Raw genomic sequence first — 72,089 nt, 5'->3', positions numbered from 1 at the left:
ACACATGAAAACTCATATTGGAGTAAAACATGAATTTAAATGTGAAGTTTGTGATAAATCGTTTGGTCACACGTGTAGTCTACGAACACACATGAAACTTCATACAGGTATAAAACCTTATAAATGTGATGTTTGTGGTAAATCATTCCCTCAGAATAGCTATCTACAGAAACATGCTAAAATTCATACCGTAAAACCTTATAAATGTGATGTTTGCAGTAAATCATTTACTGAGAGTATTAATCTACAAGCGCACATGAGAATTCATACGGGAGAAAAAATTTACAAATGTGGTGTTTGTAGTCAATCCTTTACCCTGAGTTGTCATCTCCAAAATCATATGAGAATTCACACAGTAAAAAAAACGTTTGAATGTGATGTTTATAATAAAACTCATTCAGAACAAAAACCTTTTGAATGTGATATTTGTGGTAAATATTACAAAAGGAAAAGTTCCCTTGATGTACACAGAAGTATTCATACTGTAGACGTAACAAAGCGTTTTAAATGTGATATTTGTGATAAATCATTTACCTTTATGTCTAATCTGTATCGACATGTGAAACTTCACACTAGTAGAATGTCATGGCAGTAAGAAACATATAAATGTGATGTTTGTGGTAAATCATTTTCTAGATAAGAGAAAGATGGGGTTTAACTGTACTTGACACAACCTAGGTCATTTCGGGACAAACATATGGTCAATTTATTTCCAGTCCGGAGGACCCGGAGAAAACCCATGAGGTTGGAACGGCAACCTACTCCTTGTCACGTACAACCGGGGAATCGAAACCACGCCAGTTGATTCAATGACAGACATTATAATAGAGAGCGCACATGTTAACCATTTGACCATCCAAGCCCTTTAGGTTAAGGATCTTTAAGAACATATTAACCTATTCTTAGGTGGACTAGACACACTTTGGGTTTTATTTTTAACAAATATTTTATTCTCTAGAAGGGGGTACACCTATAACATAATGTTTGAAGAAATAACTGCTTGAGAACCATCATATGTTGACTATGTGTTGGCTACGTCAAAAGCTTATGATAATATCATCCAATTTAAATACAATACTCTTCCCTTTCATGTTCATTTATGTTTTAGATCTGGCTGAATGGTCTGACAAGGACAGCTGTCTAGTCCTTCGGATGATACGAAAAACTGAGGTCCCGTGTATATATTGGAATGCACGTAAAAGATCCCCTGGCAGTTGGAATTCGATATAAGAGTAGGCGATAGTGCCGCTGCCCGGGCAAAATTTCCCTCATACATGTAGCACACTGTATGGCGTATGCCCATCTTCATTAGCCCAGTATAGGAGCCGAACAGTAGGACGTTAAACCCCATTTCATTTCATTTCATGGCTGAATGGTTAGGCCTGCGTGCATACAACAGTCAACAGTTGTGGTTTTCATTCCCTGGTTGTACATGACAAGGAGTAGGGTTGCCTTCCAATCTCATGGGTTTTCTCCAGGTCCTCCGGTTTCCTCCCACTGCTAAAGACCCATACGCGCATGCAAATTATTGAAATAAAATTAAACCATATTTTAGTCCAGAAATGACCTAGTTTGTGTCGAATTTATGTTAAACCCCATTTCTCTCTCTAAGATATAAATATGTTTATAATGTTTTAGATAACTTAAATATGTCCAAACATTATCACTGTTATTTCTTTTATTTTGTGCATAAATGATGTCAACATTTTCATCTATTCTGTGTATGCCTGTATGATATACTGTTTGAAATAACATTGGCCAACAGCTGTACAAGACTAACAGTGTTTACAAAATTAGCATATGTATCGTTAATATTTCGAAATCATACATTTCTGCTATTCTGAATGGTGTTCAGTCAAGTTCACGAATAGGACGCGGTTTTCATTGGCTCAAAATAGGTCATTGGTATTGTTTTCACGGTGACAGCGTTAAGGGGTGGGATTATACATGTATTTAAATGTGTTCAGTCAAACCTCTTGACATCTACATGTATTATTTACGTACATCCCAAACTTAGGCTGCCTGTCTACAGCTAGCTCCGCCTGAGAACAGGCCCTAATCTAATTAACCAACATTTTAGTCGAAAACACTGAATATGCTTTTAGTAATTTTTAGAAGTATTTATTTTCCTTCTATTGTCATATTGAATGAAATTAAATATGTTTATTTAGCCGCTGTGTGTATGAAAAATGTCAAACTAATCAAAGCCGAATCACAAAATATGATGATGCCTATGAAATTTAATTTCACAGAGGCGGTTTTATCTCGAAGTACAGTGTGTGACGTAGATGGATCGCTGCGTGCAATTTGATTTACATTCTTTCTCAATTTGTGGATAATGTGTGGCACTCCATCTATTTCGGCGGGGAACAGCAGCCTCACTGTTGGCTTGTTTTTGAAGATTGACGGACGGTTGATTGGTATTTTCTATACTCTGCAGCGTTTTCATTGATTAAAACTGTTTTTGACATGTAACCATTTTATATTTAAATTACCCGATGTTTTCATGCAACATGGATTCAGTGATTGATCCTATGTTATAATTTACCAGTATGGTCAATAACCTACAGGTGAGTTGTCACATATGTTTTATTAAGTTATTTGTAATCAAAAATATTTTGTTTCCTTGATTGGTGTTAAAAATGTGGTAGCAATGTTTACCCAAATCCACCCAAGTCTACCCAAATCCACCATTATTTCAAATTATAAGTCAACAATTTATATCGATATTTGATAATACACAGTACTTTGTGCTAAATTGTCATTTTAATTTACAATTATAACAATTTTGTATCAAAATGCCCCTCAAAATGCGATTTCCAAGCAAGTTGAGAAGTTGTAACCAAATCCACATTATTTGAACTCACATCACAATAATTTGTTTGATAATACATTATGTATACATTTTTATATCAAATGCCCCCAAAATGTGATTTCCAAGCAAGTTGAGAAGCTGTAATCAAGGGACATACATTGTGTATTGCTTGAAATAGCTTTCTTGGAAATTGTATTTTGAACCATGTTTGACATAAAAAACCTATCATTTGGTTGTGAGTTGTTTGGATAGGGTAGGTGATGGTCATTTCTCAAAGTAATCCCTTCATTAAAGAGTTAATTAAGTCCCGAGTAGCTAATGAGAAATTTTTTCTACAGTTATCATTTCATTTGTTTATCATCAACAGCTAATCATTTATCACAGCCATTTGTTTATCATCAATAGCTAATCATTTATCACAGCCAATTACTCCTGAATTTAACATGTAATTATTGACGGCCATATCTGTTGTGGGTGGAACTTTAGCAACAGTTGACTACAAATGCCCGAATTAATGTTTAAAGATATATTGGAGCAAGTTCTTTCATAATGTTGTTTCAATATCTATGCATGTCTTTCTTAGCCCAGTAGGAGTAGAAAAGTATTATGTTCCCCCCGCCCTATTTTATTTTATTTTCAATTTTATTTGATAAAGGGTATCAACTGATTAAATAATCTTCACTTCTACCAAGTCTGTTGTGAAACTGTTGAGCGGGGATTCTTTAATTTATTTATTTATATTTATGTACAGTTATTGTAATAAGAAAATGCTGAAGATTCATGATTGTATTTTTATTGTAATAATTATGTACGGTATTTATGTATTTATAATTCCCAGTGAATCGTATTGTAATATTTATATATTTATAACTCCTAGTAAACTGTATTGCTATTCATGTCTTGATTTTGTGAAATAAAATGCATTTTGCCACCACAGCTGATTTTGTTTTATTTCATTTCATGCAGAGGTGGACATACTCTGTCCTTATTCTACCCTTGGAGTGGACATACCCTTTGTTTATTCTACCCTTGGAGTGGACATACCCTTTGTTTATTCTACCCTTGGAGTGGACATACCCTTTGTTTATTGCCCCCCACCTTTCGAAAAAAGCAGGGGACTATTAAAATGTCTGTCCGTCCGTCTGTCTGTCTCACTTTTTGGGCCACAATAACACTCCTAATTGAGCTAGAATAATTAAACTTGGTGTAGGTGTTTATTAGGTCAATGCCGTGATGGAGTTCTGCTTAGGGTAAGCAGAGATAAGCAAATTGATTGGTTGATGCTTTGGGACACGATAACTTTAGTTCTAATTAACTGATGAAATTTGGTGTATAGTTTTATTACATATATACCTTGACTAAATTCGATAATGAGCAGAAAAAAACAGCTTTACACCAATATTATTTTGAATAACAACACAAAGAACTTCACTATTACCTAAGAGATATTAATGGAGAGCAATTGAATAATATATTGTACAATTGCACAGTCTTCCTTGAGTTACTAATGGACTGGACCAAGGGTATAAAAAAAAGTCCAAACTCACGCGCATGCTCTCGCAATATGACATTCTCTTATCCCGTGTTGAGCTGGATGTTATAACCTGTGTTTGACCAGAGTTGGTGTTGGGGTTTAAAGGATACCAAAACAAGCACGGAGAAAGTTCACCATGGAAAGTGAATCTAACGGGTCCGTGACAACACCCCCTAGATCGAAACCCCCTTGGTCAAATCCCAACTTCGACTTACATTAAAAAAGGGACAAAACCCCCCTTTTATTTATTTATTTTTTATTAATTTATTATTATTTAAAAATAAAATATTATTTAAAAATAAAATATTATTTAAAAATAAAATATTATTTAAAAATAAAATATGATGACCAACTAAGACAAATGACCACACAATTAACATAACATAATCTGCTTTTTACTAGGAATAACAGTTATTGTAATCATTCAAGAGAAGCGTCCACCAGGTCTTGATGGCAGGATACCACCCTTATTCCCAGAAGAACTCTGGAACGTTCATCTGACAACACTATGCGAGTCTTGGAACAGAGCGTTCAGTTCCCTACTGGGAATATCACACCCCACAATCTGGCAGGCTCTCGAACATCTCCGTCTGGATCACATCAATGTCAAGACTACACTCCTGTAATACTCACGCGGACAACCACCAAAAAAAGCGAGTTCTTAAAACATCGAAGGATCTGCAAGAAAGGTTTGGGCACACCATCCGATGGAAATAATTTCACCCACATATAATCTATTTTGTTGTATACTTCACAAACCACAAAAACATAATTTTGAAATGATTAATGTTATAAAATACAAAAATGGGCTTTTTGACCAGTTGGGGTTCAGACCTAGGTCAAAACCCCCTAGGGGGTTCTGCCCGGAGGGGGTTTTGACCGTATCCCGAATCTAACAACCAATTAGCCTTTCTTGACGTTCTGGTGAAATGAGTAGATAAGAATATTACCACCAGTCTACAGGAAGCCTACCCATACAGGCCAAAATAAAGACATATTTATTTAAAAAAGACTTTTACACAGTGATCCTTTTCTAGCGATTATCAAGAACTATTTTAATTTTTAATCACATGTAATTTTACCTAAATTACAATTTTTATTTATATATTTGATCAAGAATGTTCATTGTTATCAATTTTTATTGATATATTTGATCAAATATGGTCATTAAATGTGAATGTACTCTTGTCTTGATCTATAATATCTCTATACAAATAAGCATTTTTATTACAGCAATTCTTTAGCCCATTTAAGTGTCTTTGTAGGTCAGCCTTTCTGGAATATGTTTTACTACAAACATCACATTTATAAGGTTTTCCACCTGTATGAGTTCGGATGTGTGACTGTAGAGTACTGCTATGTGTGAATGATTTACTACAAACATCGCAATTATATGGTTTTTCACCAGTATGAATTCTGATGTGGTTCTGTCGATCAAAACTTCTAGAGAATGATTTACTACAAACATCACATCTATAAGGTTTTTCACCAGTATGAATTCTCATGTGGCTCTGTAGATAACAATTATGTGGAAATGATTTACTACAAATATCACATTTATAAGGTTTATCTCCTGTTTGCCCTTGTTCACTAACATGTATTTCACAGTGTTTCTCTAAATCAGATTCTAAATTAAATTCATCATCACACAAATTACACTGATAAACAGTTTCAATATCATCTGTTTTCTCTTCTTTAACATGGAAATATTCATCCACATCATCAATTTTCTCATCTTTAACATGACAATATTCATCTACATCATCAGTTTTCTCTTCTTTAACATGACAATATTCATCTACATCAACAGTTTTCTCTTCTTTAACATGTATTTTATTGTGTTTTTCTAAATCATCATATTGTTGGAAAATCTCATCACATACAACACATTGATGGAATGTTATAACATGATTAGTTTCCTGTAATATATAATAGTTATAACATGATTAGTTTCCTGTAATATATAATAGTTGTAACATCATTAGTTTCCTATAATATATAATAGTTATAACATCATTAGTTTCCTGTAATATATAAAAGTTTTAACATCATTAGTTTCCTGTAATATATAATAGTTATAACATCATTAGTTTCCTGTAATATATAAAAGTTATAACATCATTAGTCTCCTGTAATATATAAAAGTTATAACATCATTAGTTTCCTGTAATATATAAAAGTTATAACATCATTAGCTTCCTGTAATATATAATAGTTATAACATCATTAGTTTCCTGTAATATATAAAAGTTATAACATCATTAATTTCCTGTAATATATAAAAGTTATAACATCATTAGTTTCCTGTAATATATAAAAGTTATAACACCATTAGTTTCCTGTAATATATAAAAGTTATAACATCATTAGTATCCTTTAATATATAAAAGGTATAACATCATTAGTTTCCTGTAATATATAAAAGTTATAACATCATTAGTTTCCTGTTATTTGTGATATTAACATAAATTTGTTTGAAGTTTCATTAAATGTGATTCAGATTGTGAACTATCGATGGTCCACAACACTAGTGTTACAATCACAGGCCATAATACATGAAGTCACCATCCGATATATGCCAATAGTAACAAGAAACAAGATCTGTCGAAGATTAAAGATTATGGGAGATTAGATAACGAGTTGTCAGTTCTCACTATAATAATTAAAAACTAGATAATGTAAAGGCAATTTGCGGAAAATTTCAGTCAAATTGATCCACTATGAACCGAGAAATAAGCGATCAAAAGTTCCGCATAGCCTCGGTCATAATTCCTAAAGTCTGTATCACAAAAATCATAGTCTCGATTATCCATTTAATCGTTAAATCGAGAAGGAAAGTTATGCAGCAAATCGGATCATAATCCAACAATTATCGCAGGCTAGCGTTGACATTGAGAGTTGATTATGGTCTGGATACGTTAATTAAATGTCTAATTAATAGTTTATATAACATTTCAGGCCTAAAGAAAGACCTACAATAGGCAGATTTAGCTCTTGCATAATGTACGTTTAACAATATAATATCATTTTTTTACAAAATCAGATAAAAATTGTGATCTGTACAGTGTCCACAAACAAATTGTGGCAGGACGGACGGACAGGGGCTACAACAATATGTAGACGTATAAAAATTGTGATCTTTAGGGTGTTCAGAAGCTAAAATCATAATTTTTCAAACATTATTGATTTTAAAATAAAATTGCCAATTTAGCATAGGCCTGTAGAAGAGTATATATTATTATTCCTGGAGGTCGCGTGTTCGATCCCTGCATTGGCAGAGAAAGTTCATTGGGATTTTCCGGCATCATTTCCCCTTAGTCAGTGGTGCAGAATGGAGGGCCTGACAAGAACAGCTGTCTAGTCGTTCGGATGGGTACTAAAAACCGAGGACCCTTGTATACACTGGCATGCATGCAAAAGGTCCCTTGGCAGTTGGATTCATTATAAGAGTAGGCCATAGCGCTGCTGCCCTGGCAAAATTTCCCTCATAGCACACTGTATGGTGTATGACCATCTTCATTAGCCCAGTATAGGAGCAGAACAGTAGGAAGTTAAACTACATTTCATTTTCATAAATTATTATATGACTAGCCTAGCAGATTTATACCTGGAATAAATTTGCAGAAAGCTAAATTAAGCTGTCTTTGTATCTAAGGTACATGCCTATTAAAATACCAAGTGTTCCAAAATCCGGGTTATAGTGGGTCTGTTCCATAGATCTAATGCAGTAATGGTCTAGAGTTGAAATAATGGTGGATTTGGTTAATTTGCCGCTTGCGCGAGTAAACTAGTTACTAACTTTTACGTCAAGCTTTTCACTGTTCGTATGTTTCATGTTACGTTGTCAGAATATCAAAATCGAGTAACATCTAATTTATAGGAGTACTCACCATTATTTTGTTTGCAACTATTTGTGAAGCTATTGACGATTGTGTGACGGGTTGACGATTATTAAAACAAAATACAAGACTGCTGATTGGTCTCGTCCGCCGTAAAATGTTACGTCGGCTGTTACGTCACGGAAAAATAATTCGCTTCCGGTAGCAGGCTGTATACATGATGCAGTCCTGGACCTCTCCAACCCGAATAATTCACTTCATTCCAGAGACCCCTCTTGCAGCAGAATGTTCACAGAAACGATAACCGATATTTGATATTTGCAACCGATAAACAATTAGAATTGCTGGTAATGCAAAGAATGGTACATTGACCAGACGTTTAAGATCTATCAATTCATAATTTCCAGAGAGAGAGAGAGAGAGAGTTCAACCTCCACTAGACACAAACTAGGTCATTTCGAGACTTACATAAGATTCAATTTTATTTCAAGCTTCCACGTAGGGACTTTTAGCGTCTAGTTTTCAAAAAAACCAAAAACCTCTTTACCAATAGTCGCCCGTGCATGAACTGTCCCCACCACTAATTTTTGGCGATCTGCGCCCCTGGTTATTCACAAAAAGACCAATTAAACTTTTTCAATTTTATTAAATGAAAGCAGAAAATATATACTTAGTGTTTTCAACTAAAATCTTGATTTAGGACTTAAAATGTCGGTCAACTGGCTTAGTGTCTGTCTCTGTTCTCAAGCTATTTGTAGACAAGACAACTAAATTTAGAAGGACTTATTTGATGGAGAGAATAACAGTTTTATTGCTGCTTTAAAGTAGCTAAGTCTCTAACTCAATATCATCCAAAGTCTTACACGTTGAAAATACAAATTATTTGTCAATTCATATCATCATTGATGTTGTGATCTTATCCGGAAAATGTGGGCTTCTGATATCCAATATTTAAGACAAAATAAACATTTTACCATTGGTACACGAATCGTGTACCATAGTGCGTTTTAGCGCCATTTGCAACAAGTGACCAGAAAGAACGAGGCTAGGAATATTCAACAGGAGAGCCTGCTCAATAGACTGGATTAACCAGATGCTAGAAATTGCTATAGGGTTGAGACACATGCCGTAATTCGCTGGATATAACTGATTTGAAATTAAGAGTCAAAACGGAAACAATTGAATGTGTATCAGTTTATATACAATCAGATTACATTATTATATGCGTTGCGACCCATTTGGGTCAATTTCTAGGTCGCAAATATTAGCGATTTAGCTCCTTTAAATAAATTTTGGAACGATAATACAAGACTTTATGATGGGGGATCATGGTGGCTAAGATGCTGGCTTGCTAGCCTGGAGGTCGGGTGTCCGATCCCTGCATTGGCTGAGAAAGTACATCCAGATTTCCCGGCGTGGTTCTACCTTGTCATTGATATAGCACAGAACAGTGATACAGCTGTCTAGTACCGAGGCCCTGTGTACACATTGGCGTGCACGTAAAAGATCTCTTGACAGTTGGAATTCAATGTAAGAGTAGGCCATAGTGTCGCTGTCCGGACAAAATTTCCCTCATAGTACACTGTATGGGGTATGTCCATCTTCATTAGCCCAGTTCGGAGCAGAACAGTAGGACGTTAAACCCAGGCCCTAATTAAAGGATTATCATTCAATCCCATAGAGAACACAAAATATAGTAAACCTCGTATAAGTCGGATTCGTATACGTCGTATCTTTGCTCAACTCGGATCAAAATGTTTGGTCCATTTGATCTAATTCCGGATTTTTTCCTTCGCCTAAGTCGGATAGGCAGTATGTTCAGAATTTGACTGTCAGTTTCGTCCCGATGGTCTAAAACGCGGTTAGGTATTCCATGAACAGAGCCCCAAAATACTTTACTCTATCATTCTGACTCCAATCAGCCTATTTGACACGACGCAATAACAGAATTATCCCGGAAAAATTTGAAACTTTCTGTCTGCTGTACGAGACACTTTCCGGGAAAATTTTAGTCTCGGTCACCCAGAACCCCCTAGTCTTCAACATACGGAGGGTCTGGGAAGGTTGTCAATATTTGATGTAAAGTCCATTGCCCATGCGTAACCGGGAGTTTGGTTTTTAATGTGGTTGATTATCCAGTCTCTTTAGCCAAGTCAAGTAAGAGTTGCGCCCCTCCCCACAATAAATCACATAATTCTTGCATTAATATAAACAAACATGAATCGTGACGACGAATTAGGATTAATTTTAAAAGCATAGATATGGCCCATGAAGAGAGAAATTTTACAATAAAAAATTAAGAGTGTTAGATATTGAACTAGCATGCAATCAAATGGATTTTTTGAAATGACATTCTTAAAATTAATTTCATGGGCGTAAACATCTTATTTTAAGACGAGTTACCTCCCTTAGACATTGTTTATGATAATGTGAAAGACCGGATTATCTAGCCAATTTTTCTCAAATGTTGACAACCTGTCCAGACTAATATTCGTAGAATATTTTTCTGGATGATAGAGACTAGGAAAATTTAGGACATTTTTAAAAGATGGCTACAAAACGGAAGTTATCTACTCGCACCAATACGGAATTTATCTACTCGCACATACGAACAAAAGCTTGAATTATGCCTTTGAATCAGTTATTATTCAGCTCTTGCAGTTTATTTCTAATCGAGCTAAAATTGAATTTCCGTCTTCGACTAACTCAGATCTTTGTTTAACTCGGATAAAATAGGTCAATACACTTAGATCCGACTTATGCAAAGTTTACTGTAATACACATAAAAAAACCTCCAAATTCTGAATCGGATTCAATCTCCATAGCAACATAATTATTAAAAGAATGAGAATCACGGCTATTTTCTTCTCCATTTGAAATCTCAGAAAGGGGAAACCAATGTCGGAAAATCCCGGCAAACATTCTCGGCCAATGCAGGGATCTCGGAAAAATCACTTTCCGGAAGATTACTATGCACGTCTGAAAGATCCTTTGATAAAAACCCTTCAATTTCTGAATCAGGATCACTTTCCACAGTGAAGAAATTATTGAAGAGAGAAAGAGAAAGAAATGGGGTTTACCGTCCACTGGACACAAACTAGGTAATTTCGGGACTAACATATTGTTTAATTTTATTTCAATAATTCGCTTGCGCGTAGGGGTCTTTAGCAGTGGGAGGAAACCGGAGGACCCGGAGAAAACCCACAAGGTTGGACAGGCGACCCTACTCCTTGTCACGTACAACCGGGGATTATTATTGGAAGAACGAACATAATTTATAACTTTATTGATGAAAGAGGCAAGGAATATCATCATATTATACTGATACGTGACATAAGCTGGTGAAATTAGATCAACGGTGGCCGTGACTTGGACTAAATTAAGTCTGTGAACTCTGGACCAGAGAAGTTCAGCGGGATTTTCCGACCTGATTTCCCCTTGTCAGTGGTGCAGAATGGAGGGCCTGACAAGGACAGATGTCTAGTCCTTCAGATGACACGAAAAACTGGCAGTTGGAATTTGATATAAGAGTAGGCGATAGTGTCGCTGCCCGGGCAAAATTTCCCTCATAGCACACTGTATGACATATGCCCGTCTTCTTTAGCCCAGTATAGGAGCAGAACAGTAGGACGTTAAACCCCATTTCATTTCATTTCATGGACCAGAGTCTCTAAATGATTCACCACAAAGATCACAGTTTTAAGGGTTTTCTCCTGTTTAAATTGGCTAAGTCTCTAACTCAATATCATCAAAATTCTTCGACATTGAAAACACAAATTATTTGTCAATTTAAATCAACATTGATGTTGTGATCTTACCGGGAAAAGATGTGCTTCTGATATCCAATATTTAAGACAAAATATACATTTTACCATAGGTACACAAATTGTGATGCTTCAGTGCCATTTGTAACATGGGACTTGAAGAACGAGGCTAGACATAATCCACAAGTCATGTCAAACGGTGATGCCATATTCTTATCCGGGGAGCATGCGCAATAAATACTAGAATGACAAGACGCTAGAGATTGCCATTCGATTGAGACTTCTGGCGTATTTCGCAGAACATAACTGATTTGAAATTAGAGTAAAAACGGAAACGATTGAATGTAAATCAATTTATATACATTCATATTACATTATTATATATATGCGTTACGAATCATCTGTGTCAATTTCTAGATGCAAAATATTAGTGATTTAGCTCCTTTAAGTTCCTGTGTGCTGCTTTAGAGTACAACAAATGAGTTCAGGTGTGCTTTTAGCTCCCTTCCATTAATGAAACATTTATCACAAACAACACATAAGGTTTTTCCTACAGTATGAATTCTGATGTGGTTGCAGATGACTACTGTTAGTAAATGATTTACCACAAACATCACATTTATGTTTTTTCACCTGTATGATACTTCATGTGTTTCTGTAGACCACTGCTGTTAGTAAATGTTTTATTACAAATATGACATGTGATTGTAGAGAACTACACTGGGTGAATGATTTACTACAAACATTACATTTATAAGATTTATCACCGATATGAGTTTTCATGTGGTTCTGTAGTTGACTTTTGAGGCTGAATGATTGACCATGGTTCTTGCTTCTGGATGAATTGTGATGTGTTCTTTTAGATTGATAAGATTCATGAAAGATTTACAACAAAAATGGCATTTATACATTTTTTCGTCGGTCGAACGTTTCGTGTGTGCTTGTAGGGTACTAATTCGGGCGAATGATGTACCACAAACATCGCATTTATAAGGTTTTTCACCTGTATGAATTCTCATATGTAACTGAAGAGTGCTACAATGTTTGAAAGATTTGCCGCAAACTCCACAGGTATATGCTTTTTCTCCACTGTGCGTTCTTTCATGCAGGTGTAAATTACTACAGGTAGAAAACAATTTACTACAAACATCACATCTATAAGGTTTTTCACCAGTATGAATTCTCATGTGTCTCTGTAGTATGCTAAGGCAACTTAATGTTCGACCACAAAGATTACATTCATATATTTTCTCTCCTGAATGAACTGCCATGTGTCGTTTCAGGGGGCTACCATTAACGAAAGCCTCACCACAAACACCACATTTATATGGGTTTTTATTGGTGTGCTTCAAGATGTGATTTTGTAATTGCTGACTTTCATTAAATGATTTATTACAAATATCAGATTTAAAATTCTCGTCACGCTTTGTCTTACAATCTTTGGATTGTCCAGAGATCTGTTCAGTTTGGTCGTTGATTTTCTCGACTTCAACATGTATTTCACAGTGTTTCTCTAAATCAGTGTCCGATTTAAATTCTTCATCACACAAATTACACTGATAGCATGTTTCAATATCTTCAGTTTTCTCTTCTTTAACATGGCAATATCCATCTATATCATCAGTTTTCTCTTCTTTAAATTGAACATGACAATATTCATCTACATCATCAGTTTTCTCTTCTTTAACATGTATCTTATTGTGTTTTACTAAATCATCATATCGTTGAAAAATTTCATCACATACACCACACTGGTGAATAGTTTTAACATCATTAGTTTCCTGTAATATATAAAAGTTATAACATCATTAGTTTCCTGTAATATATAAAAGTTATGACATCATTAGTTTCCTGTAATATATAAAAGTTATAACATCATTAGCTTCCTGTAATATATAAAAGTTATTAGTTTCCTGTAATATAAAAGTTATAACACACTAACACTATTTATAGAATAACAATTTCTGGTTTATTAACATGCAACGTTTCGACAATGATACTCTCGTCTTTATCAGTCGGTTATATAGAGGGATAACTTGTGTTTTCCTTTGGCATTCGTCACTTCCGATTCATGAAACTTTAATTATGCATCTATCATAGAAATGATCTCTGTGTTAAAATTTTATTTGGAATGTGTTTAACCAGTTCTATCACATGTGATAATGACCGACACCAATATTGTCCTTTAAATGGGAGAAAGAGAGAAATGGGGTTTAACGTCCACGCAACACAAACTAGGTCATTTCGGGACTAACATATGGTATAATTCTATTTCAATAATTCGCTTGCGCGTAGGGGTCTTTAGCAGTGGGAGGAAACCAGAGGACCCGGAGAAAACCCACGAGGCTGGACCTTTAAATGGGACAATGCCAGTAGGATGATTGGGAAAAATAATTCTGTTATGCTTGATCTTGGATGAATTTGTCACTTGGAGAATCTTGCTGTAAATAGGTTGTCTCTGTCAGTTGACTATGATCATTTCCATTTGAGATAACCAAGATATTTAAGAGTTTATATTGACAGCCATTTTATTTATATTCTAAAGAACTGAGATGTTCACATCTATTTTAAGCTTTATAAAGAAGATATTCACCGCACGACAACAGAAATCAAGCTGGTACACCACAAGAAACTTTCTAGATGACCGTGCGTAATTTTGAATGTGCCAGGAAATAATTGATAGATTCAAACAGCCAAAGAAACACACTTTCCAGTAATTTATAACACAATAACTGGTATTTCGTATTAATACCCGTATTTTGATATTTTAACCGTTCTTTCACTTTAAAATATTGAAAAATTGGCTATGTTCAGGTTGAGAGCGCACCCCTTTAATATGATTGTGCCAACTTTTACTAATAATATTTGGAAAGTTTGGAAAGTTTATTCAATTACCTGTCAGAATATCTATAGCTGGATGCTCAGAATTTTGTACGATGGTCCGAATTTTGACTCAGAATATTACCGTTCTTTCACTTTAAAATATTGAAAAATTGGCGAAGTTTAGGATAAGAGTGCACCCCTTTAATATGATTGTGCCAACTTTTACTCATAATATTTAGAAGGCTTATTCAATCACCTTTCAGAATATATATAGCTGGATGCTCAGAATTTTGTACGATGGTCTGAATTTTGACTCGGAATATTACCGTTCTTTCACTTTAAAATATTGAAAAATTGGCGACGTATTGGATGAGAGCGCACCCCTTTAATATGATTGTGCCAACTTTTACTAATAATATTTGGAAAGTTTGGAAAGTTTATTCAATTACCTTTCAGAATATATATAGCTGGATGCTCAGAATTTTGTACGATGGTCTGAATTTTGACTCGGAATATTACCGTTCTTTCACTTTAAAATATTGAAAAATTGGCGACGTATTGGATGAGAGCGCACCCCTTTAATATGATTGTGCCAACTTTCACTAATAATATTTGGAAAGCTTATTCAATTACATTTCAGAATATATATACATGTAGCTGGATGCTCAGAATTTTGTACGATGGTCCGAATATTGACTCGGAATATTACCGTTCTTTCACTTTAAAATATTGAAAAATTGTGAGAGCGCACCCCTTTAATATGATTGTGCCAACTTTCACTAATAATATATGAAAAGCTTATTCAATTATCTTTCAGAATATATATAGCTGAATGCTCAGAATTTTGTACGATGGTCCGAATTTTGACTCAGAATATTACCGTTCTTTCACTTTAAAATATTGAAAAATTGGCGATTTGGAGGATGAGAGTGCACCCCTTTAATATGATTGTGCCAACTTTCACTCATAATATTTAGAAAGCTTATTCAATCCCCTTTCAGAATATATATAGCTGGATGCTCAGAATTTTGTACGATGGTCCGAATTTCTCGGAATATTACCGTTCTTTCACTTTAAAATATTGAAAAATTGGCGACTTTTAGGATGAGAGTGCACCCCTTTAATATGATTGTGCCAACTTTCACTCATAATATTTAGAAAGCTTATTCAATCCCCTTTCAGAATATATATAGCTGGATGCTCAGAATTTTGTACGATGGTCCGAATTTTCACTCGGAATATTACCGTTCTTTCACTTTAAAATATTGAAAAATTGGCAACGTTTAGGATGAGAGCGCACCCCTTTAACATGATTGTGCCAATTTTCACTCATAATGTTTAGAAAGCTTATTCAATCACCTTTCAGAATATATAAAGCTGGATGCTCAGAATTTTGTACGATGATCCAAATTTGGACTTCGAACAAAATACCAGTTTAACTTTACATTTAGAATAATGAAAAATTGGCTATGTTCAGGTTGAGAGCCCACCCCTTTAATATGATTGTGCCAACTTTTACTAACAATATTTGAAAAGCTTATTCAATTACCTTTCAGAATAAATATAGCTGGATGCTCAGAATTTTGTACGATGGTCTGAATTTTGACTCGGAATATTACCGTTCTTTCACTTTAAAATATTGAAAAATTGGCGACGTATTGGATGAGAGCGCACCCCTTTAATATGATTGTGCCAACTTTCACTAATAATATTTGGAAAGCTTATTCAATTACATTTCAGAATATATATACATGTAGCTGGATGCTCAGAATTTTGTACGATGGTCCGAATCTTGACTCGGAATATTACCGTTCTTTCACTTTAAAATATTGAAACATTGGGGACGTTTAGGATGAGAGCGCACCCCTTTAATATGATTATGCCAACTTTCACTAATAATATTTGAAAAGCTTATTCAATTATCTTTCAGAATATATATAGCTGAATGCTCAGAATTTTGTACGATGGTCCGAATTTGACTCGGAATATTACCGTTCTTTCACTTTAAAATATTGAAAAATTGGCAATGTTTAGGATGAGAGCGCACCCCTTTAACATGATTGTGCCAATTTTCACTCATAATGTTTAGAAAGCTTATTCAATCACCTTTCAGAATATATAAAGCTGGATGCTCAGAATTTTGTACGATGATCCAAATTTGGACTTCGAACAAAATATCAGTTTAACTTTACATTTAGAATAATGAAAAATTGGCTATGTTCAGGTTGAGAGCCCCCCCCTTTAATATGATTGTGCCAACTTTTACTAATTATATTTGAAAAGCTTATTCAATTACCTTTCAGAATATATATAGCTGGATGCTCAGAATATTGTACAATGGTCTGAATTTTTAATCGGAATATTACCGTTCTTTCACTTTAAAATATTGAAAAATTGGCGACGTATTGGATGAGATCGCACCCCTTTAATATGATTGTGCCAACTTTCACTAATAATATTAAGAAAGCTTATTCAATTACCTTTCTGAATATATATAGCTGGATGCTCAGAATTTTGTACGATGGTCTAAATTTTGACTCGGAATATTACCATTCTTTCACTTTAAAATATTGAAAAATTGGCGACGTTTAGGATGAGAGCGCACCCCTTTAATATGATTGTGCTCTATTCTGAGCTAAAGGAATGGATAAAATAATATATTCTACTTTCATTTGGAAGACGCAACGTTGGGTTTTATTGGTTGATAAAAATAGATGAGTTTGGGCGACTGTTGGCATAATTGTGAATAGGTTGCCAACGAACAGGTTGCCAGCTGGATGGGTCGAATAGGTCGCTAGCCGAATAGGTCGCCAATTTGTGTTCGGTAGACCACTCGGACCAATTGATAGACCACTCGGACCAAACAAAAAGACCACTCGGACCAATAATAAAGTGTTGTTTTAATAAATTATTAATTGTGTTTGTTTTAATATGACTACTCGAACCAATAATAAAGTATTGTTTTAATAAAATGATAATTGTGTTTGTTTTAATATGAAAAATTTAATTGTTATGTACTTACCCGTAGTATTTGATCATGATTTATAACAATGAAAATGAGAGTCCATATATTTGAACACCGACAATAAGAGAATATATTTGAACACCGACAATAAGAGAATATATTTGAACACCGACAATAAGAGAATATATTTGAACACCGACAATAAGAGAATATATTTGAACAACGAAAATAAAAGTACATATATTTGAACAACGAAAATAAAAGTACATACACGAAAGTATGTCTGCTGTAATATTGCTATTTAACATGTTTTTGTAATAGTTATATACCTTGTTTTCAAGGTGTATCCATTGCACAATTAAATATCCAAACCAAAACAAAAGTTCTCTCTTGAAAAGTCAATGTTTTTGCTTGTATTTTCGACAGTGTCCATCACAACATTACACATGTCACGTCATGAGCTAAACCATCATAATATTTTGAAGGGGGGTAAAGGTTGAATCACGTGTGTTGTAATCACAACAGCGCACGACCGTTTCAAGTTTTTGAGTTTGGGCAACACAATAGCAACTGAGACAAAGACATTGATTTGGAAACAATTGATTGTCAGTCTATTAAATTTTATTTACAATGAATATATCACCAATTATACGAATACTCGTAAATATAATATTGTTTTTCACCCCTGTATATATAGATAGAACTCAATGACCATTGAATACCGCTCGGGTTATTCAATGGTTCAAGAGAGTGTATCCCTGCGCGATAGCGAGTGGAATGCGGCAGGGATACACTCGAGTGAACCATTGAATAACCCGAGCGGTATTCAATGGTCATTGAGTTCTGTTTTTATTCTATAAGTACATGCAAATCTTAAAATACACTGTACTATCTAGATTATCATAAAAAATCATCACCACTAACGTTAAAATTCATCATAGGTTCCGCCCTTTTTTCTTTCTTTTTTACAAAAATTGTGGTTGCCTAGTTGTGACGTCATTACAGTTTGACGTAGTTCTGTAAGGCCGTGTTGAATTGATTCCTTGTTTCTCCTGCCACCACTCAGGCAATCATGTGCGGTAGTGCGGTAAACACAACACAAAGTGGGTTTCAAAACACAAAGTGGTCTGGCATAATACCTATATAGTCTGAGGGTTGTGTACCATTTTTAATAATATTATAAATAATCTAGTTATATTATTGGTTAGAATAAAAACACAGATAATATTTAATTAAATAAAATTAATAACAAACTAAAATTTGGTAACAAGTGGCTTCTTTGTTTAACTTTTTAAAAAATGAAATAACCATATTTTGATATAAATTTTCCGTATTCTTGTGTTAAAATACAATGGAAACATTCCAGTTAGACGATATTTGATTCGCTTGTTGAGTTATAGATGGTTTCGATAATATCATCGAACGTGAAAGTGCTGGGAATAACCACCAAAGTCGAGTCGAGATAAGTAAATTCGCGTACCGGTCGGCCTAATTTATTTATAGATGTTCAAGGAAATAATAGTGGTCCCGTTTGTTCGTTCGTTCGTTAAACTCCACAAACGAGCGAACGGGGCCACTATTATTTCCTTGAACATCAATAAATTAGGCCGACCGGTACGCGAATTTACCTATATCCCGGCATAGCTCACCATTTTGTAAGGCGTGCGTTATTTATTACACAAGATATGATTGGGTAATACTTGAATAATAATGACGTGTTATAATTTTAGCCAATGGAAAATTGATTATTCAGGTTCGCGGTTGAATATTAGCGATTGTCTTACAGTTTATAATATGCTTTCTCATTAGCCGAAATGACTGCTACACGCGCCATTTTGCGGAATTCATCCAATCATATACAGTGTAACTTATTCCATAGTATGCGGGCCCCTACATGTGTATTATCAACCGGATCCATTCACTTGATTTGATATGTGTTTATTCGGTGCAATGCCTATTTTCTGTCTTGTCCGCAGGTTTATCTTGTAGATTTTTGTTTTGCGTGTAGTGCGACCCCCTACACTTACTTATTTAGTTCGTAACGAGGAATAAACAACGAGAATTGACTTATGATGTTTGGTAGAATTTTATTTAGATGTTATTAACGTAATTTTTTGAATATTTTTTTTTTGTGTTAAAAACGTAAGCGCACGATTTTCGGGGTCCTCGACCTAAGCGCGCGGGCGAGGAGAAACAAGGAATCAATTCAACACGGCCTAAGTGACGTCATTATGGACAAAAGTAGTACGTTTTCAAGCCATTGAATACAACTATAGGTTATTCAATGGCCATTGAATACAACTATAGGTTATTCAATGGCTGTATTCAATGGCCGTATTCAATGATATTTACTTGTATTTGCATGTAGTTATAGAATAAATAATTGTATATTGGATACATTGCCTTGTGAATTTCAAAACAAAGCCGGGAATTTACAAAACAATTGTGTTACCGATCACGTACGATTATAAATTTTTCTAAACAGTTTTTTGCACACCGGAAATAATATTCAGAGCGAAATAGAAAGAAACTGAACTATCTGCCGATAATTAATCCGGTGTGCGGTATGATTAATTGTTGGTAATAATTTTTGGTATTTATATAAAACAAAAATAACGTTATAGGCCTATACCTATTCAATGGTTCAATGGCCTCGGCTATTAATGTTGTCTAGGCAAATGTAAAATACATCGGCATTTACCTCGGCTACAGCAGATTGCTGAGGTTAATTGACAGGACAGCTTAAGTTCATCAGGAAATATTAACCAGCGGCTGCCAGGCAGGATACGCCCACATTTTCGAGAGATGGATAGAGAACAAGCTAAAAAGAAAGTGATTTTTCCTACAATCAAGGGCCATAATTCAGGAAATTAAAATTCGATATGTGCAAATATCAAAAGGAACCGAGATCTTTGTGTTATAAACTTACATTTCAAGTTTCAACAAAATCGGATTAAAATTGTGACCTCTATAGGGTCCACAGCCTTGATATACCATATTTTTACGCTATTTGAGAACGAAGGGCGGCCATTTTGTCAGTCAGTTTTGGGCCGATTTTCACGAAATTCGAACTCAGCCGTCCTTAGGGTGTAACGGTGATATAATAATACGTTTTTTTTTAAATCGGATAAAAATTATGACCTCTATAGGGTCCACGAGCTAAAAACGCGATTTTTCGTACAATCAGGGGCCATAATTCAGGAACTTACGGTCCGATATGCGCGAATATCGAAAGGAACCGAGATCTTTGGGTTATAAACTTACATTTCAAGTTTCAACAAAATCGGATAAAAATTGTGACCTCTATAGGGTCCACAGCCTTGATATACCATATTTTTACGCTATTTGAGAACGAAGGGCGACCATTTTGTCAGTCAATTTTGGGCCGATTTTCACGAAATTCGAACTCAGCCGTCCTTAGGGGGTAACGGTGATATAATAATACGTTTTGTTAAATCGGATAAAAATTATGACCTCTATAGGGTCCACAAGCTAAAAACGTGATTTTTCGTACAATCAGGGGCCATAATTCAGGAAGTTACGGTCCGATATGCACGAATATCGAAAGGAACCGAGATCTTTGGGTTATAAACTTATATTTCAAGTTTCATCAAAATCGGATAAAAATTGTGCCCTCTATAGGGTCCACAACCTTGATATATACCATATTTTTACGCTATTTGAGAACAAACGGCGGCCATTTTGTCTGTCACGAAATTCGAACTCAGCCTTCCTTAGGGTGTAACGGTGATACAATAATACGGTTTTTTAAATTGGATAAAAATTATGACCTCTATAGGGTCCACAAGCTAAAAACGCGATTTTTCGTACAATCTGGGGCCATAATTCATGAAGTTACAGTTTGATATGCGCGAATATCGAAAGGAACCGTGATCTTTGAGTTATAAACTTACATTTCAAGTTTCAACAAAATCAGATAAAAATTGTGACCTCTATAGGGTCCACAAGCTAAAAACATGATTTTTCGTAAAATCAGGGGCCATAATCCATGAAGTTTCGATCCGATACATGCCAATATCGAAAGCAATAGAGATCTTTTGGGGATAAACCTATATTTCAAGTTTCGTCAAAATCGGATAAGAATTGTGACCTGTAAAGAGTTCACAAACAATTGTGGACGGACGGACGGACAGGGGCGACGGCATAATACGTCCACATGAAAATGTGGGCGTATAAAAATATTCAAGGGTGAAATTAATTCAAGGTCAGTAAAACAAATATAGTTCAAAAGAAATAATCCCACCAAACTCTCTAACCAAATAATTATAATACAAGAGGGAAACAAAATACCGGACTACGGGCGTATTTATGTTTTTAAACGCCCAAACTCATTACTGGGTTCCGAGAGGAATAGCTTATTCATACACAACCCCCCCCTATACGAAATGATATATCCCGATAAGTGACGTAATTAGCTTCCATTTTTGTTATTTCTCGGTGTCAAAGTTTGTGATGAGTTCAATTTTACAAGAGAGAACTTTTTTATTCGCTAGGACATATAGTTGTACAATGGATTTTATATAACCGGAGGTAATTTCAAACACACAGGTAAGTTTATAATAACCAAAGTATAGTAGTTTGTTCATAATCGAAGAAATCCGTTTATTATTTACCACGGTTCACACAGTAGAGTAGTTATCGTATTGCTATTTAATTATTAATAAATATGATAATGAGTATTAAATATGTTATTGGCCTGGATACCATTAATATCTCACCATTAGTTGGCTTTCTAATTCTTCTTGTCCGTTGTTCTAGATAAAATACGTTGCAATAGATGATTAAAATACTTTACAAACAATAATTCTTCGGATGAAACTCGGAGCAAACGTCGCGACTTGTTGATCAATCGCCTGCAGTGACGAGAACAAAGACTACTTCCGGAGTAGAGTTGTATCCTGGTTTTAGACGAGGATTGATCAACTCTATTAATTCATAAATAAAACCAGACCGTATACTTTTTATGTCGTATAACAAAAACCCAATCGACACAACACACCCTTCTTTATCCATGGAGTCCAGCCATGGAACTGTTCAATTGTTTTTTTTTCAGACAACTAGTATCATTATGTATAACAAACGTTGTGAAAATAAATAGGAGAGATTTCTATTTGACAGTTTTTACGTATTTTTGAAACAGGTTTCAAGTGTGTTGGTTCTGTTATGCAAGATCATTTTCGACGTTCGGTGCTAAGACCACCTAAAGATCATTTTTAAATGTTCCTATTATTAATTAGAACATGTTTCGCTTTAGTTTTTATATTTTACGTTGACATTTTATTGCTTTAAATCTTCCTAGTGCAAAAACGGTAAATTTCACCTTTTGACCTCCAGGGTCACTAAGACCAAAGGTGAATTTAGCAAGTTTACATTTTTATTGAAAGTGTGATTACTTTCGATCATTTTCAGCTTCTTTTCATAATACAAGAATGACTGCGTATTCACTTTCAGTGCAAATGAACTCATTTGACCTTTGACCCCGAATATCTCGAAAACACCCCAACAGCGGACTGATTACCACTCGGCATCGTATTCTACGCAAAATTTCACTCTAGAAAAGTTTGGTCTGGTTTTGTGCCCATTTGATGGACACCCCCCCCCCCCCCCCCCTGTGCTGAGCCTCCGGCCTATTGGCTTTGCTTGTTAAATTCAGGCAATGGTTTATTGATGGGACTTTATGTAATTAGATGTATTATGTTAAATGTCTATGTATATTTATGTATTAAATTAATGTTTATGTAATGTATGTATTTATATTATGGTATGATAGTATTATGTAATATTTATGTTAAATTTATGTGGACCAACCATTTTATCAATTCATAATCTCCTGAGAGAGAGAGAGAGAGAGAGATGGGGTTTAACACCCACTCGACACAAATTAGGTCATTTCCAGACTAACATATGGTTCAATTTTATTTCCATACTTCACTTGCACACAGGGGTCTTTAGCAGTGGGAGGAAACCTGGTGACCCGGAGGAAATCCAAGAGTCTCCCAGGCCCTAATTAAAGGATTATCATTCAATCCCATGGAGAACACAGAAGTCGCATTCGTGTAAGTCGGATCTTCATTCAATCCGGTTAAAATCGTTTGGACCCGTTTGATCCTGCACGTTTTTCTTATTAAATTTCTGCGTGTAAGTCGGATTTTCGCTCAACTCTGATCAAAATGTTCAGTCCATTTGATCTAATTCCGAATCGGCAGTATGTTCAGATTTTGACTGTCTAAAACGCGGTTAGATATTCCATGCACAGAGCCCCAAAATACTTTCCTTTATCATTTTGACTCAAATCAGACTACTTGACGCGACGCAATAATAGAATTTTCCCGGAAAACTTCGAAACTCGCTTTCTGCTGTGAAAATTTAGGACATTTTTAAAAAATGGCGACAAAATGGAAGTTAGCTACTCACACCAATACGGAATTTATATACTCACACATACAAACGAAAGCTTGAAATGTTCTTTTGAATCAATTATTATCTGATTCTTGCAGTTTATTGCTAATCGAGCTAAGATTGAATTTCGGTCTTCGCCTAACTCAGATCTTTGCTTAAAGGGACAATAACACTCTTGCTGGCTTGAAAGCTCCAGAAAATAAATAATATCTCTATCTAAGTACTAGATGTTGAAATGTCCTACCTGTTGTGTAAATTATCCATTACATCCTATTTTACTTGTCCAGAGGGTTCGAAAATATTTTTAAATCGAAGTTTCATTTGAAAAGGTTTACCTTAGACGTTTCAAACCATTATGTTGAATTTTTCAAAAAATTTAAATAAGGTGTGTTAAGATGAAATTTGTATCACCAATTAATTGAAATATTCTAAAATAGTACAATTTGTTGACCAGAATAAAGATTGGGACATATTATTCAGTTACAACAAGAGTGGTATTGAGCCTTTAACATGGATAAAATTTGTCCACTTAGTTCCGACTTATGCGAAGTTTACTGTAATACACATAAAAAAACCTCCAAATTCTGAATCGGTATCAATCTCCATAGCAACATAATTATTAAAAGAGTGAGAATCAAGGCCATCTTCTTCTCCATTTGAAATCTCAGAAAGGGGAAACCACGTTGGAAAATCCCGGCGAACTTTCTTGGCCAAAGCAGCAGGGCTAGAAATTCGTCATTTTTTGCGAGAATCTAAGAGGATTCTCATATATGGTATCTGCGCGAATCCTCCGAATCTTAAATAATAATACTGTCTAAAATAACAAGATTGTGTTTATTGTGTTAATTTAAAACACCAAAATACAACAACAATGATAAAAATAAAACAATCAGATGGAATTTTTGGTAAACACTTAAATTGTGTCAAAAGTAATATCCAGAAAATGCTGTAGCCAAAATAAGCTGTAGCAAAAATAAGCATGATGGCATTTCTTCATAGCACAATTAATACTCTTGTCCATCACGTTATTCAGTCCGGTGATAGACACATGGTCTAATGATCACGTAACTGAAATTGGTATAAAATAAAATTCTGTACAACTGTGATATTTTTAAAATTAAGCCTCTGTCAGCATGTGTATAAAATAAAAAAATTATAACGGTAAACACTATTTAGAAATAGTTTGTTGACCTTATTCCAACTGATATGTCACGTGTCATTGGAATTTGTCGGGAAAATATCCACTATATCTCTCTCCGTGTATTCGGTGTTCTATCAGGGATTATATTCAATGCAGATTTAAATTTACCTAACAACTGGTCAGTGAATCCATCAATGTATGATCCAGTTATTATTTTAATATCTACCGGTACCTTAAATTCACACGGACGGAGAGCGGAAGATCATGCCTAGATCGTCTTCAATGAATCATTCGCCACGTGGCGTATTTTACTGAACATGTTATGAATTATCAGCAAGTTTTTTTTTTTTTTTTTTTTACCGGATTATCAAAATCACCATTAAATGTTGTAATTACTCGGATTATGAACCACATACGACGGATTCTCACTAGGGTATGACTGTTATTGTAGCCGACAAGCATCGATTGATTTTTTTATTAACAAGTAATGATTAACCCGTTGTAATTTAGCCCAAAGTAGACTGATTTATGATACCATAGTGGCCGGTTCATTGTTTTACCAATCGTCTAGATTAAACATCAATCAGCTAAAGCCGACACAAAATGAAATGAAATGGGGTTTAACGTCCTACTGTTCTGCTCCTAAACTGGGCTAATGAAGACGGGCATACGCCATACAGTGTGCTATGAGGGAAATTTTGCCCGGGCAGCGGTGCTACGGCCTACTCTTATATCGAATTCCAACTGCCAAGGGATCTTTTACGTGCACGCCAATGTGTACACAGGGCCTCGGTACTAGACAGCTGTATCACTGTCCTGTATCAATGACAAGGTAGAACTACGCCGGGAAATCTGAATGAACTTTCTCGGCCAATACAGGGATCGAACACCCGACCTCCAGGCTAGCGAACCAGCGTCTTACCCACTTAGCCACGTGATCCCCAAAGCCGACACAATACAGCCAGTTAAGAACAATGACCCTGACTGACATTCAATAGTTGGACTCGACAATTCTCCGAGAATCCTTGCGCGAATTAGATTCAGAGATTCACATGAATTTCTAGGCCTGTACAGGGATCTTGGACGATTACTATTCATCTCTAAAAGATCCTTTGATAAAAACCCTTTAATTTCTGAATCGGGATCACTTTCTACAGTGAAGAAATTATTAGAAGAACAAACCAGATTTATAACTTTATTGATCAATGAGGCAGGGAATATCATCATATACAGGCCATTGATACGCGGCAAAAGCTGGTGAAATTCAAATGTTAATTAGGTCAACGGTGGGTGTGACTGGAGCACCATTTATACTTCGCTGCGATATGCGTGCCATTCTGGGCATGGTACCAGGCCGCGATAAATTTCAAGAAATTGACCCGTTTACATTACTCTAAAAAAACTGGTCTCAGAACCATGCCAGGCACGCTAAATGTGGAACTCTTCACAGAAAAGTTAATTTCAGACCCTATGCAAATTACCCAGATGAAAACAATTATGATGGTTGATTTAGTTTGAGCAGCCATTTTTATAGAACTGATGACAGAGGATTCAAAGTTTGTGGGGAAAACAGGTCAAGGTTCATTTGGCGCATGCGCAGTAATCAGTGCTCAGACCGGTTAACGTTTGTATACCTACGAAAATTTAAAGCGAGCCGGTCCTGGTACCGTTCCATGACCACCTCACTTCAGTGGGCCAGATTGGCACCGTAATAGGCACGGCATGCTTACGTTTGACCTGTTTACACTACAAAAAAGGGAAGCGTGCCGTGCCTGGTACGTTTAAAATTTGTAACGTAAACAGGTTTTAGGACTGAATGAGTCTTAAAGTAGCCAAGTCTCTAACTCAATATCATCCAAAATCTTCGACATTGAAAACACGATTTATTTGTCGGTTTAAATCAACATTGATGTTGTGATCTTACCGGGAAAAGATGGCCATCTGACAAAATAAACATTTTACAATTGGTACACGAATCGTGTACCATAATGCGTTTCAGCGCTATGTGTAATAAGGGACACAAAAAACGAAATAGGCATATTCCACAAGTCATGTCAAATGGTGACCCTATATTCTTATCTGGAGAGCATGCCCAATAAATACTATTGGCATAGACTGGAATAACCAGAAGCTAGAGATTGAAATTTGATTGAGAATACTGGCGTATGTCGCCGAACCTAACTGATTAGAAATGACAGTAAAAACAGAAACAATTGAATGTAAATCATTTTATATACATTCATATTACATTATTCTATGTATTGCGACCCATTTGTGTCAATTTCTAAGTCCCAAATATTAGCGACTTAGCTCCTTTAAATTAAGTCTGCGAATGCTTTGTGAACTCCGGATCAGAGTCTCTAAATGATTCACCACAAACATCACATTTTTAAGCGTTTTCTCCAGTTTAAGTTCCTGTGTGCTGCGTTAAGAGTACAGCAGATGAGTTCAGGTGTGCTTTTAGCTCCCTCAAAAAGGGGGATCACGTGGCTAAGTGGGTAAGACGCTGGCTCGCTAGCCTGGAGGTCGTGTGTTTGATCCCTGCATTGGCCGAGAAAGTTCATCCAGATTTTCCGGCGTGGTTCCCCCTTGTCAGTGATGCAGGACAGAGGGCCTGACAAGGACAGCTGCCTAGTCCTTCGGATGAGACAAAAAAATGATGTCCTGTGTATACATTGGAATGCACGTAAAAGATCCCTTGGCAGTTGGAATTCGATATAAGAGTAGGCGATAGTGCCGCTGCCCGGGCAAAATTTCCCTCATAGCACACTGTATGGCGTATGTCCGTCTTCATTAGCCCAGCATAGGAGCAGAACAGTAGGACGTTAAACCCCATTTCATTTCTTTAATGAAACAACACATAAGGTTTTAACTCTAGTGTGAATTCTGATGTGGTTCTGTAGATTACTTGTGTTGGTGAATGATTTACTACAAACATCACATTTATAAGGTTTTAACTCTAGTGTGAGTTCTGATGTGGTTCTGTAGATTACTTGTGTTGGTGAATGATTTACTACAAACATTACATATATAAGGTTTTTCACCAGTATGAATTCTTTCATGCAGATGTAAATTACTACTTGTAGAAAATGATTTACCACAAACATCACATATATAAGGTTTTACACCAGTATGAACTCTGATATGTCTCTGTAGAGTACTACTCTCAGTAAATGATTTACTACAAACATCACATTTATAAGGTTTTTCCCCTATATGATATCTCATGTGTCTCTGTAGCATGCTATGGTAACTAAATGTTCGACCACAAAGATTACATTCATATATTTTCTTCTCTCCTGTATGAACTGCCATGTGTCGTTTCAGGGGGCTACCATTAACGAAAGCCTCACCACAAACACCACATTTATATGGGTTTTTATTGGTGTGCTTCAGTCCGAAGATCTGTTCAGTTTGGTCGTTGATTTTCTCGACTTCAACATGTATTTCACAGTGTTTCTCTAAATCAGTGTCAGATTTAAATTCTTCATCACACAAATTACACTGATAGCATGTTTCAATGTCTTCAGTTTTCTCTTCTTTAAAATGGCAATATTCATCTACATCATTAGTTTCCTCTTCTTTAACATGATAATATTCATCTACATCATCAGTTTTCTCTTCTTTATCATGACAATATCCAACTATATCATCAGTTTTCTCTTCTTTAACATGACAATATTCATCTATATCATCAGTTTTCTCTTCTTTAACATGACAATATTCATCTACATCATCAGTTTTCTCTTCTTTAACATGACAATATTCATTTACATCATCAGTTTTCTCTTCTTTAACATGTATTTTATTGTGTTTTACTAAATCATCATATTGTGGAAAAATCTCATCACATACAACACATTGATGGAAAGTTACAACATCATTAGTTTCCTGTAATATATAAAAGTTATATCATCAATAGTTTCCTGTCAGATATAAAAGTTATAACATCATTAGTTTCCTGTAATATAAAAGTTATAAAACACTAACTCTATTTATAGAATAACAATTACTGGTTTATTAACATGCAACGGGAGAAAACCAGAGGACCCAGAGAAAACCCATGAGGCTGGACCTTTAAATGGGACAATGCCAGTGGGATGATTGGGAAAAATAATTCTGTTATGCTTGATCTTGGATGAATTTGTCACTTGGAGAATCTTGCTGTAAATAGGTTGTCTCTGTCAGTTGACCATGATCATTTCCATTTAAGGTAACCAAGATATTTAAGAGTTTATATTGACAGCCATTTTATTTATATTCGAAAGAACTGAGATGTTCACATCTATTTTAAGCTTTATAAAGAAGATATTTAAAATTGTATATTTCTCCTTTTGAACAGATAACTGACAGTCATTTTATTTTTATTCTAGCTCCAAAAGAACTGAGATATACAAGTCATTTCAAGAGAGTTGAGAGGTTGAGCTGAACCAGCTCATACAACATGTTCCAATCTGATTCAAACACAGATCCTATTTCACTTTGTTTTTACTCGTCTTTACTAGACTAGGATCTGGAAGAGTTGTTATCATTGACGTGTTCTGGATGGTTTGAGGGATTAGTCAATGAAACGATCTGTTACGGCAAGCTTTAGGCATGTTTTGCACGGAACAGTGGGTAATCCACTAGTAACATCAATGCTGATTGGTTAATCAAATGCCCGACATCATAGGGTCAAAAGCCGCTCGTATGACCTCTGACACGACTTATCGCTACAACCAGCCAGATCTGCAAGTAGTGTAGGCCATCGAAAGTATAAAAAAATGAAATGAAATATAGATCTATATTCTAATCAGATTGAACATGTTCAAACCAGATGGCCGACTCTTCAAAGATATCTCAAGAGAACACTAGAATAATGGCCTGCCTTAAAATTTTATTTTGAGTCACAGCTAGGAGTCCAGACATGATACAACTATTTAGCAAATTAAGAGCCAAAGTTATCATGTTCAAACTGCTTATCTCTGCTTAGACTAAGTGGAAAATGCGTATGATTGAACTCTGTCAAGGCATTCGCCTAATAGACACCAATACTAATTTTGAACATTCTACCCAAATTAGAAGAAGAGTTATTGATCAATCAGATTGAAGTCTTTACTTTGCCTAAGCAGAAAATGCTCAGCATCGAACCTTGTTACGGTATTGATGTAATGAAACTATACACAAAGTTTCACCACTGTTATTCAATTAGAATAAAAGTTATCTGTTTCTCTTCTCTCCATCCCCTGGCCTTGAAATGTTTTGTGACATACATGGTCTCTATCGTCCAGTGTTGGGATTTCGCCTGTATATTCCAGACATGTCCTGCACTATTTTCCAATTGTCTGACCAGGAATATGCTCAATCGGACATCAAGATATGGTGAATAATATTGACATGACATGACCCGTTTCTCGTTGTTTTATAAATTATTTTATGTACATCTAGCTGATCCCCCCAACTCTGGATCCATCCCTGAAATTTGGGATGAAACAGCACTGTTACCCAGGTATCATTTAATCTTGTGTATCTAGCACTAATTTCTTTCACATTCGTTTAATATCAAATCTTTGTTTAAAAATTTGTAACAATCGTTTAGAATCACCAAAAATCAGCTAATTTCTACATGTGTCCAGTTTAAAGCTGACTGATTAATTTTGATAATGAGTGTCCAATTTACAAGTATTTAATTTCCTGACCACTGTTCAAAAATTAATAATTACACATCATCAATCAATTGGGTTGTTTATTTTTTAACAGTGATTGAGAAATTAAACACTTGTAAATTGGACACTCATTATCAAAATTGAATGGTCAGCTTTAAACTGGACAGAATTACAAATTAAATGATTTATGTTGATTTTAAACAGTTTTTACGAATTTTTAAACAAAGATTTGATATTAAACGAATGTGAAAGAAATTTGTGCTAGATACACAAGATTAAATGATACCTGGGTTACAGTGCAGCCCCCTGGATGATACGTTTTTGGGATGAAAAGTCCTGCATGTGTGATCTGTATGAGTTTGAGAATTCCCATGCTGTGTTGTTTACCCTGCATCTGTGATTTCCCACCTTGAGTTGTTTACCCTGTAGCTGTGTAGTGCTCAATGGTATAATCGCTTCATATTTTCCAAAGTTACAAATTCCAAAGTCATTATTTTTGGGTTTCATCCATTTTTTGTCAAGCACATTTAGATACCATAATACATGCACTAAAGCTGTTGTGAATGTCTTTTTGAGGACACCCCACTCACTCTTTCAAAATTTCTCACAGTTTTTTGTCCTTTTTTAAAACAAAATTAATCGGTAATTCATCCAATACTCATACAATGTATGCCTAAAGTCAATTTGGAAAGACAGGTTGCCAGGCAACGAAAATATATGCCCAAGGCAACTATGTCGTTCGAGCAGTCAACAAGGGTTGTTACATATTTTTTCTTTTGTCAGTAATACAAAACATTTACAATTCACTGAAATCTGATTACGAGTAATAACCCATTTGGCTTCTATTTCGGCCCTATGCTAATGTTTAGTATACAAAACATTTCATATCAAGGGCTATAACTCTAGCAGTAATTATCAGAAATCACTGAAAATCAATAGGACCTTTCGTCTTTAGAGCAAGCACAAGATTTTTCAAAGTGATCAAGGTCCAAAATTAGCAATTATTATCGAAAATAGCTGAAAATCAATAGGCTTCTTCGTTTCATGACCTCAAACACTGTGTATAAATTCAAAATCAATCGGATATTAACTTTAGGCTCTAGAGCATCAACAAGAAATTCTGGACGCTGGACCGACAGACAGGGACGACAATATACAACCACATTTCAATGTAGGCGTATAAAAACGAAATCATTGACAACAATAAACTTGGCCCTACTCGAGACAATGACTGTTCATATTGATATGAATCCATCTCCACTCGGACCAATCGATAGACCACTTGGACCAAGACCACTCGGACCAACTGATAGATCACTCGGACCAATTGATAGACCACTCGGACCAACTGATAGACCACTTGGACCAATTGATAGACCACTCGGACTCGGACCAAAGACCACTCGGATCAATTGATAGACCACTCGGACCAAACAAAAAGACCACTCGGACCAATAATAAAGCGTTGTTTAATAAATTAATAATTGTGTTTGTTTTAATATGACTACTCGGACCAATAATAAAGTGTTGTTTTAATAAAATGATAATTGTGTTTGTTTTACTATGAAAAATTTAATTGTTATTTACTTACCCGTAGTATTTGATCATGATTTATAACAACGAAAATGAGAGTCCATATATTTGAACAACGAAAATAAGCGCATATATTTGAACACCGACAATAAGAGAATATATTTGAACACCGACAATAAAAGTACATATATTTGAACAACGAAAATAAAAGTACATATATTTGAACAACGAAAATAAAAGTACATACACGAAAGTATGTCTGTTGTAATATTGCTATTTAACATGTTTTTATATTACTATTAGTTATCGTATTGCTATTTAATTATTATTATGCGCTTCAGCCCCAGTTGTATTGAGAGACTCGAGAGACGAGGCTAGACACATTGCACCAAATCAAATGGAGTTATGTAGACTAGAATAACTAGACGCTAGAAATTTGAACTCGATTGAGATTGCTGACTTATTTCGCCGAACATAACTGATTTGAAATTGGAGTAAAAACGGAAACCATTAAATGTAAATCAGTTTATATACATTCATATTACAGTATTTAGGTATGTGGCAAACACCAGATAATCTCCAGAGCCGCTTCGGCTCGAGCCTCGTTTTCGTTTTTCTGCTTTAGGGAATTCCCTCGATACCTCCCCCGTACTAATTCTCTTTTTTCTACGTGTTACACAATAACTTAAGTCGAGCTCAGAGACTAATTACGTAGTACACATGTTTATTTACCGCCATGTTGCCAAAATTTTTCCATTGTCCGCATCGAATATTTTTACATTTCAACTTGCAGTTTTCGAGTTCCGTTTACTTCACAAAACAGCCTATTTAACGTCTAAAGGTGAGTAATGTTTGACTTGATCTTCTGATGTATTATTCTTTATTATATTGACAACATCTGTGTTGATTTTGAGCGAAATTCATGGATTACCAACCCACTTTTTTGAATCCGCCGCGAAAGGTGTCAAGGTCGGGGTTAGAAATCGGGACCAAATTTGAATGTGTTTTCCATCTTTTTTGATCAAAAATAAATCACTAAAACGGCCATAAACAACATCAATTGTGTTTTTTATATAATCATTTGTATGTAAAGATATAATTAAATACAGTGTCTGGTATTTTTATGCCTTAATAACGCCGATGATTGATGATTTAGAATGGTATAAAATCCAGCAATTTGTGTAAAACTAGGGCCGTTTGGGTCACGTGACCTCCATTCTTGCTTTGGATTGGCTGATCCGTTGTGTTGATAAACAAAATAATGTGCTGAGTTTGTTTTTTTTTGCATTTCATGACTTAATTTTGATATGTTTTTGATGATTTATTTGAAAAAGTCATAGAGGCATTACTTAGATTGTTGTTTGGACAGGGATATGTTCAATTTTGTTTTAAATTCCTCTGCAAATTCTTACTTATACTCTTATAGTATGACTTATTTCGCTTATAACTTACAGACTTTTATTCTTATTTTTCAGTTTACATTCCACAATGAAGAAAAAGACTAGGACTGCACTGCCTCCAGCAAAGCCGGGTCCAGGCCGTCAACATCTGATGAATCTCTACGGAAAGATGCCAGAGAACAATTTCAAAGTTGGGCATATTTTGACACTGTACTTCCAACATGGGAAATCTGAGACAAAGACTGTCACAGCCATTAAACGCTTTGCACCTGATCATATCTCACTGAACATTAGTGCTGTAAAAACTGTTGTCAATCGTTATGGCAGGTACAAACATTTAAGTCGGGAGTCTGAGTTTGAATCGTTTGCGCTATTTTGTGCTGAGCCTTTTACGTTAGATTCATCACCACCTCCAGTTCAATCACATGAAGCCATGGATACATGTACGTCACCTGTTCCAGGCCCCTCGCAGCAGCAGCCGCCCCACACACCAGTGAAGAACACAGATTCACCCCGGACCCCAAGGCACATGCTCACCCCAAGAAAACTTGAGATGAGGAAGCGGCTTACGTGTTTGTCCAATATGAGAAATACTGAAAAAAAGAAATACTTGACTTGTTTGAGGAGCTTGAAAGAGAAGCTGAAATATAGTGACTATCATGACAAGAAAAAGATAAATCAGTGTAAACAACGGAGAAAGAACTCTATGCTGGAAAAAGATAAAACGATTGCTCAGCTCAAGGAAGAACTCCTGAGATTGAAAAAAAGGCCCGATATGAGTGTGGAGGCAGAGCTTAGACATCTTCAAAGGACTCATAAACGTTTGTTGAATTCGAATAAGGAAAAGCTGAAGGAAAAAAAATCTGAAACAGTTTCAAAAGAGGAGTTCATGAGGGTAAAGAAGGAACTATCTGAACAAAAGGAGTTGACAAGGGGATATGAAAATGAAGTTATTCAATGGCAAGAAAGGGTTGAGGAATTAAAGAATGAAAAAAGCCAGGAGAAAGAAACTAAAAAGGATGGAAAAACATACAGTGTCAAGACACGCATGATGGTCTATAATACAATTGTGGGTCAAGTGCCAACAAATAATGTTCCAGGCATCATAGCAGGGCAGGCGAAACGAAATGGAGACGTCCTCACATCTGTGCCTCATAGGACCACAGTGGAGCAGATGGCCAGGGAACTTGACACTATTGCAGATTTGAAAAGTGCAGAATTAGCCATGAAATCAAAAAACCTTACTTTGGGCTTTGATGCTACCACCCAAGAAGGAGTTCACGTGAACAGCATTCACCTGACTACAAAAAGTGACTGTGACCTTGTTGCCGTAGATGAGCTTCCTGGAGGGACAGCTAATGATTACCATGGTCACATCACCAACACGATTGATTATCTTGCAGACGTTTATTCTGACTTTCATGAGGAAGAGTACCAGTATTGTAGAGAAACGATAATAAGTAATATAGCCAATACCATGAATGACAGGGCTGCTGTGAATCAGGCAACCATTCGACAGGTTAATGCCTCATGGGGAAAAACTCTCAATGAACTCAATTGCCATTTACATCCGCTAGATACAATAGCAACTAAATGTAGGTCTGCCTTAAAATCCGTTGAGAGTGAGAAAGGAGAGTTATTTGGGAATGACTGTGTAATTGGAAACTTAGTTGTACAAATGAACAAACTGAGATATAAAGATTCAAAAGGAGATCCTAAGGGGTTCAAGACATTCCTAGACGACAACAACTTACCAAGGGCTCTTCTGCCTAGGTACAGAGGAAACAGACTTCATATCCTCTTCCATATCAGTGGGAAATTCTTTGAACATTATGATTTACTACTCAATTTCCTAGGAAGTGGTTCGGTTTCTTGTGGTGGTTTAGTACCCAGTTTACTAAAAGATTTTGGTTTAGAAACTGCCATCACAGAAATGCAGATTGTTGGTATCCTTGGAAAGCTTCTGACAGGGCCATGGATGACCAAGTTCTATGCTTCAGCTGAGTCAGAAGTTTCACATATGGAAGGTATCAACATAGTAAAAGATGTGCTTTGTACCCTTCGGCAAATGCTGGATGACCCAGTTAGTATTATTACAAGAAATGTAGATTTTTTCGGTGGTGCATTCAAACCAGACGACAAAACACTTCATAGTTTATTGAGGGAACCAGTAAACAAGGACATGTTCAGAATCATGGCAACAGCCTGCTTGAAAGCCATCATAGAAGTATTAGAACGACAATACAAACGTTATTTTGGGATGGATATCACTGAGCAGTTGAGAAGAGAAACTGAGTCCGCACGATTGCACAACATTGACTCTGAAGAAATTATGGGTATGTTTAGTGCGGGAAAAGAAAGGGCAAAAAATGCAAATGTAGACTTTTTGGTGGCAAGGATGCGTGCAAAGAAAAACAATGTTGTGGGGTGGTTAGATAGTGTGTATGAGGGGAAAAGGTCGCGCATTGTGACATGGGCAATTGGCAAGGCGCGGAAGAAAAGATCAATGAACAGGAAAAAAATTTGTGATGTTAACAAGGAATTGTCAAGGAGAGCGGCACACAATAGACAGAAAAAGAATATTAAAAAGAGGAAAGACATTGAAAAAAAACTTAAAAATCTAGATGTTAGTGCTCTTAAAACAGTATTCCCTGAAGTGTCAGATGAGACCCATGTTGACTTAGTTGGTCTTTTTGAAGGAAGTATAGTTGGCCGCAGCATCTGCCACACTTGGTATGACGAAGACACCGATCAAAAGACTGAGTGGTGTGGTAGAGTAGAAAAAATGAAAAAAAGAAAGAAAGATGGAAATAAACAAAACATTCATTGTTACAAAATAGCTTATTGGTCAGCAGAAGGAAGTTATGAGGATGCAGAGGACTTTGAAATCCCCAAGTTGGAACTTGCTGCCGATCTCATTTGTGAAGACTTGATTTTTTGTTAGGTAGAATAGACGCTGAGTTTGAATAATACTATATATGGATTATTAGTTAGTGTGTGTTAAAATTGGTGCACTTAAATAACTTGATCGGATAATGAAACTGTTGTTTTATGAAATCCTAGTAGGACATTGACCAAGAAAAGTTGTGCGACGCCGATGCCTTTCACCAATTATTGTATGATTTTTGACTTGTCATTTTAATTAAAATTTAACATGAACACATTACTATTCTTGTTTTAAAGTATTACATACTCCTCCGTCTGTGAATAAGCTTTCCATTGATACCTTTAACTTTGAATTTGAGTTAAAAATAAGAAAGTTATGTGCATTCTCCTGGATTCCACTTTTCGGTCACGGCGCCAAGTCGTTAATCTTACCATTTTCCTATTAAAGACAAAGCCGCCAATTAGCGCTAATTGGTGACACAAAAAATGGTGTACCTCCTTTACTATTTGTCACAGAAATGTGATCTTGGTGTCATTGGAAAGGTCTTGGAGAGACCTATCTACTGATACCAGTCTCATTAAAATCCAGTGACTTTCATTTTTTTTGCCACATACCTACAGTATTATATGCGTTGCGACCCACTTTTGTGAATTTCTAGGTCCCAAATGTTAGCGATTTAGCTCCTTTAATATCTCACCATTAGTTGGCTTTCTAATTCTTCTTGTCCGTTGTTCTAGATAAAATACGTTGCAACTGATGATTAAAATAGTTTACAAACAATAATTCTTCGGATGAAACTCGGAGCAAACGTCGCGACTTGTTGATCAATCGCCTTCAGTGACGAGAACAAAGACTACTTCCGGAATAGAGTTGTATCCTGGTTTTAGACGAGGATTGATCAACTCTATTAATTCATAAATGAAACCAGACCGTATAATACTTTTTATGTCGTATAACAAAAACCTAATCCACACAACACACCCTTCTTTATCCATTTTTCCATTCAAACAGACGTTAAACCCATTTCGTTTCTATTTATGTAAATGTCATTAAAATTTGTGAGTTACTTGGATTGGGTGAATTTATTGATTGTCGTAAACCGGAAATAATATTGTAATATTACAAAATATATTTTAGGTTAAGCTATATTTACAAATTTATTTTACAGGTAAATGAAGATGCAATACCTGATAATTTTTTACATGCCGATATAAAAGTTAAAGGAGAAAGACATCTGATGTTTTCAACCACAAGACAGTTGGCTTTGCTTGTTAAATTCGGGCAATGGATTATTGATGGGACTTTATGTAATTAGATGTATTATGTTAAATGTCTATGTATATTTATGTATTAAATTAATGTTTATGTAATGTATGTATTTATATTATGGTATTATAGTATTATCAAAAATTCCATCTGATTGTTTTATTTTTATCATTGTTCATGTATTCTGATGTTTTAGATTAACACAATAAACATAATCTTGTTTTTTAGACAGTATTATTATTTAAGATTTAGAGGATTCGCGCAGATGCCATATATGAGAATCCTCTTAAACGAATTTCTAGCCCTGCTGCTTTGGCCAAGAAAGTTCGCTGGGATTTTCCGACGTGGTTTCCCCTTTCTGAGATTTCAAATGGAGAAGAAGATGGCCGCGATTCTAACTCTTTTAATAATTTCATGGCTATGGAGATTGATACCGATTCAGAATTTGGAAGTTTTTTATGTGTATTACAGTAAACTTTGCATAAGTCGGATCTACATGTAAGTGGACTAATTTTATCTGAGTTAAGCAAATAAACTGCAAGAGTCAGATAATAATTGATTCAAAGGCACATTTCAAGCTTATGTTCGTATGTGCGAGTTGATAACTTCCGTTTTGGTGCGAGCAGCTAACTTCCATTTTATCACCATCTTTTAAAAATGTCCTAAATTTTCACAGCAGACAGCAAATTTTGAAGTTTTCCGGGAAAATTCTATTATTGCGTCGCGTCAAATAGGCTGATTTGAGTCAAAATGACAGAGGAAAGTATTTTGGGGCTCTGTGCATGGAATATCTAACCGCGTTTTAGACAGTCAAAATCTGAACATACTGCCGATTCGGAATTAGATCAAATGGACCGAACATTTTGATCAGAGTTGAGCGAAAATCCGACTTACACGCAGAAATTTAATAAGAAAAACGTGCAGGATCAAACGGGTCCAAACGATTTTAACCGGATTGAATGAAGATCCGACTTACACGAATGCGACTTCTGTGTTCTCCATGGGATTGAATGATAATCCTTTAATTTTAAAAATATAACTTGAAAATTTGCAATTTCCGCTTTAAAGCTGCAATTTCATATTTTTAAGTTATATTTTTAAAATTTATTAAAATAAAGCCTTAAAATAGATGGTATCTATAAAGAGTCCTACCTTGTTAAAGAATAATCCTATTAATCCTATAATTCACTATTGCCAGTTGAGAAATTGGCAAAAATATCATTTTCAACTTTAAATTCAAACCTTTGAAGATAGCTATTCCATGGGGGGAATAGAAAAACAAGGAAGGTAATTGTGTTATTTTTTCCGGGGTCAAAGGATTTTTAAGAGGGAGAATAATACCTATGATCGTATAATAGTGAGTTGACAACCTATTGAGCAAAAGACACACAAATAATTATGTTTTGACTTTCTCAGAAAATATGAAATTATCGCTTTAAATAGTGTCAAAAGTAATATCCAGAAAATGCTGTAGCCAAAATAAGCTGTAGCCAAAATAAGCTGTAGCCAAAATAAGCATGATGGCATTTCTTCATAGCACAATTTGTAGTCTTGTCCATCATGTAACTAGCTAAAGTTTTTATTCAGTCCGATAATAGACACATGGCACAATGATCATGTGACAACCATAACTGAAATTGGTATAAAATAAAATTCTGGACGATTGTGATATAGCCTTCAATAATATTTTTATAATATTTTTAAAATTAAGTCTCTGTCAGCATGTGTATAAAATAAAAAAATTATAACGTCAAACGCTATTTAGAAATAGTTTGTTGACCTTATTCCAACTGATATGTTACGTGTCATTGGAATTTGTCGGGAAAATATCTATTGTTTCTCTTTCCGTGTATTCTGTGTTCTATCAGGGGATTATATTCAATGAAGATTTAAATTTACCTAACAACTGGTCAGTGAATCCATCAATGTATGATCCAGTTATTATTTTAATATCTACCGACTACCTTAAATTCAAACGGACGGAGCACGGAAGATGTGCGATTCGCAAACCATGACTAGATCGTCTTCAATGAATCATTTGCCACGTGGCGTATTTTACTGAACATGTTATGAATTATCAGCAAGCTTGTTTTTTTTACCAGATTATCAAAATCAGTGTTAAATGTGCTAATTACTCGGATTATGAACCACATACGACGGATTCTCACTAGGGTATGACTGTTATTGTAGCCGACAAGCATTAATTGATATTTTTATTAACAAGTAATGATTAACCCGTTGTAATTGTTTTACCAATCGTATAGATTAAATATCAATCAGCTAAAGCCAAAACAATACAGCCGATTAAGAACAATGACCTTGACTGACATTCAATAGTTGGACTCGACAATTCTCCGAGAATCCTTGTGCATATTAGATTCGGATATTCACATGAATTTCTAGGCCTCTACAGGGATCTTGGAAGATTACTATTCACGTCTAAAAGATCCTTTGATAAAAACCCTTCAATTTCTGAATCGGGATCACTTTCCACAGTGAAGAAATTATTAGAAGAACAAGCCAGATTTATAACTTTATTGATCAATGAGGCAGGGAATATCATCATATACAGGCCACTGATACGGGCATAAGCTGGTGAAATTCAAATGTTAATTAGGTCAACGGGGGTGTGACTAAAGCACTGTTTACACTTCGCCGCGATAAGCGTGCCATTCTGGGCACGGTACCAGGCCGCGATAAATTTCAAGAAATTGACCCGTTTACATTACTCTAAAATAAGCACGCTAAATGTGGAACTCTTCACAGAAAAGTTAATTTCAGTCCCTATACAAATTACACAGATGAAAACAATTATGATGGTTGATTTAGTTTGAGCAGCCATTTTTACAGAACTGATGACAGAGCTGTCAAAGTTTGCAGGGAAAAAAGGTCAAGGTTCATTTGGTGCATGCGCAGTAATCCGTGCTCAGACCGGTTAGCGTCTACACTACGAAAATTTAAAGCGAGCCGGTCCTGGTACCGTTCCGAGACCACCTCACTTCAGTGGGCCAGATTGGCACTGTAACAAGGGGCGGCAGAAATGAAATGAAATGAAATGGAGTTTAACGTCCTACTGTTCTGCTCCTAACCTGGGCTAATGTGCCATACAGTGTGCTATGAGGGAAATTTTGCCCGGACAGCGGCACTACGGCTTACTCTTATTTCGAATTCCAACTGCCAAGGGATCTTTTACGTGCACGCCAATGTGTACACGGGAGCTCAGTTTTTCATCCCATCCGAACGACTGGACAGCTTTCCTTGTCAGCCCCTCCGTCCTGCATCACTGACAAGGGAGAACCACGCTGAAGGGGCGGCAGGCTTACGTTTGACCCGTTTGCACAACAAAAAAGGGAAGCGTGCCGTACCTGGTACTGTGCCTGGTACGCTTAAAATTTGTAACATAAACAGGTTTTAGGACTGAATGAGTCTTAAATTAAGTCTGCGAATGCTTTGTGAACTCCGGATCAGAATCTCTAAATGATTCACCACAAACATCACAGTTTTAAGCGTTTTCTCCAGTTTAAGTTTCTGTGTGCTGCGTTAAGAGTACAGCAGATGAGTTCAGGTGTGCTTTTAGCTCCCTTCCATTAATGGAACAACACATAAGGTTTTAACTCTAGTGTGAGTTCTAATGTGGTTCTGTAGATTACTTGTGTCAGTAAATGATTTACTACAACCATCACATTTATAGGGTTATCACCAATATCAGTTCTCATGTTGTTCTGTAGAGGACTTGAGGCTGAATGATTTATCACCAATATCAGTTCTCATGTTGTTCTGTAGATGACTTGAGGCTGAAAGATTTATCACCAATGTCACTTCCCATGTTGTTCTGTAGTTGACTTTTGAGGCTGAATGATTGACCGGTTCTTGCTTCTGGATGAATTGTGATGTGATCTTGTAGATTGATAAGATTCATAAAAGATTTACAACAAAATTGGCATCTATACAGTTTTTCCCCTGTCGAACGTTTCGTGTGTGCTTGTAGAGAACGAATTTGAGCGAATAATTTACCGCAAAGATCACATTTATAAGGTCGTTCACCGGTATGAATTTTGAGGTGGTTTTGTAGCGGACTATTCCAAGTAAATGATTTACCACAAACACCACATATATAAGGTTTTTCACCTGAATGAATTCTTTCATGCAGGTGTAAATTACTACTTGTAGAAAATGATTTACCACAAACATCACAATTATAAGGTTTTTCACCAGTATGAATTCTCATGTGTCTCTGTAGCATGCTATGGTAACTTAATGTTCGACCACAAAGATTACATTCATATATTTTCTCTCCTGAATGAACTGCCATGTGTCGTTTCAGGGGGCTACCATTAACGAAAGCCTCGCCACAAACACCACATTTATATGGTTTTTTATTGGTGTGCTTCAGTCCGAAGATCTGTTCAGTTTGGTCGTTGATTTTCTCGACTTCAACATGTATTTCACAGTGTTTCTCTAAATCAGTGTCAGATTTAAATTCTTCATCACATAAATTACACTGATAAACAGTTTCAATATCATCTGTTTTCTCTTCTTTAACATGGCAATATCCATCTACATCATCAGTTTTCTCTTCTTTAACATGACAATATTCATCTACATCATCGGTTGTCTCTTCTTTAACATGACAATATTCATCGACATCATCAATTTTCTCTTCTTTAACATGTATTTTATTGTGTTTTACTAAATCATCATATTGTGGAAAAATCTCATCACACACTGTACACTGATGAATAGTTTTAACATCATTAGTCTCCTGTAATATATAAAAGTAAAAATATCATTTGTCTCCTGTAATAAATAAAAGTTATAACATCATTAGTTTCCTGTAATATATAAAAGTTATAACATCATTAGCTTCCTGTAATGTATAAAAGTTATAACATCATTAATTTCCTGTAATATATAAAAGTTATAACATCATTAATTTCCTGTAATATATAAAAGTTATAACATCATTAGTCTCCTGTAATATATAAAAGTTATAACATCATTAGTCTCCTGTAATAAATAAAAGTTATAACATCATTAGTTTCCTGTAATATATAAAAGTTACAACATCGTTAGTTTCCTGTAATATATAAAAGTTATAACATCATTAGTTTCCTGTAATATATAAAAGTTATAACGTCATTAGTCTCCTGTAATATATAAAAGTTATAACATCATTAGTTTCCTGTAATATATAAAAGTTGATGTGAAATATTGGTGTGATAAATTGTTTATTAAATTGTTGATGTAATAAAGATGAATATTTGCTAATATATACCTCACCTGTAGATCACGTCTAGTATTAAATTATGTATAGATTCACCTTTAAATTATTCACTTCTTTGTATTGTGATTTAATAATAAATAATATCTATTTAAAATGTGTACTTTATTTTTAAAATGAATAAGTGAAGCTAAATATTTGTCCAAGAAGCGGTCCGTAGGGATGGTCCGTGTAGCAAAGATAAATATCGATCCAAGTGGTCTACCAATATAAATTAATTGGTCCGAGTTGTCTTTTATCCGAGTAGTCTTTTAGGTTGGTCCAAGTGATCTTGATCCGACTGGTCTTTTTTAAGTCCAACCCGAGTGGTCTTGAACCGAGTGGTCTGATACCATTAATTAATATAGACCAAAGCTCTAAAGCACCGCGTGATGCGCTGGGTTTGAGCAAAGCTCTTTTCCGGTAAGACAGGAGTGTAACTGAAAATGTCAACCATGACTGTTGATTAAAATAGTTCAGACCGGAACCGGATACACTGTGCAAAACAGGCAATGTGCATGTCAATTTACCAAATCTCACTCAAGCCAGATTACGCATCTCATAGAAATATTTCTATGACCATCTAATCAATGCATCACACATTTCTGACGTCAATGAAAATAATTCTCACAATTTTATGTTCAAACAAAATTAATCATACAATTTAGATCTAAATTAAAATCAATTCAGAAAAAAGAAATCATTTAACATTATCTGTATCACTTGAAAAACTTAATTGTTATATTTTTGCTGATGACCGTAACATATACGGTATCTATTGAATGGTGCCCAGCTCAGTAACCGGGACTATAACAGACCAAACCTAACCACACTACACAACAAAGTTCCTGTATTACTACGCTGGGCTATAAATAGATTGACCGTCTGCTAGGCGGTCTTCTTTTAGTCAGGTTACAAGTGCGACACACAGCTGTATCACAGATCTAATTACGGACATTACTCGGCAGCCAAGTTGGCTGAGAATACAATAGTCTGTTACATATAACTGTAGAGGCCACTAAGTCACTTGTTAATTCTCTGGTCACTTCTCGATTAGATAACTTTAATTCACTTTTAGTTGGTTTACCTTTAAAGCTTATAGATAAATTACAAAAAGTACAGAATACTGCGGCTAGACTTGTTACTTTAACTAAGAAATGTGACCACATAACTCCTGTTTTATATAATTTACACTGGTTACCTGTTAAATATCGAATTGATTTTAAGATTGTATTACTTACTTTTAAATGTTTAAATAATTTAGCTCCTGTTTACCTCTCAGATCTTTTAGAACTTTATACACCTGGTCGAACATTACGTAAATCAGATAAACTACTTTTAAAGCCCAAAACTGTTCAACTAGTCTATGGTCAGCGCTCTTTTAGTTATCAAGCACCTGTTTTATGGAATAATCTACCATTTACTGTCTGTTCCAGGCGACACTACGACTCGAAAATTGCTTACTATTTCTTCAATTTTTAATTAAAATGGTTCAAACTTAACGACCTACCTGGAATTGTCACCCCGTTACTTTCTTCGTCGAGCCTTAATGCCTATAAGTTCGATAAAATCCTTTATTCTCTTGTAAATTTCACATTTTTCGACACTAATCAATTTCTCAAAACATAAACATTATCACTGCGCTTGCGTAAGTTGGGTCACTCGTATATCATTTAGGGGTATAAGGTATTCCACAAATCGGGTGCATTCGGTTAATAATGCTTAGCGCGGGAGGATTCGCAGGTTTGTTTTGCGGCAGTGCGAGTGTATGTGTGTGTGCGTGTGATTGTGTGCGTATGTGTGTGTGTTTAGGTTTATCGGTATTTAATATTCCTTAGAGATATTCATAGTTCTGCATGTCTCCTAAAATATTCCTCACAGAACACTTATTTTCAGCATTAGATGGCATGGTAACCTTTCTGATAAAGTGTAAATATTGTACGATATCTTATAATTTTATGAACTTAAATAGTTTTGATTACCGGAATCTATTTTTTTATTTATATTCGCGTTCCACAGGCACACAAGATTTGTTTCAGATATTGTCGTAGATTAGATAAAAAAAAAACGAATCGCAGAAAATATAATTCCTTGAATAATGGATCATCCTTTCATCACATGCATTTGCAAGTGCACGATGATGTGTTTATATAAGAAGGTGGATACTGGGTAAGTGATTATTGTTATTTACAATTTCAAGATGAAGATTACGCGAGATGTGAACCAATGTATCAATCGTTTATTTACTTATTTTGAGAAACAGATTAAAATGAATTTTATAAAAGTTCCAAAAAAGAGATTGCTTACGCATTGAATATACCCTTAAAATCCGTGTACGGGGCTTTGAAAAATGAATCATCTACAACGCAGGAAAATAAAAAAAGCAAGGTCAACAAATGTTCAACAAAATTAGATAATTTTGACCTGATGACAATAAGAGAGACCATCTATAAACTACACGACAATGGCCAGTATGTAAGTACAGTTCATTTAAATATGTTTCATCATTGCTCTTCGACCTTTACACATATGCCATGTTCTGCATTACATAACCTTGATTTAATAATTGTCTACATAATTGAAGGTTTCATTACACATTTTACAACGCCACTTGAGAGAGAAAGATGAACAACTATCAAAAACAACTCTTTATCGGGCAATCAATGAAATGGGATTCAAGTACTACAGAAATCACGGTAAAAGATACGCGAAAGAAACTGTTGATATTGTTGCTGCCCGAAATAGCTATTTAAGAAACCTATGCAAATATAGGCAAATTTTCCATACGTTCACACGTTTTTAATAATTATTTTATGAAAATATTAGATTAGTCTGTCGAACAGAATTGTATAACTCAATTACGTATTCAAAAGTTGGATATTTTTAGGAGTGAAGGCTATGAAATTATATACCTGGATGAAACATGGTAAATGATAACCAAGCCATCCATGGAACATGGACAGAAAACAGGAAAGGTAATGACTTTTTTAATTGCTTTCTTATTACGTATACTTATGCAAGTTTATATTTTTAATGTAGTATTTATGGATAGACATATTTTAATCATATGTTATTATATTTATAGGGTCATTGGGCATAATTCTCCCAAACTGCAATGAATGCGATAGATTCATTCCTTCTGGTAAGGGATCAAGACTGATCATCTTAGATGCTGGTTCGGTTGATCGGGGTTACCAGTAAGGCACTGCGAGTTAAACCCAATAGAGATAATTCAAGGTAATACTTAACACTGCAATTTGGACGGCAGTCAAGTTGACGACATTGAAAGATAATAAATCTTGTCTTATCTGTGATGTTAAAAAGGGTTAAAACATTCATTTATGGAAGCCTTTACTACATCTTATAACATTTTAAAGTTTATCCACATTAAATCAAAAATATTTTCATTTTAGCACAAGAAAAGGCCTATGTCGCCCGAAAAAATACCACTTTTAAAATCAAAGACGTTAAGCGTTTGTTCCTGGAGGCCAAGGCTAGTGTGACAACTACAGACTGGGCTAAGGCATATCAACACGTCATAGACAAGGTGGAGGATCGGTTTTAGGAAGCGGGAAGATTGAATGATGAAGTACCACCAGCCGTATTTTCGTTCGGGAGTGACAGCGAGTTCGGGTGTGAGAGTGAAGATTTGGGCGAGAATGTCAGTGGAGAGAGTGATAGTGAAAAGGTTACTGAGAATGTCAGTGGAGAGAGTGATAGTGAAAAGGTTACTGAGAATATGGATGGCGGTGGTGTTGCGAATGAAGATTCGAGTGATGATGATAAAAATGTGTGTAGTGTATGTGATTGTGAGAACCCACCGGGAAGTGAGTCGGATGCGATTGTGGATTGGGTGGGCTGTGATTTGTGTGAAAGGTGGATGCATGTGAAATGTACAGGGAAAGAGATTGATGTAAGTGCAAGTGTGGTGAAGTGTGTAGATTGTTTGCGTAAATTGTATGATAGATAGCGTGAATGTAGGCCAGACAACTTCTATAATTTATATTGTATATAGTTGGAGCATTTTCTGTGAGTTTGTGTAAATAAATGATTTTGTATAAAACAATTTATTTTCCGTTTTCTTGTTTAACAGGTAGACTGGCAGAAATTTAATTTAGTTCACGACGAATCAATATGAATAAATTAAATGTAAAAAAAACACCGTGGTCTGAACACAAAAACGGAATTACGTGCCCTTGATCTATCAGGAGTTGACCTTGTGTGGCTACTACCCCCGTTGCGTTTTCTATCATATTATCGATTGGTTAGGGGCATTTCACAAAATAAAAAAAAAATAAATCAAACAAGAAATAGAGTAGGCTATCTATAAAAATATCTTAGGAGCGCCCCCTTTTCAATTGGATTAAAACTTTTAAAAAAGAAAAAAAAAACAAACAAGAAAATAGTATTAAAAGTCGTACAAAGCCAAATAAAAGCGACAGTTATATATCTATTATCCCAAAGCTAGATACTTCTAAATTTCCATGACGTGTCACTACAATATTAGGTCACACTTTGTATGTAGTTTATATCAATTTCCGAAAGCCACCAGACTGGGGCCGCCAATTTAATATCTAAGGCAGTGGAGCAAACAAGTGTGGTCTGAAACCAAATAGCAAATTCATATATTACCTCCCGTAAATAGCTCATTAAAGCAAGTTATATTCTACTGGGTCGAAACAACTATTTAAACATGCAAGTAGGACGAAACGACCCAAAGTCAAATCCACACCCCTGTTCGATTTGGTTTATTCCAGATAACTAGGTCAAGCATGGCTGTCTTCAATACCGCGAAGTAAATAAACAACGATTTTTCAAGACAGAAATGTTATATAGCTTGATCTGAAATTAGTTAACGTGCGGTAGAAAGTAAAGGGATGACAATTCCAGGTAGGTCGTTAAGTTTTAACAATTTTAATTAAAAATTGAAGAAATAGCAAGCAATTTTCGAGTCGTAGTGTCGCCTGGAACAGACAGTAGTTTAAGATGTTGTACATCTCTATATTCTTTTAAAAAACAACTTAAAACACATTTATTTAATCAGGCTTTTAACTGACTCTGTATACAATTGTTAACATGTCCATGGTAGCACGTCATTTCGGTCCCGCGTCATTTCGGACTCAGCACAAACGTCGTTTCGGACTCAGTATGGCGACTTTTCGGACTTACTCGGTGTCATTTCGGACTCAGTCAAACGACATTTAGGACTCGGACCGGCGACATTTCGGACTCGGACTCGGACTCAAATAAAACTTAAAATTATGTGTGTATATATTAGTAATAGCTGTTTTTCTTTCGTTGTAGGTGAGGCTCAAGACAGACCATTCACATTAATAAAGATTTAAACATTGTTAGTCTTGTTTTATTTATCCCATACAGGCCATTACTTGACAACACGCCTTTGAACTTGAACTTGAAGTAAAACCTATGCTACTTGCCTTTTTTGTATTTGTAAAGTAGGGGAAAGGCGACATCACATCTTTGCCACTGAAGATCAACTGCGACTTTTGGCAAAGGCTAAAACGTGGTACATGGACGCCACCTTCCGAGTTATCAACAAACCATATTCTCAATTATTTTCTATCCACGCTTTCGTAAAAGCCGGGGAAACCACGAAGCAGGTACCACTTGTCTTTTGTGTAATGTCCGGGAAGAGTCAGGACGATTACTACAAGGTAAGATGTGATCTATAAACTCGGAATAAAAAAATGATATAAATATAATCGGAAAAAATGGAGAAATGAATAACCGGAGAAATGAATATAATCGGAGAAATGATTACAATCGGATAAATGAATAAATATAATCAGATAAATGAACGTTTGGTTTATTTATTTTACAGGTTCTCCGGGCAGTGGACAAGATGCTACCAAGCCAGATTGCCTTGGAGGGATTTGTGGTGGATTTTGAGGCGGGGTTATGGCAGGCCCTTAGACGCCGTTTTGTAGATATAAGAATTCAAGGATGCGTGTTTCATTGGACCCAGGCCGTTTTCCGGAAAATTCAAGAAAAGGGATTCCAGGTATGTTGTGCGTTCTTCTTATAATAAATCTTCTTATAGTAAAATAAAAAAATTCTTATTATAATATCTTCTTTTAAAGTACAAGTGCACAAATAGATTTTCAGTATTAATATATTTCTAATATTTTATTATTTCAGACAGCGTACAACGAAAAGGGGGACGTGTTTAATTATTTGAGGCGATTGATGGCTCTCCCTTTCCTGCCCGAAGAACACGTGGCGGGCATGTTTGCCCATTTGAAAGACAGGTGCCCAGAACAGTTAGAGCCGATATGTACATACATAGAAGATCAATGGATTTCATCTCGTCTGTTTCCAATAGAAGATTGGTGCGTGTTTATGTTGCCAGTGAGAACCAATAACGACGTGGAGGGCTGGCACAACAGACTAAATTCCCGTGTCAACGCCAGAGGTCCTGTGCCATTTTATCTATTGATTTGCGCACTTTTTTCAGAAGCTACAAAGATACCACTGGACCTCACAATGATGTCGGAAGGTTCATTGAGACGACACCAAAGACGTCGGTATCGACATGTAGAAGGCCAACTTTTTAATATATGGGATTCATACAATGAAAAACAGATGAGCACTAGTAGACTATTAAAAAAAATAAGTCATTTGTATGGTCCACCCGCTCAGTGAAAAACAATTACATAATTAAAAAAATGAAAAAAAAAAAAAAAAAAAATGAATAGCCGACTAAAGCTATTTTTTCATCAAATAAATACACGTGTTGTTATAAATGTTGCGTTAATGTATGAATGTGTATGTATTTATACAATAAATGAATGTTTTATATGACCGTTGTTATCGCTATATGGTATGTTTAAAAATAAAATAATATGCCCGTTGTTATAAATCGATGTTATCATTTTATGCTATGTTGATAAATAAAATAGTTTATAAAGTAAATTGGCGTCAGTGTGTTGTATAATTCTATCTTACCTACCCGAGTCCGAAACGTCACCTACCCGAGTCCGAAACGTCACCTACCCGAGTCCGAAATGTCACCTACCCGAGTCCGAAATGTCGGGGACATATTTTTTGGAGTCCGAAATGACGTAAGTCCGAAATGACGCGGGACCGAAATGACATGTAATCATGTCCATAATCTTGTTGTTTATGTATGATTTACATTGTCACTTTGTAAAGTGCTCCTGAACATGTTATATGAAAGGGTGCACTATAAATATGCTGTAATAATAATAATATTATCTCACCATTAGTTGGCTATTTATTCTTCTTGTCCGTTCTTCTAGATAAAATACGCTGTAGCGAGTTCTTGTTGGCCAAGACGACGAGAACCGGGACTATAACAAGAGTATAACGAGAACAAAGACTACTTCCGGAATAGCGTTGTATCCTGGTTTTAGACGAGGATTGAACAACTCTAATAATTCATAAATGAATACAGACCGTATAATACCGTATAACAAAAATCCTATCCACACAACATGCCCTTCTTTCTTTTTTTAATTCTACTGCATTTTATCCTTTTTTCCCTTCAAACAGAACAGTAAGACGTTAAACATTATTTCATATCTATTTCTGTAACTGTTTTCAAAATTTGTGAGATACCTGGGTTGGGTGGATTTCTTTACTGTCGTAAACCGGAAACTGTCGGATAGATCTCACTCGGTAAACCTCGGTAGATTCCGTTACTCTACATCTCGCCTCGGCTGTAATGACGGTAATTGATATGTACCTAGCCAAAACAATTGCGATGCGGCGCCGGTTTACTTATTAGGAAAACTTGCCACTTTTAAAAAGAAGTTAACAAAATTGCGTCGTTCGAATGAATCTTATCACAATGTAGAACATCTGAAATAAAAATGAGAGTTAAAAAAATAATAATGATATATTTCGCAGGTTAGTGTTGCCGTTGCTATGACAAAAGAATTACCCTAACTATTAAAGTCATTGAAGCCAAAATGGATTCTTCATTAAAGGTATTAGCTTCACAGTTGTCTTATAGGTTTATAAGGTAATCTTAAGTTAAATCTGAAACCAGAGGTTTTAAATTACAAGCCTTAATATGATTATAATAGCAACTAGATCTGCTAGGCAGATATGAAAGCTTTCTTATTCACAGACAGTTTCTGTCACATGTCATATAAAGAATCTCAACATGAAAAAGAATTATTAAAATCGATTAAAACTCGAATTTATATGCATATATATCGAGAGAGTAACATTGCACCCGGACAAAAGAAATCTGGGAAATAAGTGAGACTTGTATTGCTGTAATCAAATTGACGGCCTGTTCCAGAAGTTTAAAATACGGATCTAGGTGTTGAAAAACGGGACAGATGAGAAAATGAAATAAAAATGGCGGGAAATAACTAAAAAATGACAGGAAAATGTCAAACAAATAATGTATGTCGTGCGATGATCATTTTGAAAATTATACAACCCTAAATTGCACGGTTATTAATCTGAAATGAAATGGGCTTTAACTTAATGTTCTGCTTCTACTGGCCTAATTAAGACAGGCATACGCTATACAGAATGCTATGAGGTAAATTTTGCCCGGGCAGCGGCACTATGGCCTACTCTTATATCGAATTCCAACTGCCAAGGGATCTTTTACGTGGACCAATTTATAGACGGGTCCTCAGTTGATCGGCCCATCCGAACGACTAGACAGCTGTTCTTGCCACGGCCCTCCGTCCTGCACCACTGACAATGGGAAACGACGCTGGAAAATGCTGATGAACTTTCTCGACCAATGCAGGGATCGAACATGCGATCTACAGGCTAGCGAGCCAGCGTCACACCCACTGACCCACCATGGCGTCCCGCAGGGTTGGTTATACGGCATGTATTATGGTATAATTGTTTCAACCTAAGATACTATATTTGCATGTCACAGATTGTGTGCATAAATACACGATTAAACGGATTAATCATTGAAACAAATATTGCTTGTACATTATAATTTGATGTTGTATGTCATTCTACTATATGTATCAGAGAGAGAGAGAGAAATGGGGTTTAACGTCCACTCGACACAAACTAGGTCATTTCGGGACTAACATATGGTTTAACTTTATTTCAATAATTCGCTTGCGCATAGGGGTCTTTAGCAGTGGGAGGAAACCGGAGGACCCGGAGAAATGAATGAATGAAATGTGGTTTTATGGCACGTCAGCTCCAACCGGGCTATATTGCGCCAAACATATGGTGAAAAATTCAAGACAAAATAAAGGAAATCACAGAAATATATTTATATCCATAAATAAAAACAAATATCACAGATAATATATAAAGTTAAAAATAAATATCAAATACTTTATGAATATAAACAATTAAAATGAAAGAAGATAGGATACATATATATATATACAGTTAAAACTTATAATAAAATTTTGTCTCTTTTAAAAAGTTTAGTATCTCACAATATAGCTCCGGTTGAGCAAATAAATGATGTAATGTCTGGCAACGGTAAAATTTAGATCTAATATTTCCAAGATACTTGCACTCGATCAAAATGTGCTTCACTGTCAAAGGAACATGACAGTGTTCACATTCTGGTTGAGGCTCTCGTTTCAAGATGAAAAAGTGAGTTAAAAAAGTATGACCAATGCGAGAGCGACACAAAACAACTTCATCCCTCCTGTTGGTTCTATAGGAGCTTGGCCAGTCTCCTAAGAGAGGCTTGATATGATGAAGTTTATTTGTGCCTGCAAGATCCCAAGACCGTTGCCAGCGGTCATAAATAAAATGATTTATACATGCTTTAAAATCTTTATATGGTATTAAAAAAGGTGATTGGGGAAGATCTAAAGCAGCTTTGGCAGCAAAATCTGCTTGATCATTCCCCCTTATATCAACGTGACTGGGGAGCCAGCAAAAGACAATGTCCTTGCTGCTCAACTCGTAAGATAGTAGCAGACGATAAACATCTGCTACTAATGGGTGTTCAAGCTGTTTATTGTTAATTGCTTGAAGCGAGGACAGAGAATCAGTAAAGATGATGTGCTGTAGTAAATGTGATGATTGAATGAACTCCAAAGCCTGAAGAATGGCCTGGAGCTCAGCTGTAAATATTGAAGCAGCAGGTGGAAGACACACAGAAATGGTCTCAGTTGGCGTCACTGTAGCCGTAGCCACCCGATCACCATCTTTAGAGCCATCTGTGTAAATAGGAGCATAATCACCATATTTAGACCTTAGTTCTCTAAAAAGAGATTGGAACACCGTCGAGCTAGTATCTCTCTTCTTATGTTGAGTAAGATCGAAATCGATCTTTGGGAGAGATATAGCCCACGGCGGAGACCTAAAGAAAGGGGTATTCGCAATACTGTCAAGGCTGATACCAGCCTCCGACATGAGGGGTTGTATGCGAATACCGAATGATGGAATAACCTTAGTCTTTCGCAGATATAAATGCTCATGATAAGGTCTAAATATGGTATTATATGAAATATGATTTGGAAGTGATGCAATTTTCGTAGCATACTGCAGGGCAAGCTTATCACGTCTGTTGTGCAATGAGAGCTCGTGCGCCTCGACGTATAAACTGTCCACTGGAGATGTACGAAATGCTCCTAAACTGATTCTAAGTCCCTGGTTGTGTATGGTGTCGAGCTCTTTGAGATAAGACTCGCGGGCAGACCCATACACAATACACCCATAATCGAGTTTTGATCTTATTAATGCTCGATATAATCGGAGCAAGACCTTACGGTCTGCTCCCCAGTCAGTATTTGATAAGACTCTCAATATATTGAGGGCTTTCAGACATTTCTTTTTTAGGCTTTTAATGTGGGGGATAAATGACAATTTCTTATCAAATATCAGCCCCAGAAATTTGGTTTCATCCACAACTGGAAGGCGGTTGCCATCCAAATAAAGTTCTGGATCTGGATGCAAACCTCGTTTCTGACAGAAATGCATGCAGACAGTCTTGGATTTCGAAAAACGAAATCCATTTTCGGTTGCCCATTGTTGAAGTGAATTCAAACAAAGCTGCAACTTACGTTCGATTATCCGCATGTCTGTAGAACCATAGCACATCTGAAAGTCATCAACATAAAGAGCGCCGTTTGTACCTGGTTTAAGGCACGCTGGGATAGTATTAATTTTAATTGCAAACAATGTTGGAGATAAAATACTTCCCTGTGGAACTCCCATTTCCTGAGGAAATGGGTCAGAGAATATTGATCCCAGTCGTACCTTAAATGACCTATCTTCCAGGAAATTTTTAATGAAGATAGGTAAGCGACCTCGTAGGCCGAGGTTATGGAGGTCGCGCATGATACCGTGTTTCCACGTTGTATCATATGCTTTCTCCAGATCAAAAAATATTGCAACTAAATGTTGCTTCTGGATGAAAGCATCCCTGACGAACGTTTCAAATCGAACGAGATGATCAAGAGTGCTCCTTTGGGACCTAAATCCACATTGGAGGTCAGTAATGAGGTTGTTGGACTCTAGGTACCAAACAAGCCTTCGATTGATCAATCTCTCCATGGTTTTGCAAATACAGCTAGTTAAAGCGATCGGACGATAGTTGGTAGGATTCGTATGATCTTTACCGGGTTTAGGGATGGGAATTATTGTGGCTTCATGCCACGAAGGGGGGAATTTCCCATCAACCCAAATCCGGTTAAAAAGATCCAGTAAAATTAAGAGAGTGGAAAAAGGTAAATGTTTAAGAATTTGGTAGTGTATTTCATCTGGCCCAGTTGCAGTATCTCGAGCTCGCTTTAGCGAATCCCGAAGCTCTGCAATGGAAAAGATATCATTATAGCATTCATCATTGCGGGACTTGAAATTAAGTCGCCTTTTCTCCTGTTGTTGTCTAATGCCTCGAAAGGCATCGGAGGAGAAATTGGATGATGAATTAAATGAAAAAGTACTGGCCAGAGAATTAGCAATATCAGGAAATGTTGTTAAGGTGGTATTATCAACATTTAAATGATTAACTGATAATGCACTACTTTTACCTTTAATCCTACGAATCCTATCCCATACCGACTTAGATGTGGTACGGGAATTAATCCTTGAGACGTAACCTTGCCATGAAGATTTCTTTGCTTGACGTATGGTTCTACGAGCCTTCGCCCGGACCATCTGGTATGCCGCAATATTCTCCATGGAAGGATGGTTCTTTAATCGCCTCAGGATGCGATCACGCTCTTTAAGAGCGGATTTGCAGTCATCGTTGTACCATGGTTTATTGAAACGTTTTGGTGTAGTCGTGGTTTTTGGAATCGCCTGCTCAGCCACATCTTGAAGAATTGAAGTGAATAAGGCCATGGGCTCATCTGCATCTTCTAACTCCTTTGTATCAAAAGAGAAGAGACACAAAGATTCGAAAAGAGCCCAATCGGCCTTATGCAACTTCCACCTCTGAGGTCTTTCGACCGGAGAGGGACCATTATTATCAATCAAGATAGGAAAGTGGTCACTACCACATAGATCTTCATTTACCCTCCATGAAAAATCCTGAAACAGGACCGGAGAGCAAATGGTGAGATCTAGGGAAGAAAAAGAAGCTGTGGCAGGATGTAGATAAGTAGGCGAGTCATCATTTAATAAACACAAATTATTAATGTTAATGAAGTCCGCTATTTGTTTACCTCTGTTGTTATCATCTGGACTACCCCAGAGCGAATGATGACCATTGAAATCCCCCGTAATAATAAACGGGAGAGGAAGCTGTGCAACAAGGTCATCAAGATCTCTGGGATTAAGATGTAAACTGGGTGGAAGATATACAGAGTAGAGTGTTAGAGGAATATGCAAAGTCACCCTAACTGCAACTGCCTGTAAAGGCGAGTTGAGGGTGACTTGACTCTGAGGAATATCTCCATTAAGAATAATAGAAACACCCCCATGAGCCCTACCATCACCAACTGAGTGATGATGGTAACCAACAAAATGTCTAAAAGATAAAGTGTCAGAATTCTTTAAGAAAGTTTCCTGTAAACAAATAGCTAAAGGATTGTACTTTTGAATTAATAATTGAACTTCATTAAAATTTGGTTTTAAACCACGACAATTCCATTGAATAATGGAATTTACCATTGTCAGGGAAATTTAATTTTTGGCGGCTTACTGAGTGGGTCTACATGGACATCCACTACAGTAATGTCGTCCATCAGATCATCCCCATATTTATTGAAGAGAGTGATAGGGTTTTTTGAACCCTTAGATTCTTTCTCTCGAAATTTTAAAAATTTTTGATATTTTTTTGAATGCACTATGTTCTCCTTTGCAGATGGAGTACCCGAAAACTGCACCCCTGACCCAGTGGAACTGGAATCAGTAGTGTCAGCTTTAGAGGAGCGCAAGGGAGGAGCCTTCTTGCCATTTTGGGTTGGAGTATTGGGAATCGCCACAATAACTCCAGATGGAGGCAAGGAGGACACAGTCCCATCAGGGAGAGTGTTAGTGCATTGACTCGAGCTCTCAGTTGAGCTCTAGACCCCTTGTACATGATCTGATGATGGCAAAGTCTTTGGTTTTTTCTGTTTATATGGCCAGGTTATGTCTGTCTGAACAGATATAGATTTTGTAGAAACTTTAACTACACTCGAAAACGATTTCCCTTGTGGTGCAATGGGAATGAGTGAAGTAAGTTCTACTTGCTTCCTAGCATCAAAATATGGAATCTTCCGTTCAGACATTACCTGTTGAATTCTTTTCTCTTTCTGCCATATTGGACATTCGCGAGAATAAGCAAAATGCTTACCCTTGCAATTAACGCAGCAAAACTCAGCCTGGCAGGCAGCGCTCTCGTGGCCATCATGACCACAACGAGCGCAGGTGTCTTTGCCCCTGCAGACGGTCTTGCTGTGTCCAAATTTCTGACATTTATAGCAGCGAAGAGGGTTGGAAATATAAGAATCAACAGGTATATTTAAATAACCTGCCTTGATTGACTTCGGTATGTCGGGACGATTAAAAGTGAGGATATAGGTGCTTGTAGGAATCACCTTATCTCCTCGGCGTACACTAATTCTTTTAACTTGATGGACGCCTTGAGAAGAAAGGTATTCTACCATTTCATCCTCACTGCTGCCTTCAAGATCCCGACAGCGAATAACGCCTCTACTAAAATTTAATGATCTATGTGGAGACACCTTGATAGGAATGTCTGCCAATGTTGTTGACTTAAGAAGCATGGTAGCATGCTGCTCCTTAACACATTCTATCAAGAGTGTTCCATTTTTCAATTTTTTAATAGCCTTGGGCTCACCGGCCAAGCCGGCAATGCCCTTAGCTATCAAAAATGGTGAGACTTTGGATAAGTCAGTAGAGGGGCTCTCAATCAAGAGAAACCTCGGCCACGACTTTGCCATTTTTGTTTTAAATATGTTAGAAACGTCCTCTGAATTAGGACGTTTCTGCTTTTGTCGTTCATTGATAGGTGTGGGGGGGATTGGGGTATCCATGAACGTAATATGTTTTAAATTCATCCCTCGTCGTCCCCCAGGTTACTTCCCTGCCTACTAAGGGGAGGACTAGCACGGATAACCAGCGCATGGCCTCAGGGCTCGACGAGGGGTATACTCAAGCCAGAAAGTAAAAATACTAATCCAACCTGATTGACCCAAGCCGCCGCTTTGTAGAATGTACTAAGGACACAAAGGTAGTAATTGCTGAGTGAATAAACAACAGAGCATTAAATTGGAAAAGGGTACATTCTACAAAGCTAAAACGACCAAAGCCGATTGATCAGAGTGGGCCACTCGGACCTCCCGTCTAGGTGAACCATGGGCCAAAGTAATGTGTTGCAGAGAAAGGGCTCGCAAGCCAAATCCCCACTCAATTACCAGGATTCCACTCTCCACCGACACGGGTCGCAACGCACGGCAAACACGTTGCCCCATTACAGGGATCCTTTTAGTCGCCTTTTACGACACGCAGGACATACGAAGGGTATATTCTTATCACCCCCTACACCCCAGGGGGGGTATATGTATCAGATAAGACTACATGGTACTAAATGTGAGAAGACTACATTTTATGATATATTTTGAACCAATGAAAAGGCCGATCTAAAGAGAAAACACCTGAAGTATATTGTAAATATAGTCACATTCTTCAACAACTGGGTACAAGAAGAAAGGAAAATATTTTTTTTTATACAACTGTTGTACTTTTACTGACATCATAATTGTCTCATTTAATGTTATTAAGATACACATATAATCACGTACATTTTTGAAGATGGAGATCAATTATGACACCCATGTGAATAACTCTCAAAAGATATTTTCATGAATGTAAGTTTTTTTTGTTTAATCAATTTATACTGAATAAAGATTACACAAACATACAAAAATGTGTTAGTTGTGTGTACTCCATACAAGAAGTGGTAGAGAGAATCAGCAAGCCCTCCTTGTGATAAACATGTGATAAATTTATAAGACTCATTTTGCTATGTGCCAGTATCACATGGTGTGTGTGTGTGGGGGGGGGGGGCTTTTCTTTTGTCAATATGTATTTTAAAGTACCTTCACCACAAAAGTAATGCCTGTCTTCATTTGCTCCAGCTGGGGGAGAATAGAAGGACGGTAGAAAAAAAAAGGATAGGACCGTGGGCCAATCATATGGAAAAATCTGCATATAACCTTCGGAAATAGGAAACCTATTCACGAAACGGAAGCCAAGCCGTTAATAACTTAATGGAAATCGTGCTTTGATCCCTCATTTCTCCAAGGGGAGATAAGTTAGAAAATTTCTAAAGACATCGTTTAAGTTAAATGAATTAGGTCTACTTTTATTCCAAATTTCATGAAAATCGTGCTAATATTACAGAAGTTGTCAAATTCGTTTTTACTTCAGAAATGATATGTCAATGACGTAATTTTTTAAATTCGAAAATAGCAGATTTAAAGTAAATGTTTCAAAGTACCCAAAGAAATATTCACAAAGTTATAGCTATGTAGATTAATTCTTTCGTCAGTAACATTTGGTGATTTCGGATTTGTAAAACGTTTCGAAAATATGTATTCTTAAGCCAACATTCATTCTGAGAGACGGGTTATAGATTTAGAAAGACCCAAAGATCAGATTCTTGGATATAATCTTTACATAATTTTAAGAAAGCAATTGTCCTGTAAACAACCTTGTCGGCACGAAAAACGTCAATGTGAAAATTCGAAATTTTGAAGTACCAAAAATTGCTGCCTGAGCCAGGCTAACCAGAAATGTAATAATTTCGGTAATAGGAGACAGATTCTCTAAACCACGACCTATTGTGTATGTTTTCAATTCAAAATGGCGTCCATTATTTGCCATTTTCAAAAAATTCTAAGCACTACATTTTATGGACATTCCATCAAGGATTCGGAAAATATAATTCTCTTTGTAAGAAAAATATAAAAAAAAGCAGGGATATTTCACATTTCAAGATTGTGGCACTCCCGGACTGAGCTACAAACTCGATTTTTTTGTGTACGAATCAGTAGTGTCGCATCTAGTACAGAAAAAATAATTCAAGGTAATCTGACCTATATTTCGTCGCTTTTTTTTAAAAATTTGATCCTTTATTTCTCCAAGGAGGGATAAGTTAGGACATTTCTAATGACATCTTTCACGTCGCATTAGTAAGATCCACTTACATTCCAAAATTCAACACTATCGTGCAAATATGAAAGAAGTTGTCAAGTTGGTTTCAACTTCCGGGTCGAAATCCCAGCGACGAATTTTCAAAATTCGAAAATCTGAAATTGCAGATGAAAATAATTTTGTTTCAAGGTACTGAAAGAAAAAAGAATTATTAAAATAGACCAAAAATCCACAAAGTTACGACTATGCATTGTCAGTTTTTTCTTTCGTAAAATTCCTTGATTTCGGATTCGTAAAACGTTTTGAAAATATATTCATTCCAAAGCCACCACCCATTCTTTATTTTTTTTATTGGGGGGGGGGGGGTAGGTCAAAGTTTCAGATAGATCCCATGGCTAGATTCTGAGATATAAGATTTGCAGGAAAAACACACCAAAAATAATAATATTAATCTTAATTAAGGTGTACTGTATTTTATCCATGTTTAATTTCAGAGAGAAGAAAGAAGTCTTTGAAAATTAAATAATTTTACACCAACTCATGAAGAAAAAGCTGTTTTTGCTCCAGTTTTGGAATATTACAATATCCAGAATGTTCAAGTATAAAATTTCACAGACTTGGACAACGGAATTCGGTGTATTATAGACAGAAATATAAAAAGGGGTGACAAGAAAAGTGTGGCACTGTCAAATATTTTGTGAATGCATCAGGACATTTCTTTGCATTGATTGAGGACCTAAATTTTCAAGTTTCAGTGAGTTTCACTGAAATTTTAGTTTCATTTTCTCTAGGGCCACACTTTTGTACAAGAAAAATCTGATTTTCTGCATGCTTCTAAACTGGGTGTCAGCATAGACATGCTTCGGTGGCTTGATGTACTGAATGAAATGACAACATCCGCCCCTATAGCTGCAATATGTAGTCGTGATAATTCTCATCTACGGCTACAATTGATACACTATTCGAGGCTTTGAGCAAATAAATTTAGGTTCAATGGCAAAATTTTCAACACATATCACAATTTGCATGGAAATAAGTAATTATGTTACAAACAGTGAAGAGTGGAACACTGAAATCATAATCGTATCTTACCAAACAGTTTTTCTGTATTTTCGAGTGACAGTGACACCACGTGATTCTGGTTCTGTGGCCATTTTAAAATGAACTGAAATTTCGCATAGCAGTAGGGTTTAATCAAATCATATAATTATACGGTAAGGTTTCACCTTTATTTCAATAGGAATTGGTTTATTACATGTATGTATGTACAGTACAGTTTGGCGTCAGGGTATATGGAAATTAAGGGAGTGATAGGCCAGTAACTTTTTTGTAGTTTGAAGTACTACAATACTTATTGTCAAATATGTAACTGCTCTGCAGTTTGTACACATGCTAGATGTTTTTATTAAACGCAAACACTTGAATGGAGTGAAACAAAAATCAGTGTACCGTATAGCAGATTTATTTGATGAGAGTGAAAATACATCAGAAGGGATGCTGAAAGTTTTGAAGGAAGTACACAGAGTTGCTGTTAAAGAAAAGGGTAATATTATAAGGGCACCAAAAACAGACAAATTATTGTAAAATAATTAATGCAATTTTATTGTGTAGCAAAGATCAATTACATATACCAGATTGCATGTTGAGACCAGACATGCAATTGTTTATGATTTTCTACATTTCACTTTAAAGGGTGTACGACTATGTTGTGCAACCTTGAAATAGACGTCTAAGTGGGTAAGACGCTGGCTCGCTAGCCTGGAGGTCGGGTGTTCGATCCCTGCATTTGACCATAACTCATTACAAAGAAAAAAGGGTATTTGGTACCTGAAATGAAGAACATACTCAAGACTTTTTTTAGCCAAATTTGTTAAAGTTGGTGTAATCAAGTCAACAGAAATAACTAAAGTATTCATAACCAAAACTCTAATGAACTTCTTGCCATGGGAATGAAGGCCAAAACTTTCTTGGCTGACCATAATGATGATTTTGAACCTTCAACTTTAGACAGAATTTATAGGTAAATTTGCCTTTTATAATTATTAATTGCAATGTCAATTGTTTATGAATTGCATACTTATTACTTTTCACCGTGTTCATTGTAATGCTTTGCATATTTTAAACAACTTTTCAAATTTATATCAACAGATCTGTTCGTAATTTTTATGTGGTCATTGTAAAAAATATGGTAAAAAACGTTTCCATTTGAAGATGACATTTTAAACAGCATCTCCTTTGTTAACCCTGCAATCAGAGAGAGAAAGTTCTTCATTTGAGTGTGGTAAGTTTGTTTTAATTTTGCATTGCTGATCTTGTGGTTAAAATACTATAATTTACTTTATATCAAGTTTTTACTTCCCTTACATCTAGTAATTAATTTTCATTTTTTATTTTTCAGTTGCTAGAGTTAATGAAAGGTTTGAAATAACTAAAGATGAAGATCAATTAAGGGAAGAATTTACTGTTTTTCAGCTTTCTGAAGATGTGGATTTACCAAAATACTCCTTGGACAACTTTTGGGCAAATATAAGTAAAGATGTTTCCTGTTTAGGAAAACCAAGATATGGTGTCTTATCCAAATTATGTTTAGCTATATTAAGTTTACCCAACAGTAATGCGGCAGTGGAAAGGTCGTTTTCAATTTTAAGAAAGATTAAACAGGATGCCCGAGGAAATTTATCAAACTTTACCACCTCCTCCTTGATGAGCATAAAACTCAACATAGACACAGAGTGTTTTTTTTCTTTTGTCCAAGAAAAGTTATTATTAAAACAAGTGTGAAGATGTTGCCAAAATTATAAACACAGATTGATGGAGGACAAATAGTGTGTTTGTTTATGTAAGAAGTGTGCTTTCAGTAAATATTTGAAAATGAATATAGAGACATGAGTATGACAAGTGCTTTATTGTGTGTTTTCATGTGTTTTGTTAAGTTTGTGTAATTATAACAATCAAATGATATTAAAATATATAAAATATGTAAATTAATTTGTCTTTTATTCATGGTGGGTGGGTAATTTTAACGCGTGATAAAGTCTCCCTCTTTTGACCTTAATTCTCCTGACATTTTACTTGTGGCCAATCACATGTATGCATTGGCCGAGAAAGTTCATCCAGATTTTCCGGCGTGGTTTCCCCTTGTCAGTGATGCAGGACGGAGGGGTGTTTTCCCACTTAGCCGGCAGACTGTTAATCCTTTGATTGATCTTAAAACTATAGTCTGTTTAAAAGTAGTCACCCACGAACTGTTCACTAGTGTTCGGCGTTAATGAGCTCTTAATCCCTCTTAATAAAATTTATTAACCAACTAATTAATGACATTTTGAACACAGTTCATGCCGGCGTTATGATTTCAAACATGAATTCAATTCACTATATTAATATAAATAGATGGTCGATCTGTGTCGAAATTAAATTATATTTATTTTATAATGGCAAACGTTCAGGTTAATATTCGCTTTATCTCCAATAAATATAACGTGATCCCCCGACTAGAGCAAATAGACATCGATATTGCTACAATAGTTAACAACTCCAATTATCCCGATTTAAAACAACTAAGACAAAAGCAGACCCCACAAAAAGAAGGTAAACGAATTTCTGAAAGACTAAAACCAACTCAATGAAGAAGCTTGCAACAGAAGATAGAATGGTGAATCAGGAAAAACGACTGTCGTTTACGTCAATTTCACCTGACATTGACGAAAGATTTGGCAAAGTTGAATACAACGTCCAATAAGGCAACCCAGACATGCTTGGAAGTAACCAGGTAGGGGTGCTCGGAAGTAACCAGGTAGAGGAATTAGATGTAAATGTACGTTTTGATTTATATTATCAGTAATTCAGGATTATGGTAGGCCTAATAATTATACGAAGGTTAAGTTGAGCATGTCAAAGTGTGTTATCGGGGACAACATATAGTCGTTCGCATGCGACAAAAAACAGAGTTCCCTTGCACACTTTTGACGTGCATCTAAAAGAAGAGAGAACTGGAGTTTAACGTTCACTCGACACAAACTAGGTCATGTCGGGACTAACATTTGGTTCACTTTTATTTCAATAATTCGCTTGCGCGTAGGGATCTTTAGCAGTGGGAGGAAACCTGGGGACCCAGAGAAAACGCACGAGGATGGATAGGCGAACCTACTCCTTGTCACGTACAACTGGGAAACCGAAACCACGCCAGTTGACTCAATGACATACCTTATGATGCAGCGTGCACGCGCTAACCATTCGGCCATCCCCAACCCCGCAATATCTAAAAGAAAGCTTGACAGTTTGAATTTGAAACAAAAGTAGGACAAAGCCCCACCCGTCCTTATGAACCCAGTCAGAGTAGACACCATTTCATTTTATTTCTCTATTTCAGGGAGGCCTATCTTAGACCAATAACTCCTTATTATGTACCACCATATTAATTGCATAAAAAAATATGCCTGCATATGAAAATAATTGTATTTTAATTAGGGGGCGAGTTGGCCAAATAGTTAATGCATGTGCATTGCTTTATAAGATCTGTTATTGAGTCAATTAGAATTCTTGCATATGTGACATGGAGTAGGGTCCAACCTCGCGAATTATTGAAATAGAATTGAACCATGTGTTAGTTCTGGGATGATCTTGTATCCAGTTAAGGTTTCTATTTCATTAACTTGATCCAATTAAAGAAATACATTTTGTGTTTTTATTATCATTTGTAGTTAACAGTTCTGCTTTGTTGAAAAATACACAGCAAAATAGTCACAGATCTGATCTATCAGAGCATCTGTAAAAGTACATGTTCTTTAAAACAAAGTCCACAAGCCCTTGTCCCGCGCATAAGGAATGAAAATCAACATGTAAATGCCATCATTGGAGCTGTAAGGCAAGAAGTGGCCACTCTACATATTTTTCAGTGATCATGGCCTTAATAGGAAAAACAATTCTGTTTTGTCAAGAATCAAAGACAATCAGCCATATACGTTTGATCTTGGATGCAGTTGTCACTTGGCAAATCTTGCTGTAAATACGTTGCCTCTGTCAGTTGACCATATGCTTTTGGATATCAATTTCCATTTTAGGTAAGGTAACCAAAATATTTAAGATTTTATATTAACAGTCATTTTATTTATATTCTATCTCCAAAAGAACTGATATATATACACGCCATTTTTTATTTATATTCTAGTGCCAAAACTCCTAACTCAGTCCTCAAAATATTCGCTGGATACATCCAGCGAAAAAACTAAGATCACCCGTTTCTTCTGATTCAAGTAGTTTTACTAAATTTAAATTAACCAGGATAATTTGAACTTATTGCTTTTTTTTCTGATTTATACTAATATTAGACCAATTTTTACTTACAGTGTTGAAATGTGCCAAAGATCTGGGATTTCTTGTAACAGAAGAGCTTTAGGAGCAACACGCAGACTATAATCTGATGCCTGAAACACAGGATCATTACTAGAATAGGATGAAAAAAAAATGAAACTCATAGATGGTTCTCAAAAAATGAGCCAACTGGCTAATTTAGCATTGAAATTAAACCTAATTTCAATGCGTCAACAGAGGGATTATTTGCTTTTGTGAGAAAAATCAAAACTGAGGAAAGGACAGAATTAGATAATTCTATAATTTGCAGCCTGTTTTAAAACAGTGCTTAGCCAAAGCTGCCACAATACAATATAGAGCACATACAACTGTATAGACTGACAGCAAAAAATAGTGTTGGCCTGTAATCCCAAAATAAACAGATGACACATGAAGAGCCCCGGGGAAGAACGATCTAAGTCATTTTGTAGCCATATGGCTCCTACAACTTATCAACCCGCCCACCAACAAAATATTTTGTTGATGAATTTTGTGACCAAATACGTACAATGTAGCCACAAGACACTATGCATGCGCACTGATATCTTCCTCTCCAGGCTGACGTCAATACAGCGTGGTAAGCCTAATGCCAGGCCATCTTGCCGTCACTGATTTTAACGAAATTGACTCATATGTTTTTCTGCCAGTCCTTCTGATTTCAAGGTGAGTAATACTTCCATAAGTAAGTTAATTTTACCTGCTTCAATAACGTATACAACATTATAAAGTGTGGCCTATGTATTTTGTGCACTGGATAGAATTATTTATATGTAGCCATATGGCAACAGTGTAACTTATAGTTATGTATAGACTGTAACATTTGGCACCATTGTGCAACACAGTACTGTAAAGTACTATACAGTTTTATAAGATATTAAATAGTAAATAACATGTTTTTTTACATTTTCAGAATTGGATCATGTCATTTGCTGCTCACACCTTTTATGGAAGACGCGCTAAGGCGGTAGTGCCTGTTTCTGGTGACATATCTGAGGACGAAGATGTCACAGATAGTGAGGATGAATTTCAACCTGAATCAGCCAATGAGGATACTTCATCTGATGACGATGGTGATAATAATGATGATGAAGTAGAACATGATGGTGATAATAATGATGATGAAGTAGAACATGATGGTGATAAATGTGATGAACCAACTACTTTCACTTCCAAAAAATCAACAAAGGCGGCAAAAAACACTTATAAGTGGCGAAAAGTAGAACTGGTGGCTGTTCCAGAACCAAGAGTAGCTAACTTCACTCATCCTGATGATATGGAAACACCATATCAGTATTTCCAGAAGCTTTTTGATGGAGGTCTCATTGATATGATAGTACATGAGACTAATTTATATTCTACGCAAACTACTGGCAACAGTATCAATACAAACAATGCTGAAATTAAAACTTTCATTGGTATATTGGTTCGTATGGGAGTCATGCAGGTACCAGCATATCGGGACTATTGGTCGAATGGTGGTCGAATGGTTGTCGAATTTCAAGCGTGGCTGATCACATGACCATGAGGCGTTTTGAACAGTTGAGAAGATATAACATTTCTGTAACAATGACACATTAGATAATGCAGATAGGTTTGCTAAAGTGAGACCACTGCTGGAGCATATTAGAACAAATCTACAGACCATTGAGCAAGAGGGGGAGTACTCTATTGACGAAACAATGATCCCATATAAAGGAACCAGAGCTGGGAACCTTCGCCAATATGTTAAAAACAAGCCCAAGAAATGGGGATTTAAATTCTTTTCACTAGCTGGAGTATCGGGAATTATCTATGATTTTCTACCTTATTGTGGGGCCACAACATTTGGAGACACTGTATTAGATGCAGAAGAGACCAAGTTGGGAAAGTCTGCCCAATTTGTCACAGTATTATGTAAAAGTATACATACTAAGCCAAATTCAAGAGTCTATTTTGATAATTTCTTTTCAAGTATTGAGCTGATAACATATTTGAAGTCTCTGTCGATACATTCTGTTGGCACGATTAGAAGAGATAGGCTCAGGAATTGCTTTTTGATGAGTGATAAGGACCTGAAGAAACAAGGACGTGGAGCTTATGACTATCGCGCAGATAACAATATTGGTATTGGTATGATCAAGTGGAATGACAATAAGCCAGTTACCTTAGTCACTTCTTGTGCCTTTATCCAACCAGTAGGTTCTGTCAGCCGATATGATAAACAAGAAAAGAAACGGGTTCCAGTAGAAGCCCCGAATATTATTAAAGCTTACAACAAACATATGGGTGGTGTTGACCTAGCTGATATGGCCGTCACACTATACAGAACCCCTCTCCGAACCAAGCGTTATTATCTGAGGTTGTTTGCCTATGTTCTTGATATGTGCATTTGCAATTCATGGTTTATTGCAAGAAGGAATGCAGGTTTGCTAAATGTTCGGTACACCAAATCCTTGAAAGAATTCAGATTAAATATTGCTGAGGCTCTTATTCTGGTAGAAAAGGAGGTAACAAAACGGGGTCGGCCATCTTTTGAAGGAGATGAACAACCACAAAATAAATTACGACGACCAATGATGGTACGGCCTGTAGATGATGTTCGTTATGATGCAGTTGGTCATTGGCCATCACATTGTGATAAGGGAAGGTGCAAACAGTGTAAACATGGTTGGTCCCGTATAAAGTGTGCAAAGTGTGGTGTTGTACTTTGCTTGAATAATGTACGCAACTGTTTTGTGGACTTTCATACAATCAATTGAATGTTAAAAGTATTCAAGTCATGTGTTTTATGAATATTGTTAGTTTCAAAGACTTCAATAAAGTTTCCCTCTGATATTTAAAGCCTTTTTATAATAAAGTTTTTCAGTACCAAATTAAGCAATGTGGCCATTTGTCACAAACACATATTACGTGAAATACACATTGTTGCCATATGGTTACATGCCCAAATTTAGTCAAAAATGCAAATTTTTGAAATGTTCAACCAAAAATGTAATGTATTACCCCCAAACGTTATTCTATACAAAGGACATAATTTTCCTACCACTATTTCAACAAGTGACACAAAGAGGGTTAATGGCGCTATCTGGTAGCAAATTGCATAAGCTTTCTGTGGAACAATCAATTTCAGGTAAAAACGATCGAGGTCACATCAAACCAAGGCCCTTATGAAATGGCCTCCCAGACAAATATGTCCATCGTACCCTTTATTTGACCTTAATTTAATTTGGCTGAAAAGTGGAAGTTAGTTGTTGTACTGGTAATTAAACATCATTTTGAAGTTGTAATTAAACCCACTCGTTCTGTTCGCGTCAAGCATTCTCATCCAAAAGGCAAAGACAAAAATGTGTCTTAGATCGTTCACATATTAATTACTTACACATTTATCGTTTCCAAATCAAACTGATTATCTATGCACTTAGTCTAAGCATAAAATGTTCACTATCAAACTTTGTCAGGTTTCAAAGTACCTGGTAGTGAATCTATACACTAAGTGTCACCACTCTCCATCAGTTAGAATCAAAGTTATCGTGTCCCAAATCATCGACCAATGAAATTGCTTAGATTCAGTGTGAAATATGTAATACTAATTGATAATTTATGCGAAATTGTATTAGACGAATATAAGTGCACGAGAGGGCGTGAGTTATAATTTGATAAATACATATGTTTTATTTCTATTCTCCATTGTCAGTATATTAGTTATGGCATGAGTTTATTTAAAACGCAAATTAATTTGTTTATGAAATAGTGTGAGAATAACAGGAAAAGGGGGCCAAGTTCAAGGATAGATTTCTAAAAACACGTGATCGGGATGTTGCCAGTTCATATTTGGCATGAGTGACACATCATAATTAGCGCTGAAAATATATAATCAATAGAATATGCGTGCTACGGCAGACAGCCATGTTGTTCTCGTAGGGAGAAGATGTAGGAATTTCCATCAGCAGACTCGCTGAGACTGTATGGGAAGCTTGTTAGGTAGAAAGACTTTATTATTATGCTTGTAATTATGTATCTTACGTATTGGAGCTTAATATAAAACTGAAATCAAGAAACACTGGAGACATTATGTAGACGTTAGCTGAAATGATTTTAAATGATTATATAAAATAATGATATGTCTGTCTTTCGAATCTGGCAATAGGAAACTTAAAATGCTGAGTGTGCACGAATGTATTATACATACCTCATGTATAATAAACTCGAAAATATAGTTTATTTTAATAATCTATAAAATATACATTCTTTAAAATACATAAAAATTAAATATCTAAAATAAAATATTTGTGCATATTTCGTCAATATGCACTGTTACAATTACCACTAGTCACTACAGATAGAAACTACCCAAGAGCATGTGGAAGCGGACGTAAAATACAACTCACACACAATTATGGTCGATGGTTCCAGGAACCGCCTACTTTGAATAATTGTGCGGGTTGGGTCTGAAGGACAAAAGTGCCTTTGCCATTTCCTTTATTTCTTCTGAAATATTCAATTTTTCTGGTGTGCCGCGAGGCTTTTTATCTGTAATGAATAACGTTTTTATATCAAATTGAAATCAGTGATAGGGTGACCCGTGCACCGTGTAGAAAGTTGGTCTCGACACGGCGAATGTACACGCTTCAGTGGTTTATCTTGAAGTGATTTCTCGCATACACTACGCACTGTAACAATCAGTGCTAGAGTCTATGATACTATAGATAGCCATCGCACGTGCAATTCTCTACACATCTATCAACTATTACAGCCGTAAAAACTATTACAGCCATAAAAAATCTATTGTTGACGATTCTGAATAGCAGTAATATTTAGCTTATTAGTTATTACAGCAGCTTTAGAAATTACGTTCGTTTTATTTTTTAAATTGCTTTATCATTAACTGTACCGTTAAGAGCGGCATCTTTTGGTTTAGTACAAATAATATCTCTGAAATACTTGCATTAGGCAAGAACATGATACTAGCAGTAGTTTCATTTTACTTTTACAGGGTTTTTAAAACAATTGAGTTGCCCAACGTGCGTGTTCCTAAATTCAATTTATTGTTCCAGCTTTCTGTTATGACATGGTCATAGATTATTAAGTACAACATGGCCGTTTGTCTAGTGACTATAATTGTGCCAAACAGATTTAAGGATTGGTATATATATAAATATTGTGGTGTAATTGTCGAGATATTTATTTATGGTGGGGCACCCTAAATCAGTCAATGTTTTTATTTCAGCTCGAGTTGAAAATGGAAAATATATATTTTCTATATAAATCTATTTTCATCTGGTAGTAACTCGCAGATTTTGAGGGCTTGCAGATTTTTCGTTTCCAGATATTGTTTTCCTTTTTTAAGATATGATCTTAGTAGGAATGGAAATATTATTTGAAAGGTCCTGGCTTGTTAAAACTGAATATTGAATCAATTGTTAAAACTGAAAATTGATTCAATTTCTTACCTGTTACCAAATATTTTACATTCTTTTTGGAATTCCGGATTATATATCCTGTATAAAGAGTTTTTTTCCAAGTCCAAATCGAATTTGGTGAACAGCCTGGTTGTCGTGGTGGCGTCGGCAATTACATATGAATAGTTTTGGTCCTCAATAATATATTTTTTGTATCGAACCACGCAGTTTAAACCTTTGTTGTAAGGGCTTTGCCCTTTGTTCAATGCTTCTTGTAGAGTGGTTGTCATTTTGGCAAAGAATAATTTTTTTAGCGATATTAGTTTATATAGGTAGATTTGCACGTGCAGAATCCGTTTTTGCCAGGTGTTGTAATTGTGAGATAAACTACGGTGATATAAATACAGAGAGAAAGAAATGGGGTTTAACGTCCACTCGACACAAACTATGTCATTTCGGGATTAACATATGGTTTAATTTTTTAGCAGTGGGAGGAAACTGGAGGACCCGGAGAAAACCCACGAGTTTGGACAGGCGACCCTACGCCTTGACACGTACAATCGGGGATTCGAAACCACGCCAGTTGACTCAATGACAGGCCGTATGATACAGCACGCACGTGCTAACCATTCCCCCCCCCCCCCCCCCGTGATATAAATACGCAATATTTGAAATAGATTTTGTTTTTGTTTTTATTTTTTTTAAATTAAGAACACTATACAATATCTCTCTCGCACACATAACACCAGCACACACATACACACCAGCACACACACATACATAAGTAGTACCTGTTGCAGTTCAGCCAAATTTTTACCAAGGAGAGTTGACGCCTTTGTTCTATTCAATAGATTGCATATGGTATTGTTATCCGAACAATGGGGATATGAATATAGATGAATAGGTATTGTTATAATGAACTCTTGTTTATCCTTTGACCTCGTTTGACTTTTGATTATTGTGGAAGAGTCGGGTGGGGTTGCCCCTTTATAGACAGCCGCGTCGGAGTGCGTGCTGAGGTCAGGTCGTGCGTGGTCTAGCGTTAAGGGCTAACGTTAAGATTGACCATTGATTGGATTGCGATTGTTTATCCGGGGTTGGTTACTTATACCCCCCCCCCCTTCCACTCAGTTACCCCCCCCCCCAACATACCCATTCACCCCAACGCCCCCCCTCCCCCCCACCATTTCATTCCTCTATATCCTTCAATTAGTGACAAGGCTAAGAAGCTAACAATGTTGGGGTTTTTTTTCAATATTTTTTTTTTATTTTTCATTTGCATTTTAAAGAGACGGTAAGTTCCAATCGGCCAATTCCCTGTAGGTTTCTAGAATGTCCATTGGCTTCTTAAACCCCGGATTCGTGTCTGCCACCAACCTCAAGCGTGCCAATATATAGTCCGTGTATGCTAACAATCTGCAGAAAAGAACAAAACAAATAGGTATCGGTTAAATAAAGCAATATTAATATTATAAGAATAGCATTGATTACAGTCTCGGGTTCGCTAGCCTAGAGGTCGGGT

General features: G+C 36.0%; 3 protein-coding genes and 1 long non-coding RNA gene across 5 annotated transcripts; 1 reads left to right on the top strand and 3 right to left on the bottom strand.

Annotated features, from left to right (window-relative positions):
• Window positions 1-12,647: 12,647 nt before the first annotated feature.
• On the bottom strand, window positions 12,648-22,729 carry LOC126818632 (zinc finger protein 239). The gene is made up of 2 exons (XM_050546157.2): window positions 22,480-22,729; window positions 12,648-13,733 (listed from the first exon to the last, which is right to left on the bottom strand). Exons 1-2 carry the CDS (start codon window positions 22,480-22,482, stop codon window positions 12,732-12,734), a joined length of 1,005 nt encoding a protein of 334 aa, XP_050402114.1. The 5' UTR covers window positions 22,483-22,729; the 3' UTR covers window positions 12,648-12,731.
• A 2,287-nt stretch (window positions 22,730-25,016) lies between these two features.
• On the bottom strand, window positions 25,017-37,840 carry LOC126818710 (zinc finger protein 596). Of its 2 annotated transcripts, none has more exons than XM_050546255.2 (2): window positions 37,464-37,824; window positions 25,017-29,192 (listed from the first exon to the last, which is right to left on the bottom strand). In XM_050546255.2, the coding sequence occupies exons 1-2, from the start codon at window positions 37,464-37,466 to the stop codon at window positions 28,245-28,247; spliced, it is 951 nt and encodes a 316-aa protein (XP_050402212.1). In that variant the 5' UTR covers window positions 37,467-37,824; the 3' UTR covers window positions 25,017-28,244. The 2 variants fall into 2 exon arrangements, 1 of the variants encoding a protein (XP_050402212.1); XR_008787905.1 differs by having other exon boundaries at window positions 28,411-29,192; window positions 37,381-37,840.
• A 2,713-nt stretch (window positions 37,841-40,553) lies between these two features.
• On the bottom strand, window positions 40,554-50,641 carry LOC126818623 (gastrula zinc finger protein XlCGF7.1). The gene is made up of 2 exons (XM_050546145.2): window positions 50,534-50,641; window positions 40,554-42,794 (listed from the first exon to the last, which is right to left on the bottom strand). The coding sequence occupies exons 1-2, from the start codon at window positions 50,534-50,536 to the stop codon at window positions 41,793-41,795; spliced, it is 1,005 nt and encodes a 334-aa protein (XP_050402102.1). The 5' UTR covers window positions 50,537-50,641; the 3' UTR covers window positions 40,554-41,792.
• On the top strand, window positions 46,232-46,739 carry LOC126819039 (uncharacterized). Its single transcript, XR_007679473.1, has 3 exons — window positions 46,232-46,267; window positions 46,378-46,529; window positions 46,706-46,739. It is a non-coding gene; the product is annotated as an uncharacterized LOC126819039 (long non-coding RNA).
• Window positions 50,642-72,089: the final 21,448 nt, after the last annotated feature.

Source organism: Patella vulgata, chromosome 1 (genome assembly GCF_932274485.2).
Source record: "Patella vulgata chromosome 1, xgPatVulg1.2, whole genome shotgun sequence".
NCBI lineage: Eukaryota > Metazoa > Mollusca > Gastropoda > Patellidae > Patella > Patella vulgata.
This window is presented reverse-complemented; position numbering and strand designations above follow the sequence as displayed.